The 61,082-nt window shown below is 38.1% G+C and overlaps 10 protein-coding genes and 1 long non-coding RNA gene across 14 annotated transcripts in view; 6 read left to right on the top strand and 5 right to left on the bottom strand.

Moving 5' to 3' along the window:
• Positions 1-6,965: 6,965 nt before the first annotated feature.
• LOC128738757 (probable maltase) lies at positions 6,966-8,856 on the bottom strand. The gene is made up of 3 exons (XM_053834110.1): positions 7,798-8,856; positions 7,143-7,738; positions 6,966-7,078 (listed from the first exon to the last, which is right to left on the bottom strand). The coding sequence occupies exons 1-3, from the start codon at positions 8,854-8,856 to the stop codon at positions 7,000-7,002; spliced, it is 1,734 nt and encodes a 577-aa protein (XP_053690085.1). The 3' UTR covers positions 6,966-6,999.
• A 1,200-nt stretch (positions 8,857-10,056) lies between these two features.
• On the top strand, positions 10,057-12,589 carry LOC128738434 (maltase 2-like). The gene is made up of 4 exons (XM_053833558.1): positions 10,057-10,708; positions 10,774-11,343; positions 11,406-12,025; positions 12,084-12,589. Exons 1-4 carry the CDS (start codon positions 10,175-10,177, stop codon positions 12,214-12,216), a joined length of 1,857 nt encoding a protein of 618 aa, XP_053689533.1. The 5' UTR covers positions 10,057-10,174; the 3' UTR covers positions 12,217-12,589.
• Positions 12,590-13,379: 790 nt separating this feature from the next.
• LOC128738755 (maltase A1-like) lies at positions 13,380-17,294 on the top strand. The gene is made up of 4 exons (XM_053834109.1): positions 13,380-14,525; positions 16,453-16,560; positions 16,635-17,122; positions 17,183-17,294. Exons 1-4 carry the CDS (start codon positions 13,380-13,382, stop codon positions 17,292-17,294), a joined length of 1,854 nt encoding a protein of 617 aa, XP_053690084.1.
• A 1,997-nt stretch (positions 17,295-19,291) lies between these two features.
• On the bottom strand, positions 19,292-20,113 carry LOC128737597 (DNA-directed RNA polymerases I, II, and III subunit RPABC3-like). Its single transcript, XM_053832270.1, has 3 exons — positions 19,995-20,113; positions 19,653-19,909; positions 19,292-19,585 (listed from the first exon to the last, which is right to left on the bottom strand). The coding sequence occupies exons 2-3, from the start codon at positions 19,861-19,863 to the stop codon at positions 19,344-19,346; spliced, it is 453 nt and encodes a 150-aa protein (XP_053688245.1). The 5' UTR covers positions 19,864-19,909; positions 19,995-20,113; the 3' UTR covers positions 19,292-19,343.
• Positions 20,114-22,464: 2,351 nt separating this feature from the next.
• Positions 22,465-24,093, top strand: LOC128737186 (COP9 signalosome complex subunit 7). Of its 3 annotated transcripts, XM_053831772.1 has the most exons (5): positions 22,465-22,773; positions 22,833-23,306; positions 23,367-23,511; positions 23,790-23,871; positions 23,981-24,003. In XM_053831772.1, exons 1-4 carry the CDS (start codon positions 22,579-22,581, stop codon positions 23,822-23,824), a joined length of 849 nt encoding a protein of 282 aa, XP_053687747.1. In that variant the 5' UTR covers positions 22,465-22,578; the 3' UTR covers positions 23,825-23,871; positions 23,981-24,003. The 3 variants fall into 3 exon arrangements, with proteins under 3 accessions (XP_053687747.1, XP_053687750.1, XP_053687749.1); XM_053831775.1 differs by lacking the exon at positions 23,790-23,871 and having other exon boundaries at positions 23,981-24,093; XM_053831774.1 differs by lacking the exon at positions 23,981-24,003 and having other exon boundaries at positions 23,790-23,893.
• Positions 24,094-24,385: 292 nt separating this feature from the next.
• On the bottom strand, positions 24,386-26,314 carry LOC128738753 (maltase A3-like). Its single transcript, XM_053834106.1, has 3 exons — positions 25,808-26,314; positions 24,569-25,746; positions 24,386-24,506 (listed from the first exon to the last, which is right to left on the bottom strand). Exons 1-3 carry the CDS (start codon positions 26,312-26,314, stop codon positions 24,386-24,388), a joined length of 1,806 nt encoding a protein of 601 aa, XP_053690081.1.
• Positions 26,315-30,840: 4,526 nt separating this feature from the next.
• Positions 30,841-31,929, bottom strand: LOC128737839 (uncharacterized). The gene is made up of 3 exons (XR_008412052.1): positions 31,626-31,929; positions 31,243-31,445; positions 30,841-30,994 (listed from the first exon to the last, which is right to left on the bottom strand). It is a non-coding gene; the product is annotated as an uncharacterized LOC128737839 (long non-coding RNA).
• Positions 31,930-41,969: 10,040 nt separating this feature from the next.
• On the top strand, positions 41,970-43,376 carry LOC128734509 (peptide methionine sulfoxide reductase-like). Its single transcript, XM_053828747.1, has 4 exons — positions 41,970-42,083; positions 42,149-42,348; positions 42,406-42,666; positions 42,908-43,376. Exons 1-4 carry the CDS (start codon positions 42,072-42,074, stop codon positions 43,140-43,142), a joined length of 708 nt encoding a protein of 235 aa, XP_053684722.1. The 5' UTR covers positions 41,970-42,071; the 3' UTR covers positions 43,143-43,376.
• A 3,350-nt stretch (positions 43,377-46,726) lies between these two features.
• On the top strand, positions 46,727-48,054 carry LOC128737724 (peptide methionine sulfoxide reductase-like). 2 transcript variants are annotated; one of them, XM_053832423.1, is made up of 4 exons: positions 46,727-47,152; positions 47,218-47,378; positions 47,437-47,942; positions 48,026-48,054. In XM_053832423.1, the coding sequence occupies exons 1-3, from the start codon at positions 47,150-47,152 to the stop codon at positions 47,930-47,932; spliced, it is 660 nt and encodes a 219-aa protein (XP_053688398.1). In that variant the 5' UTR covers positions 46,727-47,149; the 3' UTR covers positions 47,933-47,942; positions 48,026-48,054. The 2 variants fall into 2 exon arrangements, with proteins under 2 accessions (XP_053688398.1, XP_053688397.1); XM_053832422.1 differs by having other exon boundaries at positions 47,437-48,043.
• Positions 48,055-48,363: 309 nt separating this feature from the next.
• LOC128737415 (gonadal protein gdl) lies at positions 48,364-49,668 on the bottom strand. Its single transcript, XM_053832044.1, has 3 exons — positions 49,405-49,668; positions 49,178-49,338; positions 48,364-49,120 (listed from the first exon to the last, which is right to left on the bottom strand). The coding sequence occupies exons 1-3, from the start codon at positions 49,593-49,595 to the stop codon at positions 48,843-48,845; spliced, it is 630 nt and encodes a 209-aa protein (XP_053688019.1). The 5' UTR covers positions 49,596-49,668; the 3' UTR covers positions 48,364-48,842.
• Positions 49,669-53,722: 4,054 nt separating this feature from the next.
• LOC128736201 (uncharacterized) overlaps positions 53,723-61,082 on the top strand; it is a 9,506-nt gene continuing 2,146 nt past the window's right edge. Inside the window, exons 1-4 of the mRNA XM_053830680.1 lie at positions 53,723-53,795; positions 53,892-54,014; positions 54,194-54,278; positions 58,693-58,820. Coding sequence (XP_053686655.1) covers positions 53,963-54,014; positions 54,194-54,278; positions 58,693-58,820 — 265 coding nt within the window. The 5' untranslated portion in view covers positions 53,723-53,795; positions 53,892-53,962. The remainder of the gene's footprint in view (positions 53,796-53,891; positions 54,015-54,193; positions 54,279-58,692; positions 58,821-61,082) is intronic.

Below are 61,082 nucleotides of genomic sequence, written 5' to 3'. Positions count from 1 at the left end.
CCAGTATGCACCTCACAAGAAATATTGTTTTACTTTCAGATGGCGCAGTTTTACATGCTAGTGAATTGAAACGTCACTTTTCCGTACGGAATAATATCCGGCGCAATTATTACCACAAGAAAAAATGACAGATAATTGCTTGCCTTGCAGTTGTCAAAATTTCTTCGGTAAATACCAGCATTTTTTCTTGAGCTGTTTTCTTTTCAGCTGGATACTAGGCTTAACATTTGAAAAGGGCGGATAAGCCAACTGTCAAACAGATCGAGCGAGTTATTTTTTTGCCGGAGCAGCATAGGAAAATGAACTCTCACTCGTTCTGTTTGACAGTTGGCTTATCCGCTCCTTTCAAATGTTGGTCGACAACTGATGAACTACAAATAACTGATATCGATATGACACTATCCAGCTTTTTACGAGCCATAATATTTGACATTTTCACGGTAAAACCAAAGGAACGAACGGAAAGAAAACGTGCGATGTATTGCTAAAATATCAAATATTGTCAATTGCAAGGAAAATTGTACCATCCGAAGTCCCGGGCAACCATTTCTTCATGTTTCTTCATTTTTCGATATATCAGTCTTTAAAGACACCAATAGAGAAAATCGATGGCGATCGTTACCATTTCTAAAAGAAATTTCTACAAACTTAATAGAAAATTAAAGTTTACTTTATAAAGATCTTCACCAAAATATCGATATCAACCGTCATCTTCGAAAATAAATATCAATTTCTGTCGCCAATTCGTTATTAATCTTTACGTATTTTTTGTTTGTTTTTATTTTTGGCCAGGGCAAGTTTCGAACCCATGCAATTTCTAAACTGTACTACTAATCCTCAGATCTACGACTACTCTTGAGGAGCTTAGATTAAAATGTACGAGAGTCGCGAACTAATTTGGCGAAACTGGCAAAAGAAGATGTTTGGGTTCAGTGCTCAGTTCAAATGATTCGGCCAACATATTGTTAATTTCGGGTTGAACATACATCATATATGCACATGTATACGCATCGATGCCATTCTTCATTATCCTTTATCAATGTTAAAAGATACAATGATATCAAAACAGAAGTAGTTTTAGATAAATATCTGCGAAGAAACTTAAATTTTTTGCGATACTCTCATACTGAACAAAATTTAGTGTAATATCTTTAAAGATTTTTATCAAATTACTGACAAAGAAAATGTTTTAAATGCGAGTATCGATCTATGAAGAAGTTCAAATATTCGTATCGATATTATTGAAAATCACAAAGCTTTATTTTTGTATTGTCAATTGCAAGGAAAATTGTACCATCCAAAGTGCGATATCGCTCATAAAAGTGCTATTTTGCATTAAATCGTTTCGGTATCTTCGGCGCACTTTTTCGTTATCTTCCGAGCAATAAGTGCGCCGAAGATACCGAAACGATTTAATGCAAAATAGCACTTTTATAAGCGATATCGCACTTTGGATGGTACAATTTTCCTTGCAATTGACAATATAAAGAACTACAAAGGAATTTCAATTTGCTTGGAAGATAACGAAAAAGTGCGCCGATGATACCGAAACGATTTAATGCAATATAGCACTTTGATGAGCGAAATCGCACTTTGGATGGTACAATTTTCCTTGCAATTGACAATATTATGGCTCGTAAAAGCTGGATAGCATTTTAATTTTGACACACAAGATCTTGCAAGGAAGCGATCACGTATTACTTACAGGCATGTGATTGCCCTTGCCGCAGAGTCCAATAAAGTTTCAGCTGTTTAAATGGCAAGTATATTGCTAAACAGCAATATAACTGAATTAGAAAAGCCATTATTCTGTAAAATGTAAAATACACACGCTACATTCGCTATAAACGAAAAGGAAAATTTTCCAAAATATAAACAAGGGCGCCAGTATCTGTCAATTGACGGTATGATGATTTGGTCTATCCAGCTTTTTACGAGCCATAATGGCGGACGTGTTCGTAATATTTGAACAGCATTTTTGACATTTCCCCAATACATCGCACGTTTTCTTTCCGCGCGTTCACGGTAAAACTAAAGGAATGTACGGAAAGAAAACGTGCGATGTATTACAGAAATGTCAAAAATGCTGCTCAAATATTACGAACACGTCCTCCATTATGGCTCGTAAAAAGCTGGATAAACCAACGTATACGAAAAAATGATGAGAGCGCATTCATACTAAAGCTTAATTAATAAATTATGCATTTAACCAACATTTAACTGATTATTAATATGCCGACATAATAGATAATTTAATAATTATTCAAAACTGATACAAAACCAAATTAGCGAAAGAAAAAAAGTAAAATAAATTAATTTAACACCAATTTTCAATAAGTCAGATTAAAGAATTGTAAAATCCACTATTCTAGGTTTAGCATAGAGAAAATCATAGTTAAGATAAATAATTAAAATACGAAACGATCTCACCGCCATACATTTGTAAAATGTTCTCTTGGCCGTTCCATCAGCACAGTGAGGTTTGTGAATTTGCTGCCATCCTGCTGTCAGGTTGGAAGGAACACGAGTTATATAACAGGGAAGAATCTTCGATTCCGTTGTTGTCGGCGTTCGTCGCCGCCAGGAGCTCCGAGTTCGGCAGAGTTTGATTTTCCTTAAGTCGTAATTTTCAAGGTCATACCCAAAACTAACAGCATAAGGTCTCACCGCTGCAGTACGAGTCACCCAAATTTTGAGCCCAGGACATGCTCTCGCTGACGTTCACTGCAGCTCGTTATTCGCGTTGACGGCATTAAACGATCTCTTGCACACTCATAGAAATACCCGTATGTACGTGTGGGTGAAAATCTGCCAAAATGTTTCGATCTTTTGCGCTCTTTAAGAAATCCCTATTCCGCTTCACCCCTACAGTAAACTTTTGGAGGTGGAAGCAGCTTACGTTCGTCAACGCGAATAGAGATGTCGATGGGGTGGCACGAGTAGTACAGTGATCATCCACTGACAGTACAGTTTGCATGAATTTGTTTGTAATGTATCTACGTAATGCAGAGATTCGGCAGCGCTGCATTTTTTTTATAGCAACCATCTGGAAAACCACGTGTAGTTTGACAGATAACTGCTTTTTAGTTGCACAATCGTGCAACTAGCGAACGTACAATTAAAAGACGATGCGACTAGAGGACGTGCAATTAGCGCACGAGTGCTGTACATCTTGTATCCATTACGGTACCTTCTGGATTCAATCAGTAATAACAATCCGTCAATCAGTATTAACAGTCCGGTTAATCGAATAATTTTTTCGGAAAACCGCACGAAAAAATTGACAGCGAAAATCACCCGGCAAACAGCAGAGAGACGTACAAGCAAACCCTTTCTACACTTTTTCTCTATGCCAGTTACACACCACCGGCTATTACCGATATAATGTATTGTTAACACACATTACATATTCAGGGCAAATCCTCTAATATGCAATAAATGCCAGGATGCCACATCCTCCCCCTGCATAAAATTAACAATTCAATGTATGATATTATTCCAGGTCCATTATAGATTATTTACATTATACATAGTCTGTACAGAAATGGCTAATTTTTGTAATGTGACGACCTAAACTAGAAAACACTACTTGTCATAAAATCTTTGATAGGACATGCATACCCTGTATCTACCATATCTTGTCATTGATATTTTACATCTATGATACTTGCATACCTGAAGTCAATGGCCTATCCAACATTTTAGTGTTTTTATAACAATGACGTTAGGCTCATCCCGACCCTATCTTTTTTTTTAGAATGGGATTTGACTACTTTGTCCATTAATTTGAACTTTTGTAGTAAATCTCGCTATCCCTATCCCTATCTTAATACGTGTTGGCCTACTGCTTTTACTGACTCAACCCTAACGAATGCTTGCTATGCATTTCCAAACTCAATCATAATAGGGGAAATGTGTATAATGTGCCCCCCCTAAGAATAAATGGTTATATCTCCGTTATACTTCCCCAAATTAACGTTACAACTACGTGTATATGTTGGTGTTTAAGCTGACAACCAATTGCAATTGTTTATTTCATTTAGTATTGTGGAATAAACATGCTAGGAATTATTTAATAAAAACACCTAAATGTTGTGTTTCTCGTCTGCGCGGGGTAAAATGCCCCACCTGCGGTATAATATGCCCAATACGGTAATTTGAGTATTTCTACCAGTGACAGACCAACTCTATTTTGTAGAAAGTAAAACTATTTCCTTTGTTTTGCAAAATATCGTTATTTTATGTAAAATAAACCTAGTTTCGGCCTTCTGGTGCACTTTTTCTTTTCTGCATGGGGCACATTATACTGCAGCTGTGGCGTTTTGTACCGGGTAGTTGAATTACCTAGAATTTGGACGTTGGTAACAAATTATTCCCACCACGGTTGCTCTACAATACTAATTGAATTAAATAATGGCACTTGGCTTCAATTTAGATCTGTTTATATATGTTTATAGCCACATTTGCAAGGGGGGCAAATTGCACCACCGCAAGTGGGGCATTTTGGCCTGCTTTTACTTATTTGAAAAAATATTAAATGCTAAAGCAAATCAAGCGTTTCATACCGTTATTTTTGGCAGGGATGTCTTTTTGAAGTTCACTTTACGCAATCGAATCGCAACAACCGGTTATTTACAGATTTTGACAAGAAAATAGCTTATGGAAATGACGCCAAAAGTTACATCGGAAGCTGCTCAAAAACAAATTTATTTTTGTTTTGTTTTTACAGCATGTGACAACTGTCATACTTGCATAGTAGGCTAGTTCCATCAAATACTATGGTTTCTGGGTGGTTTTGCATTTTGATTTCGCTTGTTTAGCGAAAAACGAAGGGGGGGCACATTGGCCAGGGGGGGCACGTTATACACATTTCCCCTATACGTTAGCCATGACCCTCTCGCCAGCTCAACTTAAACACGGATTGGCCATAACTCTCTCGGATCAATCTTAATATACGGTGAAATCTATCTAATCACTACCACTTAATAGAAATTTTGACAGGTGTTGTTCTACGACGAAATAAAGCGCCCAAGATCAACTTCCAGTCCACCAGAAATAGAGGGGCTCAACGTGCACGATGGCTCGACCAGCTTGAAGCCGACTTGCGTGTGTCGAGACGCGCAACGAATTGGCGACGAATAGCCCAGGACCGAGTACAATGGAGAGGAATTCTTGATACGGCAAGAGCCACCCCGGCTCTCGGCTGAAAAAGTAAATAAGTAAGATCAACTTATAAATCGTTGCGGCTGCGAAGATAATTTATGGATTGCAAAAAGCAAAGCAAAGCCTAGGTGCTGCATTCCGTTATCGAAACTTGACCTTCTGTTTTTATACGACAGACTTCGCAGCCAGCTGTTAGAGTGCAGAACAATTGCAGTGCCAGTTGCTACGATTCTATTGACTCTAACAGCCTCTCCCAGCCGAGATTCGAACATACGACGACTGGCTTATTAGGCCAGCGTCAGTAGAGGCCAACTGGAAGGCAATTTATGGATTGACAGTTTATAATGTTTAATAGTTTATGGAGTGCGCTCGAGATTTCTTAAGGGGGCGGGGCATAGTACCTTTTTAATTCTAACAAATCGAAATTTTTTTATTGTTTATATCGAAAGATTAACATTTCGAGCATATGTGTTTGAAACCGTTTGGATGATTTCCAAAAAATGACAAAGTTACAGCGAATTGAACCGCATATGTCTGGAGCGATTACACAGCGAATAAAACGTTCAACGCCGTTTTTCTCGAAACCTGGTTTCCAAAGTTCGAATTTTAAAAGAAGAATGGGTCAAAGACAAGATAATTTAATATACTTTCATGTCGTTTTGGAATTTTTCATTTCGGATAAGCCCCCGAGCGCCAATCCATGGTATCGCAATTCATATTTTTTTCGAATGAACATGTTTAAGGAGCAGTAGGGGAGGGGCGACGAGGTCCCCATTTATAAACAAAATTGGAGATATTAGTATAAAACGCATTGTTTAAAATGCAAAAAGCCCGAATCGGTTCGCTTTCCGAGTAATCAAGAAAAAAATATTTGAAAGTAGGCAAAAAATATGGTGTAAAAAGTACTATGCCCCCTTAGCCTAGCAGCACGGGTGCGGCCTCAGCGTATATCATTCTCCATCCATTTTCGAGGTCGAAGTATCTAGCTCCCCAGAGGAAGGCAAAGCTTCAGTGCTACTAGGTAATGGTCCGAGTCGATATCCGCACCCCGTAGGGAGTGTACGTTGGTGATGTTCGAGAAAAATCGGCCCTCGACGAAAATATGGTCGATTTGGTTCAAGGTTCGTTAGTCAAGTGATCTCCAGGTGACTTTGTGGATATCTTTGTAAGGAAAGAAAGTGCTTCTGATCACCAAGTCTTGGAAAGCTGCAAAGTTGATGCATCGTCGGCCGTTATCGTTCGTGTCGGTGTGCAGGCTAAAAAAGCAAAGCCTTGGGCTCTAACGTCCTTGACCTTTCTTTATCGACAGACTTCACAGTCAGTTATTAGTGTACAGGCAGTACAGGTGTGCAGGCTATGGGCACGGTCACCGGTCTATATATTGCTTCCCTTTCGTCCCTAGCTGCGCATAGAACACGTCTTTCTCGTCGTCGGGTCTACCTTGGTAATGGTGTAGTTGAAGAAACATGCACAACATGCACACCTTCTCGTTGATAGCTTTCCAGTCCATTACGCGATCCTGCATTATCTACACGTTTTCTCCTTTGCGACAGATCTTGTGCAGGCTACGATGCCGAGGAACCGGCAGGAACCGAATTCAATTATGTCTTTGCCACACAACCACGAGAGCCACTTTTTAATTTGTGTTGTTCTTACCGTTTGAATTAGACTTTTCAAACTTTTACTCTTATATTCTACGGAAATCTCAGAATTAAAAAAGAACAAATAATATGATATGTAATAGATTAATTTCTGTATTTATTTAATAAAGATGAGAAGTTATTCGTAGAAATATTTTCAACCTATAGGCTAACTAGGAATACCGAGTGAAAGTACTTATTCATATTTCACACTTCCCTCTAGAACGATGCCCGCTTCTGCCGGTAGTATAACTATATCTCGATCCACAATTGTACTGTAAATAGAAGGGGAAAGTGTTCATTGCTTTAGAAAGCTCAACCGTAAATAGCCAATCTTACCCATCCACATAGTTGGTTTGTAGAGACGAAGTTATGACTTCAAACCGAAGCGGGAGCCCGGTAAACACCGTCGTTAAGTTAATATTCTGTGTAGCTTTCGCAAAGTTTAAAATTACAACGATTGTGCTCACTTCCGGTAGTTCTCTCTTGTACACGATCAAGTTTTCACCAATTAGCTTGATATTAAACGAACCTTCTCTGAGTGTGCGTTGCTTGCGTAATCGAAGTAAAGATTTGAAGATTTTCAAATGACTACGAGGCACCGACAGTTGCAGTTTATAATTAAGTTTTTTAAAATTCGGCGATACTGGAAGCCAAGTATTATCACTAGTTGAAAACCCTGCACTGACCGAATCATCCCATTGAAATGGAGTTCTTGCCGGATCACGGGAATATATCAGGAAATCTTTTGGATTGGAATTACAAGCAGCTGGGTCGACGGTTTTACTCCAGGGAATGTAAACATCCTCCATTGCCAGTTCTTCTCCGTAGTATGTGACCGCAATACCAGGCAAGGTATTAATGGCGATGTTGTAGAGATCAGCTCGATCTACGCCCAAACGAGACGCAATCCTCTTGTTATCGTGATTACCGAGCTGAAACCGAACAAAGATGAAATACTAAAATGACAAGTACAACTTACAACTTTACTTACAACCCAATTTGCAAAGCGATTACTCGGTAAAGCTTGCATGAAGCGCATTATGTTATCATAAAAGTCTTTGCCAGTGCTTTCTTTAAACGTGTTGCTGAGCACTTCAAAATTGAAAGGAATATGTGAACCTTCTCGTTCTCCACTTCCGTAAAACCGAATAATGTTATTTAAAGATGTATATGCTTCGGTTAACAAAACGAGGTCATCTGTCTTGTGAGTTTTTCTAAATTCCTCTAATACCGCACGCCACTGGTATACCATATCGAATGTTTCGTCGAGGTCTCTTGTATGATTATGAATCAGATATGCTGGGTTATCTACATCGTCTGTAATACCACTTTTCTCTTCATCTGGATAAACTCCATCCACGGGAAGACTTTCGAATAGATACGGCAATGCATCGACTCTGAAGCCGTCAACACCTTTTTCAAGCCAAAACCGTAGCACGTCTTTCATGTCATTAACCACTTTTTCGTTGCGATAGTTCAGATCAGGTTGTTTGGCTACAAACTGGTGCAGATAGTACTCTTGCCGTTTCTCACTCCATTTCCACGCACTACCACGAAATTCACTGATCCAGTTCGATGGAGGCGCACGAGTGCCGTTAGGTAATAGCTTCCCTGGATGCCATACATAGTAATCTGCGTAATCAGGATCTCTATCTTCTGATTTTTTGAAAAACTCATGTTCGTCACTGCTGTGATTTGGTACAAAATCCAAAACCAACTTTAAGTTTTGCTTCTTGCACTCTGCGGCCAGATTCTCCAGATCAGCAATCGTACCGAATTTCTCATAGATATCTTTGAAGTCGGAGATATCGTATCCGAAGTCAGCCATCGGAGATTTGAAGATCGGTGATAACCAGATGGCGTCAACGCCTAGTTCGTGTTTAAGATAACTAATCTTTTCCATAACTCCACGTAAATCACCAATGCCATCGCCGTCGCTATCCTTGAAGGATCGCGGATAAATTTGGTAGAAGTTAGCATGCTGCCACCAATGCTCCTCCGCTAGTGCCGCGACAGTTAAGAGCAACAAAGTAAATATTGATGATCGCATCCTACATGCATAGTTGCATTCGGTAATTTACTGCTGTTGATCAAACACGTTTAGTTGCTTTTATAGGAAACGGGCGCCACGGTAATGATGTATTCAATTTTTTACAAATAATAATAGTCAACAATACAGAAATGACATTGAATCAACACGCAAATAGGGAGTGGAGTTTGTTTAAAACCTTTAAAACTCATGACTGTTTGATATTGGCGGTTAGATATCGCATGTGTTTACTTGTTACGTGACAGACAGATTGATAAATAGACAGTTTCCTATTGGCGTTTTCGCGACATGACACAAACAGGTCCTAAGTATGGCCAGCAGTGAACTACTGGAACTGGATTGCTACGATTCCGTGGACTTCTACAGCCCTTTCCCAGTTGAGATTCGAACATGCGAAAGTTGGCTTGTTATGTCATGTTGCCGGAAGAACATTATCTTCTCAATAAATTTTTTTTCCAAAAAAATGCAAAATAACACGAATCTCGTAACCAGTTTTTATGGTATGTGAGTACCCTAAATTTGTTCTACACCATTTGTTCTTCGATTATAAATACATCAGCATTTTAAAAATAATCAAATCGATCGAATATTTAAATATACCTACAACCTACCTAAATATAGGCTCAATAATATATTATTTTGCATGGAAGGGGTATAGGTACATGTTATGTATTGTCAAATAAGGTATTCATTCCGAAAAATTCCATGATACATGAAACAAAACCCTTTGTTTTCTTCCCAGTTGGATGACTAGCAAATCAGAGCATAATAGTACTTTTTAAGATGTAGAAAGGTCATAGATTAATCGAAGTTTATTTGTTTTGAAGCATTCGTTTGACCAAAATCCTTAGATTTTAGACAAACTGTAGGCTATCAAATTAGTACGATAAACAAGTATTGTCAAAGGAACGATTAAATTTTACTAAATGAATTGCATCAACAGTTATGTATTTGTTTACTGCCCACTATCAATACGGTAGCAGAAGCAACGAGCCACTGATTTGTATACTAAAGTACGGTCAAACTATGGGATCCCCATTGACAATTGTTCAGTTAGTTTTCAGTGTATCATCGGTACTTGAAGTAAACTGAATAGGCCAGAATCGAGGTGGATATGCATTGCACTTATTGACTTAATGATAAACCAGCTGCTTAGGTAAACAGTAAGCTCAAGCAATGAATAGTGATTGAATCTCTGATAACCTTGTCATGGTAAAAAAAATTGTTATATAAAATCTGCTTACACTTGTCGCCATTTCATCAGTCGACGGCGCGAACGGTAATTATCCAGGTGCGAAGCTAAATTTCCACACACGGAATGACGACGGAAGTGGGTAAACGCTGTAGTTTAGTCTTCCTCCTAGCACTGCTAAGTGTTCAGCTAGGTGGTGTAGCTTGTGAAGATCTAAGAAAATTGAAGGTCAGTGATTGGTGGGAGAAATCCGGTTTCTATCAAATCTATCCGCGATCGTTCAAAGACAGTAACGGTGATGGTATTGGGGATTTGAAAGGAATTACGCAAAAGTTGCCATATCTGAAATCGATCGGAGTGAAAGCCTTTTGGTTATCGCCTATCTACAAGAGCCCGATGGCTGATTTTGGCTACGACATTTCGGATTTTCGGGATATTCAACCGGAGTATGGTACGTTGGAGGATTTCAAGGTTTTGAAAGCCGAAGCATCCAAGTTGGGCTTAAAATTGGTAATGGATTTTGTTCCTAACCATTCGAGTGATGAACATGAATGGTTCGTGAAAAGCGAAAATCGTGAGGCCGGTTATGAGGATTACTACGTTTGGCACGACGGTAAACCGGGAAATAATCCGAACCGTAACGATCCACCAAACAACTGGGTAAGTACATTGAGAAAAAGGGTGGCAGAAAACTTCTGAGAATGTTATTTTGAATGATAATTTAGTTGGAAGCATTCAAAGGCAGCGCGTGGAAATGGAGCGAAAAGCGAAAGCAGTACTATCTGCATCAATTTCACTTCAAGCAACCCGATCTCAATTATCGTAACTCTAAAGTAGTTGAAGAAATGAAAAGCGTACTTCGCTTTTGGTTGGACCTGGGCGTCGATGGATTTCGTATAGACGCAGTCAACTGGTTATTTGAAGATCTGCAGTTTCGTGACGAGCCTACATCTGGCGTATCGACCGACCCCTTGATGCCAGACTACCTTAATCACATCTATACGCGGGATATGCCGGAAACAACCGACATGGTGTACCAGTGGCGAGAAGTGATGGACGAATACAAGAAACAACACGGAGGAGATACTCGAGTAATTATGACGGAATCTTGGTCCAGCTTGAGCGTTGTAGCTACTTATTACCAGGATGCCAACAAACGCCAAGGATCAAATATGCCATTTAACTTTCAACTTATTTTAAATCTCAACAAAAATTCGAAGGCTTCTGACTTTAAGAGAGTAATTGAATCCTGGTTAAATATTGTTCCTGATGAGCAACATGTTGCTAACTGGGTTGTAAGTGCGAGTGTACTATCAAAAATGTAATAGGCAGTTAATCTTAGTTTCTTGACAAACAGCTCGGTAATCATGATCAACGGCGTGTTGCTTCACGGATGGGAGGAGAGCATATGGCTGATTTAATGGCAATGGTCGGTCTGTCATTGCCGGGTGTATCCGTCACCTATCAGGGAGAAGAAATTGGAATGACTGACTACGAAGTTTCGTGGCAGGATTCGAAAGATCCTGCTGCCTGTCAAACGTCTCCCACCGAATATCAGAAGTATTCGCGGGACCCAGCACGCACTCCCTTCCAGTGGGACAGAACAACAAAGGCTGGCTTTACCAGTGGAAGCACTACATGGCTACCGATTAATCCAAATTATGTTACTGTGAATGTAGAAACCGAAGAGAAGACCAGTAACAGCCATCTTAAAGTGTTCAAGCGACTTATGGAGCTTCGCGATGAAAGTATTTTCCACGATTGCTTGTATGGCATATTTGCTGTCGAGGATAACATATTTGGTATTGTGCGTACTACGACGCCGCTTTACGAAGAACCCGTCTATCTGACATTGATCAATATCGCTAACAAAGCTGTAAACGTAACTCATGAAAATATTTACAAAGGTTTTACGAACAAGTTTACAGCTGACATGAAGGTCTCGGTTGCCAGCGTTTCTTCTAAACGATCGGAAGGGTAAGCGTGTAATTTTCACTTGAAAGTAATATGATATGGAACTTTTATCAACTTGCAGCGATTCGGTAAACCTCAAAAATCTGGAACTGCAACCATACGAGGGTCTAGTGTTAAGGGCTGCTGGAACTGTTTGGGTGCTGAGTAAACTGCTCCTACTGTTGATGATCTTCGCAATGCTCTTTTTGCAATAGGTTACAGGAAGAGTATCGAGTTAGCTATGCAGAGACCCAATTTTCTTTTATTCAAATCGTATTTAAAATAATAGATTCTGTAAAACCTCGATCCTTAGAATTGAAATATAGTTAACTCATATTTACTGATCGAATTCAGGTCGCTCGGGTCAGTTATCCATTGAATAATATTAGCGAGACGCGCATGTAAATTTGTTTCTTAGTTCAAAACACTGTGTTTTTGTTGGTTTATTTCAGAGGTACTGAAGATTCATTTTCTTATAATCTTTGTTATAAACTTTACTGATTGACAATAGGTTTACATTCCTTTTGATATTGCATGTATTGATCTTCATAACTGACATGAATAAAGAATAATGGAGGCGACAGCCATATAAATCAGCAAAACTTACTCCTATGACCTGAAACCCCAATACGTTATCTCTGAGAAGCGTTGTGGTGAATTATCAGAGAGTGGCATGGAATGCCGATTATAGGCATTATTTGGCCACCGGACGGCCTGTAACTTCAATAGGATGTCACGAAATGCCCAGAACCTATAACAAACAACTTATTGCTGGCGCACTAACGGCTTTCAACTTGTAATTTGTTTTCCTGGTGATGATATTAGTTGGCCCAGAGTTGAGATTTGATTCCGTATGATTTTTTGGATACTATAAACGAAAATATTATCTGGATATGGGAGACCTCACAAATGACCCAGGCCCGAAAGTTGAATATTCAATGGATCATTCATCATATAGGTACCTACTACTTAATACAAAAATCGATATTTTTATTTCATTGCATTTTTGAGGGGATTTCTGGTCTATCCGATAGATATTTACCAACCACGATCAGTACAGCAAAAATGCTACATTAAATAATACATTGTAGAGGCAGACAACAGATCCAATCCGGCAATGCAATGATCCGTACGCATAACAAGAGCGGGCATTCTCGGCGTCGGTCGCTCATTGTCGCCTAAAATAGCACCTCTATCACGTTGTTAGCTTGTTTTCAAACAGTTTTGCTGGTTCACTGCGAGTCACCGATTTAAAAACAACAATACAACGAAAGGGAACAAAGTGTAATATGATAATCCTGTAATAGTTCATGTCTGACTCTGAGTTTGAGAGCTGAAACAAAGATCAGTTAATCAGGAACAGTCGAAGCGTGCGATCATGCGGTTATTTGGAAGAAGCACCGTAACTAGTTTAGTTCTATTTGTGACTGTGGGTTTTGTCTACACTAGAAAGCCTCTTGGAATAAGGGAGGCATTAGCAATTCTGAGAAAACACCCTCCCTCGAATTTCGATTGGTGGAAAACAGCTTCATTCTATCAAATTTATCCGCGGTCATTTAAGGACAGTGACGGTGATGGCATTGGTGATCTTCGTGGGATTAAGCAAAGTTTGCCCTATTTACGAGAGCTTGGAATTCAAGGATTTTGGATGTCACCGATATTCAAATCTCCAATGGCGGATTTCGGTTATGATATCTCCGATTATTACGACATTCAGCCGGAATATGGAACTCTCGCAGATTTTGATTCACTTGTCGCTGAAGCAAAAAAGTTAGGCTTGAAGGTAATTCTGGACTTTGTGCCCAACCATTCAAGTGACGAAAATGAATGGTTCCGTAAATCTGAGAATCGTGAGAAGGGATTCGAAGATTTCTATGTTTGGCACCCGGGTAAAGTTAATTCGGCGGATCCTTCAAAGCCGCTACCTCCGAACAACTGGGTCAGTATTTTCCGAGGAAGCGCTTGGCAATGGAGTGACAAACGTAAAGAATATTATCTGCATCAATTCGCTGTAAAACAGCCTGATCTAAATTATCGCAATCCTCGTGTTGTCGAACAGATGAAGGATGTTATGCGGTTCTGGCTAAAACGAGGGGTCGATGGTTACCGCATCGATGCCGTGCCCATGCTATTCGAAGTTGAAAAGGATGCCGAAGGCAACTACCCGGACGAACCGCTGAGCGGTAACACGAACGACCCCAATGACCCTGGTTATACGATTCACACTTTCACACAGGACCAAAATGAAACAATTGATATGGTTTATCAGTGGCGTAAAGTTTTGAATCAGTTCCAGATTGAAAACGGAGGTGATGCGAGAATCATGATGACGGAAGCATACACGAAAATTGAAATTCTCATGCAATACTACGGCAACGGAACCGTCGATGGATCGCACATTCCGTTCAATTTTGGTTTCATTACCGATTTGGGGAAAGATTCGTCGGCACAAGATGTTGAAAGTACGATCAATCACTGGTTGAATAATATGCCAATTAGGAATGGGGTGGTTCCTAATTGGGTGGTAAGTATAAAGCGTATGATTTACTGAAAAATAGCAATCGAATTAAATTTATGGTTTACGTGATTGAATAGTGACAACAGCATTGAATGTGCAGAATGTCTTCAAATAATAAGAAGGAGCTTGCTTAAGAAAAATTGAAATAAGACCAAAAATTTAATTGTTAATGTTTCGATAAGTTGGAGCTGAAAAAAGTGATGCTCGGGTTTTATTTGGCATATCATAGTTGTAGTTTGTAGTTCACCATGCGCTTATAGTGGCTTTTGATCAAATCTCCATCTAGTTTTTGATGCTGAAATAGATCTGTTTACTAAACAGGATAGAACTTTGTGAAAACGATTGCAAAATTGTGAGATTGGAATGAAAGTTTTCAAAAAGTGAACCCTATTACCAGGATGGCTACTCATTCTCTGAATTTAAAATTCGTCCTTTTTCTCGGTCGTATTTTTGTTTAATAGCGTAACAGTGAAACTGTTAACCTATAATAGCGTATCAGTCCCACATGAAGAATCATTGAGTTGAGAAAACAGCGTTTAAATGTGTGTTTTATCATTTTGTAATAATGTAATAATACTTTAAAATAGATGTCAATCATATTTTTTTAACAAATAACTGTAATTTTTTATCAAATAACTTTAATTTTGCAAAAAATTATTTGGTTCGTCTAGTAGCTGGGATTATGGGTAGTATGGTTGACAAAGAAATCTAGCGCTCGTTATGTTGATAGTTTTTCTGATTTTATAGACTACTAGCTGACCCGACAAACTTCGTATTGCCACAAATTAAACTGTGTTGTACATAAATCGTGAATCTCGGTTGACCTTTATCACAATCTCGAGTTTTGTAAGTTTCTGAGCAGTTCAAGGGTGTTTTAATATACAAATTTTCCTCACAGTAAAGTAGAAAAGAACTCCCCCCATTGCTTAGCCTGATAAAATAAAGCGGATAGCATTTAAATATTCGCCATCATTACAAACCATTTCGCCAAATACCATTGTGCGGAACACCAATTCTCGGTTGACCATAACGCGGAATATGGAGTTTCGCAGAATACCATTTTGCGCAAAACCTTACGCGGGATGTACCATTTCACGGAAAATCTTTTCGTAGAAAGTACCATTTCGCAAACCATCATTCAAAGCATCAATAAGGGGTTTCAAACCATCATAAAAACAATTCCTGCCTCCAAAAGCTCCCACATGCCAAATTTGGTTCTATTTGCTTGATTAGTTCTCTAGGTATGAGGATATTTGTATTTCATTTGTATAGGAGCTCCGCCCCCCCCTACTATTGAAAAGAGGAGAGGTCATAATTCCCCTCCTAAAGAAAGGAGGGATCTCAATTCACCACAGAAAAAAAAAATTCCTGCAAAAACACCCACATGCTAAACTTGATTCCATTTGCTTGATTAGTTCTGGAGTTATGAGGAAATTTGTATTTCATCTGTATGGGAGCCCCCTCTTAGTGGGGAGTGGCCTTTAACCATCGGCCCCAAAAACACCCTAAAGGCAAATTTTCACGTCGAGTACGTACAGTAGTTTTCGATTCTATAAGGAACATACCGACAGACAGACAGAAATCCATTTTTATATATAAGATTCAGTAGCATCCAAAGCATGAAGGATACAATTACCATATTATTTGCGCTTTAGAAAATATTCTTACTGGTTAAAATTAGAGTTGAGCACAAATCAGAAAATTTTGAAGGCGCAAAACTTATTTGCTTCAAACGTATTATATTATAAAACATTTTGGCTTTCAACAAAGTTGTTTATAATGAGTTTTTCTATTACTTGCTAAAGCTGTTTTTGTGATAATTATTTTTTCTAACATTGCTCACGAAGTTTCAGTAAAAAAAATAATGACAAAACCAAATAATATTTAGAATAAAGCAACTTTACTAAAATCATACTATTAAATATTATTTAAGATGGGAAATCACGACCAGCATCGTGTGGCGAGCAGATTCGGCGAGGAGAAAATAGATGTGATGAATATGATTCTTCTATCTTTGCCGGGTGTTAGCATTACCTACAATGTAAGTATGCGATTATACTCTTTATATGAGAAAACATGAATTACGAACTGAGCAGTATCCAAAAATTATTTTAGGGTGAAGAGATTGGTATGACAGACGTATGGATTTCCTACAACGATACCGTCGATCCGGCCGCTTGCAATGCCGGACCCGATAAGTATCAGTACTCAACACGTGACCCGGAAAGGACTCCGTTCCAGTGGGATGACAGCAAAAATGCAGGATTTTCAGTGGCCAACAAGACGTGGCTTCCTGTGTCCCTAACGTACAAGGATGTGAACGTTGAGCAGCAGCAAATAGCGAATAAAAGTCACCTTAGAGTGTACAAGAAACTGATGGACATGCGAAAAAGCTTAACGTGGCGAAAAGGTACACTAAAAATAGCGGTTAGCGGCAATGTATTAGTTATCTTTCGAGAACTTGATCAATTCGAAACGTTGATAACGGTAGCAAACATCGGTGGCACGTCACAGATTGTGGATCTTTCCAATATGGGCAGCCATCCAGTGGATAAATTCGGTTTCTACCGAGTGGTGGCCGTTAATTCTACGCATAAAGAAGGGTAACACTTTCCAAAATTAATTTTGTAAGTTCTAGTTCAATTGCGATTATCTATTTTCAGAGAACTCGTTACTGTTAACAACGTATCACTCGAACCATTCGAATCGGTAGTGATAAGTGCCAAGAGTCAATATTATTATTACGAAGTTTTCAACTATCGCAATAATATTTGATTGTTAACTAGCAAGTGGTAGCAACTGCAGTAGTTTTATGACAATAAAGTATGATAGACCAAATAATTTTTAATTTTATTTCATGTGGCAGTCTCCCACTTGTATTGACTGTAACGGGTGGCAATTAAAATTTTGGATTTTTTTTCTCAAGCTGTCAAAATAAGACAAAGATACTTAAAGGAGATCTGATTTACTGAAATTAAAGATACATTGTCCATTGTTGAAAAAAAATTAGTGAACATTTGAAAACGGTAATCGGCTGTTCGGCGAAGCTTTCCTTTGATGTCGGAAGAGAAGCGTTGTACGGCCGTCACGTCAACCTTGCGAATGCATCGCTTTATTCTACTAATCAACTGTTTGCAGTTCTTGGCTCTCCAGTTATTTTTGCACACCAAGTAGCTCAAAAGCCCGAAGAAATCTTCGATTGGGCGACACTGAGGCAGATTTGTCGGGTTGCGGGTTTCGGGTACAAATGGTATCGAATGGGCATTTAGGAACGATTGTGTTTTTTTGCGTAATGCGATGATGCTTTATCCTGCCAAAACACGTACTGTGCATCTGCATGATGTTTTTGTATAAACGGGATCAAAATTTTCTTTAAACACTTGTTCTGGTATCACCCCATCGACATCTCTATATCGAGCTGCAGTGAACGTCAGCGACAGCATGTCCTGGGCTCAAAATTTGACAGCGGGCCCAAATCAGACTGCTAGCAGTTGAGTGAAACGCAGTGCTGACATGCTATTTCATTTTCGCACACACGAGATGTTGGCAGCGAAAACATGGTTGCCTGCCGATGGGGTGTCTGGTACACATCTTTTTTTGTTCACTTTTTGTTCAAACTTATGTTTAAATTTGTATTTAATGTTCGGAGATACAGTAGAACTATCCATGGAATAGTATTGGTCATTTCCGGGAATGTGCGTCTTCTAAAGAGGGAAGTAACTTTCGTTGTCCAAAACAAAGCATTTTTCGGAATAATTTTTTATCATCCAGCGGCATTGGGATTTCAGCGTCGAAATCTGTCCCTCAGTATATTCCGGGGCTCTTATCTTCTTTCGGCACTTTATTCCGACTCTTTTCAATGTTTTTCAGATTTGTCGAGATCTTTATGCAATTCATAGAAGTGCACAACGCGCACGCGAAAGGCTTCTTGTTTTGATGCCATTTTCAGCAAAACATTGCAAGCATAAACGGCGTAAACAAAACAAAAAATACTGGCAGAAAGAGGAGAGAGAGAGCTAACACATACATACTCTCATTTCTCTCTGAGCTCTGAGTTGTGCATAGGGGGCTCAAAAAAATTCCAAAATTTTAGTTGCCACCCGTTAATTATCTGTTATTATATACTTGTTCAACGATTCGATACCATAATTTTCAAACGTTTTACGAAGTTGGTTAACATCCTAAAGGAATCAAAACATCCTTTTACAATGAAATTCGAATTGACTGAACAAACTGCATAAACAATTCATAATGATAATAATCATACTGTTAGTAATGATAATGCCAATAAAGCAAAAGGCATTAAAGAACGATAAAGAAATGGCTTAATTGTTGCAACGGATGCTGGAAAAGAACCGCCGTCATGCTTTGCTATAATATGCCAAAAATTTAACAATTCATGAATTATTTTGCAATGAGAAAAAAATTGGCGGTTATATCGACGATCAGAGCAAGCGGGATTTTCAGCAAACATCATTTTCTGTTTACATACTTGGTTCGGCAACAGTAACATTTCGATGGACCAAAGTGCACAACGCCCATCGTTACAGCCGGTGACATGCTTGTGGTAATTTAAATTTTTCTGTCTGTTACAGCTCAATCACAAAAAAAAAATTCTTTCAGTGCAATTACAGTAACAATAGTCACCGTGATAATATTTGGAAACCTGCTGTTGAACATTTGGCTTGTCTACAAGGTACTGGAGATCGCAGAAAACTAATTTTTATCTTTCCCAAATAAAAAAATTTAAAATGGCAAATTATAGTCACGCTTACTTACTGTGTTTATTTATAAATCGTTTCCTAATTCTATCCAAATTAGCTTTTAGAAGGCTAGTTTTTTCATCAACAGATACATGTTTTGGTCAATCTCAAACCCGTGTAGATTGTTTGCGTCGCCCTGCAGTCGCATTAACAAACCACCGAATGAAACGTAGGCAGACAGCCGATTGGCCGACTCGGACTGAGCATCGTCACCTTCGATCCGGTACACCTTGCCGAACATCACGTACTCAAAGCTATCCGCACGCGAACCCTCAATTTCGGCTGCGTTGTATTCCATGCTGGCTGCAAATTTAAAATCAAATCGTTACTAGATATTTGGTACATTAGACGAAGCAATCATAATTATCACCTGGTGTTCCATCCTCGTGTAACGTTGTGGCCAAAACCAACCGAAATTTGTCGCCAAGCTCCATCGGATACAGCCACGAGTTGATGTCTAGTATCAAATCCATTTTGAACGATTCGGATTCGCAATGTAATCTACTGACACGATCGAACTTCTTCCCTTCTGGGTCCATATCTTTTACATTAAAGATATCCTCGAACAGTATCCCGGACATTTCGCTTTATTTTGTGAATCTTCCGACGCTTGTTTTAATACGTTGCCTGCAAAGGTTATGGTATGGTGATCAGGTTAGGTGGTGTTTATTTTCTAGTTGCTACAATGAATCAACAATTAAATTTTAATTACCTGTGCTTTAGGGTAAAAGCAGTTATATGTTGTGAACATATAACGTTTCCAACCAAGCTTCAAGCGATAAAAATTTAATTTGTTTTAACAAGAGTTATTTACTTGCAGTGGCACTGGCACTCACTGCGGCTCCTTTTCGCGGCAGCTTTTATTTTGTTAAATTGTTATGATCGTTCTGACAATAAATTCACATTGACGTTTCCTTCAATTCAATGATCAAAGAATGGAAGGGCCAACCGGCTGGGCAGTTGTATTTATTTGGCATTTAGGCAAGGGGTTTCCAGCAAGGCGTATCATCGCGTAGTAACCAGCGATTACTTTCGTAATCATTTACGAATTAATTAGGTAATCAGTATAGTAATCAAAAGTAACTTTTTTAAAAATTGCGTAGTAATCATTGCTGTTGGAAACCCCTTGGTAAAATCTGTCGGTGGCGCCCTCCAGAAATAGTTTGCCAAACGCATCAAAAAATATCCATGCATTTATCAATATTTCTTTGAGCTGGAGTTACATAGCAGCGATGGCAGCGACATCTAGATTTAGTTTGCCACTCACTGTTCGAGGGGTGCTCTATTGAAGGATTACTCGTAGTTTACATAAAAACCTTTTACACACTTTTTGTCGATTACCTGGTAGTCTGTTCTCTGTGGTAATCAGTAAAGTAATCAAAAGTAACTTTTTTCTAAGGTGCATAGTAATCATTGCTGTTGGAAACCCCTTGCATTTAGGCCATTTAGCCAAGGGGTTTCCATTACTTTTGTAATCATTTTCGAATATGCAATATGCAAATGCAATATGGCCAATTATACACTCAAAATATTCTGCACATAACTAATAGTAAATTTCCATATGAAATTCTAGATGATTATCATGTGCCGCATATAAATATGCATGTGCCGCCTAGAAATACACATAGAAATTATACCGATATGAATAGTGTTCGCTACCATACGGCAATTCCCCACCAGAACCCGTCATCCACTACGTTGATCATCATCATCAATGGATCCATCATCGTTTCGCTGAGAGACTGATCCGTTATCACATAAGGATCGTCACTCATCCTTAATCGGTCACTCGATGAGCGCACTACCTGCGAGCCTCGGGCAGCTGCATCAGTACCGATCAGTTCAATCGCTATCGCCTCAAGATAAGCCACGCAACGCTCCTGAGCTACGTAGCCAGTCGAGAAGATAACTTTGTCATCTGTTAATTATATAAACCTATAGTACCATAATTTTAGTGAATACCTTACCATCAAATAATTAAAATTAAAGCATAAAGTGCACATCGAGCGTTTGCCTTAAAGAATAAATTTCGCTATAGTGAATAAACTCTTCGTATATTTGTCAAGGACAAACCGTTTTATCATTACGCGGCTCGGACACAGAATTAGTGTCCGAACGGCAAGTGCGAAGAAGATCCTCCCGGTAAATTTACACCGCTGTTCTCCCGTGTGCGAACAAATAGTATGTGCAATTATGCACATAAAAAATATACGCATATTAATAGTATGTGCAAAAGTTTCGCGTACTCATAAATTATAACTGTGTGGCATATAAAGTTCATTGACTAGGCACATTGCAAAAATCTATGTGTGGGACACATAGAAACTATACGAAAAGTTTTCTCAGTGTATAGTATAAAATAAGAAACAAAAATATTAATAAAATTTGATTTTGAGGCACTTTTTCAATGAATTTACCATAAGTTTCAATGTTCACAATAAAAACTGTTGTAGATGCAGTGTTTCTAATACAAAATTTATTTTCGGGCAATATATTGTCAATTGCAAGGAAAATTGTACCATCCAAAGTGCGATATCGCTCATAAAAGTGCTATTTTAGCTTAAATCGTTTCGGTATCTTCGGCGCATTTTTTCGTTATCTTCCCAGCAATAAGTGCGCTGAAGAGACCGAAACGATTTAGGCTAAAATAGTACTTTTATGAGCGATATCGCTCTTTGGATGGTACAATTTTCCTTGCAATTTACAATATTAATCAATGATAATGATAATTAAATTAAAACCAAAATTAAATGGTAATACACCGCACTGTCATAAATGCCATTCCCTCACATTTTTCATGTATAGCCAACATCGCATCTAGCGCACAACAAAACGAACTTCGCTTCGGATAAGAGTGTGTTTGTGAGTAGCCCGCATTAACTTTAACCTCGGATAAATGTGTATTGTTTAGCGCTCGAACCAAGTTGATGTTGGTAGCAACTTCTTTATTCTCCAGTTTCATACGCCTGTGGTAATCAGACGTAACCAGAAAAGTAATCAAATGCAACTTTTTTCGAAGGAGTGTTGTAATCACAGCTGTTGGGAACCCCTAGCTCTCGCTCACTGAAAATTCGACAAACGATTCGTTTCGGTATATTTACTTGTCGGCGTAAGAAACTTCAGCCCTTAACAAAGCCAAGTAAGTTGTCAAATGTTTATAAAAAAATTGCTTGAGGTATAAAAATCAGCAGATACAGCGGGAGTTACAGGAAAAACTTAAAAAATCTGGTTTATTAGTAATCAGTCGTCTAGTTATTTCGGTCCATATTATCAATAGTGATTCTGTGTTCTACGATATGACTCCAGAAATGAATCTCGACGGAGACCATCCTGCTCAGCATCATTTTTCGGCGCACAATCCAATAGAACAATATGTACTGCTTTCAAAAAGTGCAAAAGGGGCTGCCTGTTTGGAACTGATCAAGCAGGTTCTTGAGGCCTCAGGAGTGCACGTTTTTGGTGAACTTTTAGCAATGCCCAATATAATAGAGGTATTCTATCACATAACACAAGACATTTTTCTTCATTCAGCTAAACCATTCATTTGCAGCTTCAGGGAGGGCCGAACGCTTGTTATTATAACACATTAAATTTGTTCGCGTATGGAACCTATCGACAGTACTTGGATAATCAAGCTCAGCTGATTCAATTGACCCCTGTCATGCGAAAGAAACTGCAGCATTTAACCATCGTATCGCTAGCCATCAAAACAAAGTGCATTCCTTACAAGGAACTTCTACAAGAGCTGGATATAAAGAATGTAAGAGATTTGGAAGACTTAATAATCGAAGCGATCTATGCGGATATAATCCATGGCAAGCTGGACCAGAAAAACAAACAGCTCGAGGTTGATTATGCTATTGGACGAGATATTCGGAAAGGTGATGTGAGCGAAATAATCGGCACACTGCAAGAGTGGTGCGACTCTTGCGAAACCGTATTGGTTTGCCTCGAAAATCAGATCCATCGTGCAAATTCAGAAAAGCAAAAACGATTGAAGCATAAAGATGCAATCGAATCAGAGGTAGACTTGACACAATATTTTGGCAATTTTTGCTTTTAATTCTACCTTATTTAATTGCAGATTACAAATTTGAAAAAGCTCATCAAAGTACAGGCAGGGAATGATTCCGATGAAGCAATGGCAACTGATTCCGGGCGGGAGATGTCCGTCGGAAATCCTGATCTGCGTAAGAAGCCAACCAAGCCGAAAAACCTGAAAGTAGGCGGTAAGTCGTGGTTTAAAAACTTTTCCTGAGCAAAATAACTCCCCGCAGAATGCGTTTGTGCTAGTTGTTCCTCCCTTTGTAATTCGGTCCTTTCAAAAACGATACACTGTTAGCTAACGGTACGAAATTAAATCAGTGTGACACGGAGAAAGCGCTTTACTTCTCCCGAACTCAAACACAGTAACGTCTTTTATTTACATCTCGTTTCTCGGAGTCTTGGCTGTGCCTTACCGAAAGAAACATTATCCCGGCAATAATATCCCCTTTAATACAAATAGGTTCGGTCAAAGCGCACACGAGACAGCTGCCTTAGGCTGGTAAATGGCATGGACTTGGCAAAACCACTGATTGACGAATGTTGTAAATAAACATATGTTTGCATAATTTTCTTATAATCCCTATGTTCTGCAATTTGATTGGTTACTTTTTCATGTTTATTTTTTTCTATTTTCTGTTTTTATTATTTTAGATCAGCAATGAGAAAGAAACGGCCCTATATAGCTAGTAAATTGGCACTTGTAGTATGTAAATGAAATAGAAACATATTTTTGTAGTGAAATATAATTTATCGATGATTAGCAAACAATTATTTTAGCTTATTCGTGTTTGCTTTTACATTACGTTTTCGAAACACTGAATTGAATAGGCTTATATGTTTTTATTTTCTCATTTATGTGGGTGGAAATTTCCTAATGAAATATGTTCAACTAGCCAAAACCTATACCTATTTAGGTAACTTTATTATAATATAAGTAGGTATATTAAAGATGAGCAAGTTTTTGTCTTCGCACTATATTTTATATCAATTTAAAGTTTCCAGGTTCAGTTAAGCTATGCTTTTCACAGCGATTTGATCTACTGCATGATATTTTATCTAAAAGTTTAACCAACGATCGCAAATGTCGGCTTTCATTCTCCGGTCTTCCGAACGTTTAGCTTCCAAAACGAACGCCTCATACGCTTCCAGTTTGATGTTGCGTGTGTCCACTGAATCTCTGAAATATTCAAACAAACACATCAATATTGCAATATTTATGGAAAAGCCATTGATGTTTACCCTATATTATGAATCGATGATCTTGCAACTATTGCATAGAACAGAACTTTTGGAATATTTCTAATCAGCTGATTTCCATTAATAATGTGTGTTGAGCTTCCTAAATTTGCTATGGTAATGTACGCATTAGAGCTTTCGAGATTGCGAACAATCGCAAAAACGTAATCATTAAACACTACTGTGCGCCAATCTCCGTACAGAAATGTGTCTTTTTCTCTGAGTTTCATCAGAGATTTAAAAATATTGAGATGACTTTTTGGATCACTGCTCTCTACTTTTACATTAATTTCACGGTAATTGGGTCCCACGGGAAGCCACGTACCCGTGCCACTTGTGAATCCTGCTAAATTACTATCGTCCCACTGGAATGGCGTCCTGACCGGGTCACGCGATTTCGCTGCGTAGTTTTCCTTTCCTTCGTTGCAACCAGCAGGGTCCACTGTTTGTTCCCACGAAACTTCGACATCCGTCATCCCTATCTCATCACCCTGATAGGTTACGCTAACACCCGGCAATGTGAGCTCAATCATCGCCATACTATCGATACGTTGTTCACCTAGGCGAGTACCCACACGACTGCGATCGTGATTTCCTAGAACCCAATTCGCTGTGTGTTTCTCATCAACGATGCCCATCCAAGAGTCAATCACATTCTTAAAATCATAGGCCGTTGATGTTCCATTTAATTCAGTGATCAATCGAAAATTGAATGGCATCTGAGCGCCCTCATTACCCCTGATGTCTCTGAAGTATGGTTTTATGATGTCCAAACTAGACCAAGATTCTGTCATTAAAACTCGTGTATCGCCGCCATGTCGTTCGCGATAGTTTTCCAGAAGTTTTCTCCACTCATACACCATTTCCACATTCTCCGGTCGATCAATGGTATAGATATGTTCAAGATAAGCGAAGTCCTCCGTATCTTGCGTTGTTCCACTCACCGGTTCATCGGGAAAATTGCCATTCCGGTCCGGCAGCACCTCGAACATGCAACCTACTGAATCAATTCGAAAGCCATCTACGCCCAAATCTAGCCAAAAAAGTAGCACATTTTTCATCTCTTCCACTACCTTGGGATTTCGAAAATTCAAATCGGGCTGTTTAGCTGTGAACAGATGATAGTAGAACTGCTGTCGCTCGTCATTCCACTGCCACGCACTTCCGCGGAATCCAGATAACTGAAAAACACAATCGTTAAGGTCCTTTTTGAATCACAATTTTCAGATCAGATTTTTCTACCCAATTGTTCGGTGGTAAGGGTTTATTCGGGTTCTCCGGGTTGGGTCTTCCATCACGCCAAACGTAGTAATCCTCGTATCCTGATACTCGTTTTGCCGACTTAAGAAACCACTCATGTTCATCGCTCGAGTGATTCGGAACAAAGTCCAATATCACTTTCAATCCCAGTCGCTTTGCTTCGGCAATCTGCCGTCGAAAGTCATCCATCGTGCCGTACTCTGGCTGGATGTCTCGGAAATCGGAAATGTCGTAGCCAAAGTCCGCCATCGGGCTTTTGTACATGGGTGACAACCAGAAGCCACGCATTCCAATATCCTTCAGATAGGACAGTTTCTCCGTGATTCCGTTCAGATCGCCGATCCCATCCTGGTCGCTGTCCTTGAAGGAACGCGGGTATATTTGATAAAAGCCAGCCTTTTCCCACCAATCCTTGGTTTGTTGCTCCGACCTTAGCCGGATGGCTGTTACGACCGTTAGGAATGTTGGGAGTAGCAAACGCCAAAGCATGTTGATTCTCGCGGCTTTGTAAAGATACTATTGCTACTGACTACCGCGGCTTGGAAGAAAACGGAAATTAGTACCTGGCGACACGATGCCGCTAATAGTTCAGTTCCAATGGGTTGAAGTGGTTTTCACTCTACAGGTATCAGACGTTTAAGTGTTGGTTTTGGAATTAAGCTTTTAACCTTGATAGTATTGCAATCTAATGGGGGAGGCAGCAAATATTATGCAACGATAATGATTACCTACAATGAGTTACTTGGGCATCTTTGAACATTATCGTACAAAATCAGCCAAAATTAATTAATAAAATTAATTAATGGACTTTAGGTATGGAAACAATACTAGAAAAGTTGAGGTCTCCTATTTCCCAGAAATTTTTTAAGGGAATTATTTCGATTCGGACACTGCTTATTTGAAAAATTCATAAATTTTGAACCGTGCATCGTAAAACAAATAAGAATTAGGTAATGAAAATTTGAGTACATTTTTCTAGAAATCTCTAAACACTTTACTTACTTGCTTAGGGGGCTTGCCGTCCTAAGACAAAGCCTGTTGAACAAAGTTTCTCCATGTTGAGGGCTATCGCTCTCCAATTTCTCTGACATCGAGTACTCTCCGCCAGATCTCGCTCCACCTGGTCTAACCATCTTGCTCGCTGCGCTCCTGGTCGTCTTGTTCCTACCGGATTTGAGGCGAACACCATCTTTGCAGGATAGTTGCCCGGCATTCTTGCAACATGCCCATCGTATCCGTCCAGCTTTAGCCACCTTCTGGATACTGGGTTCGCCATAGAGCTGTGCGAGTTCATGGTTCGTCCTCCGCCTACATACTCCGTTCTCCTGTACGCCGCCGAAGATCGTTCTTAGCACTCGTCGTTCGAAAACTCCGAGCACACGCAGGTCCTCCTCGAGCATTGTCCATGAACTTGAGCACTGTGTACCAACCGTACCAACCAATCAGTTTGATGAGCTCCTGGGGAAGCTGTTCTCGTCCATGATTTTCCATAGCTCTTTCCGGTCAATGGTATCATATGCGGCTTTGAAGTCAACGAACAAATAATGCGTGGAAACTCTGTATTCACGGCCCTTTTGGAGGATTTGCCGCAGTGTAAATATTTGTTCCGTTGTAGACCGACCTTCGACGAAGCCGGCTTGATAAGCTCCCACAAATCTGTTCGCAATTGGTGATAGTCGGCGGAAAATGATTTGGGACAGCACTTTATAGGCGGCATTGAGAACGGTGATCGCTCGATAGTTCTCACAGTCCAACTTGTCGTCCTTTTTATAGATCGGGCAGATAACCCCATCTTTCCACTCCTCCGGTAGTTGTTCCGTATCCCAAATTCTAACAATTAGTCGGTGTATACAAACGGCCAGCTTTTCTGGTCCCATTTTAATAAGCTCCGTTCCGGTGCCATCTTTTCCAGCTGATTTGTTGTTCTTCAGCTGCATGATGGCCTCCTTAACTTCGCCTATCGTTGGGGCTAGCACCTTTTCCCTGTTTGTTGCACCTTCGGAATCGCTTTCCCCGCCGCCATGGTTCACCGCCTGGGCGCCATTCAGGTGTTCGTCGAAGTGCTGCTTCCACCTATCGGTCACCTCACGATCGTCTGTCAGAATACTGCCAGTCTTATCCCGACACATTTCGGCTCGCAGCACAAAGCCTTTGCGGGATCCGTTCAGTTTCTGGTATAACTTTCGCGTTTCCTGAGAATGATGCATCCGCTCCAACTCTGCAAACTCTGCATATTCCTGCTCTTCCAGGTAACGCTTTTTTTCTCTCGAAAGATTTGGTTTCGCTGCATCATCTACTGTTTGTGTCTTTCCACGTTCAGACGTGTGGCACTGCGCATCTTGGCCGCCCGCGCAGCGTTCTCCTCATCCATCACCCTCCTACATTCATCGTCAAACCAATCGTTCCGCTGATTCCGGGCCCGATGGAGCTCTCCGCTACACTGCTGATGGCTGTTTTGATAGTGTTCCAACAGTCCTCGAGAGGGGCTTTGTCCAGCTCGTCCTCTTCCGGCGGCGCAGCTTCGAGTGAATGTGCGTAATTTGCGGCGACGTCTGGCTGCTTTAGCCGCGCGAGATCTAACCGAGGTTGGCGTCGGTACCGAATGTTGTTCACAACGAAGAGTCTTGGGCGCTTCTTATCCATCACTAGGTAGTGGTCCGAGTCAACGTTAGCGCTTCGATAGGATCTGACGTCGATGTTGGCACTTCTAACTGTCGATCAAAACGTGGTCGATCTGCGATTCTGTCTGATTTGGTGACCTCCAGATGTACTTGTGATGGATTCTGTGCTAGAAAAAGGTACTACGTGCGGCCATGTTCTTGGAGGCGGCAAAGTCGATAAGTCTTAGGCCCATTTCATTGGTCCGAAGCTCTAAACGAAGGTCGATAAAACTCATAGAAAATTTCGAAAATACGAAGTACGAAGTATGTTTATAACTCAGTGGAATTTAAAGAGATATCAATTGATCAGAAATTCTCTGGAGCATTGATTGATATAGTGCGTGGAAAAGGTTTTTATCAAGTCACTACTTCAAATTTTCATCTTTTTAAATAAAGGGAGCGACATCTATGCAAAATAAGCTCATATTAGGTAATGGTCGCTACATTTTGCAACACGCACGGAATTTCACGTATTAATTATTTACTGGAGGGGTAGACGCTGCGTTATTAGATCGGTTGGATGATGCAATCAAAATAAAAGTCCTCGTATGGCAAAGAAGAATATGTACCATTGTTTATCCAAGACATGTACGTCCAGCATGTTTCTCGGTAATTCAACGTCTGACAATATCCAAACCACTTGCGACATGTTTGCTGGACACCTATCTAGTGTGTCTAATTCGACTTTAGTCTCATCCTCTCAAATTGATACTGCGATGCGCAAAGTTCCTGAAAACATCCTCTCCTGTTTTCCGTAGCTGATATTGAAACTGGCCTTTCGAAATTGAAAACATGTTTTTCCGCGGGTCCAGATGAAATTTCATCAGTGGTGATTAGAACAGAACAAGTTCCCGGAGTGTTGGAAAAGATCCTATGTCTTTCCAATCTACAAGAAAGGGGATAAACGTGACATAGCAAACTACCGAGGTATCACCTCTTTATGTGCCGGGTCGAAACTGTTGGAGATTCTTGTGGGAAAGCTGCTGCTTAGCAAAGTGAAATCGTACATCTCTATTGATATAGAATAACATGGCTTTTCCCCAAACTCTCAATCAACACGAACCTTCTGCAGTTCTGTTCATTTTGTCTTCGTCAGGTTGAAGACGCTGCACAAGTTGATACCACCATTTACACGGATCTTAAAGCTGCATTTGATCGTATTGATCACCAAATTCTGCTTCGAAAACTGAATCATCTAGGAGCTTCTGTAAAGTTAGGCTCTACTGAATCGTACAGTTTTTGTAATCGGTCAGGAGTTCCACAGGGAAGTAACTTAGGACCATTACTATTCCTTATATTCTTTAACGATGTTTGCTTTGCGATACCTCCTGGCTGCAAGCTGTTGTATGCCGATGATTTAAAAATGTTCTTCACTGTGCGGTCTGCTGAAGACGGCAAACAACTGCAAGATTATATTAATCTGTTTATAAGCTGGTGTCACTTGAATAATCTTATCGTCAGTGTGTCAAAATGCTCAGTCATCACCTTTAGTCGAAGCAAGACTCCAATCGTGTACGCTTACGAGATCGAAGGGTCCCACCTTGAACGTGTCAGTGTTGTTAAAAATTTAGGGGTCGAACGGGACTCTAGAATGACCTTTTAAAACCACTACTCTAACATCGTTTCTAAAGCAAGTCGCAATTTAGGCTTCATAATGCGCATAGCCGACGATTTCCGTGATCTACATTGCTTGCGAGCTTTATACTTTTCGTTGGTGCGATCGATTCTTGACATGACTTCTGTGGTGTGGTGTCCGTTTACATATATTTGGTCGGCCAGAATCGAGGCTGTGCAACGTAGATTCGTCAGATACGCGCTGAGACATCTTCCGCGGTCGGACCCCAGAAATCTTCCACTATATGAGGACAGATGCAAGTTACTTAATATCGAAACGCTGAGTAGCAGGAGATTTGCATCAAGAGCTGTCTTCGTTGCTCAACTCCTAAAGAGCGAAATCGATGTTCCTGAACTTCTGTCCTGCATTAACCTTAACATTATGCCTTGTCCGCTCAGATCCCGAGAATTTATTCGGCCTTCTTGTCATTGGCGATCAGGCGATGTGCAGTGTGTTTAATGACGTTTATGGCCAATTTGCTTTTACGATTTCGACGAATACTTTTAAAAATAGGATTAAGACAAGTTTAATGTGATGCGAATTTAATGTTTTCTGTGTTTGGTTTATATTTCTATGTAATAAGTTCCCGTTCAAACCTTCACTTAGACATAAGGTCAGATGAAGAAAGTTAATAAATATAAATGTATAAATATATAAATATAATAATTTGTAGAAAAATCTAGTAGCAGATTTCAAGGCTCTAACTAAAAAAACGGTGTAAATTTATTATATAATATTTATTCTCATAATCTTTTTGTTAAAATTGAATAAATTATGTACGTTGCTAACATCAGATCATGTATACTCGAGATTTTAAACGTCATGCTTCGCTGATCCACAGTAAATAATATTAATTAAATATCTCAGCCGTAAGTTGCTGTTTTGAATCGGCACCTGCAATAGATTATCACTTTTGAAAACATGATTTGAATTATTAAATTCTGTTTTAATTTTTCAGAATATAACTCAGCAGTAACTAGTACTACAGAAATTATCTTAGGAATTTAGGAATTTGCCAAAAACAATCTTCAAATTTTAAATTCCAATTCCTTAAAATTTTTGCTATCTACCGCTTGATACATTCTTAAAAGACAGCCTAGCGTTCAGGTAGTATTTTAAAATTATTTTCGGTTATTTCTTACCTGTTCCTGTAATGTATTGTTATCGTTTGTAATACATTCGCTCTCTTCGCTAATCGTCCAGCTTCTTTATCCCATCTTTGATACCGTACTTGATCTGGTCACCGGTTTTTTTGATGAATTCTCCCACCTCGGGCGCTGATTTATCGACGTTGAAAACACCGTAGTATATGGCGACGGCGATCGCAATAGCGAAAAGTATGCAGCTGATGGAGATCAAATCGGGGAATCAAATTAAAATGTGAGAAAAAAAATTACGAACAAGCTGTGGAAGCCACTTGCTAATCCTACGGTCAGTTGTTTTCCCTTTTGCTGCGACTCCGCCGTGGAGAATAGCGTAGAATAGTGTTAGTTGTGGGACAGAAAATACAAATGATTATAATTACCATACGACTATGGTGCCACAGTTCATACACATCTTGAAAGCAGTAGATTTCACTGGCGTTCACGGAAGTGATTCGATAGTGTAGTGTGATGACACGAGAAAGTTTTAATCAGCGAATAAGCTCGTGGTTTGATTTTTCACGTTTCGTTCTTGAGCACAGAACAACAAGTCAAACAGTCGATTGGTGTTAGGGAGCTTGCTGTCACTCTTTTGATTACTCACTAACTAAACGTAATTTAATAAACAAGTGTAAGACTTGACCAGGAAACCCATCGACGAATCGTCCGCACAAATTGGCGACGAAGTACAGACTGATTTCGTTTTCTTGTTCGATTTCCTTTTCAATTTATGTATAAATTTAGACACAACCACACATTCAATACTCCGAGGCGGTTTGAGCCTAAGCGTAACTGCTGTGAATGACCATCCAGGTATAGATAGACAGGTACGGAGAATGCAATCGGCATATACGGAGGAGGCTATCGGTTAGATTCAACGTGACTAAGATCGATTCATAAAAAGCTATGCAGAATTTGATTTGGTCAAATCATACACAGCACAGATCCTATTTTATTTTTCTCTCTTCAGAATAATTTAATTGTAGGATCAGTTAGATTATGATCTTATTGAAGCTTCATAATTACGATCACAATACTTCCGTCTCCAGTATGAACAGTGTGTAAGCGCGATCGATCGGTGCCACCTCCGCGGTATGATCGTGTTGGTGATCGTCAGTCAGGTTGGATTATGAATGGAATCAAGTTTGCCATAGTCACTAGGGGTAGACAAGGTAAAATCGTTCAGCAGAGTAAGATCGCTTATCGTAAATTTGTTAGAATCATGCGTTGTATCGAACCTTTCTTTTTTCAAACATCTCAGCAGTTGAAGAAAATGGACCCTATTGTTGCAAAATTGGAACTTTTTTGTTGCCAAAATATAACCAAATTTCAATCATGCTAAATCTTTTCATTATGTTCATTTTTTAATTTTTTTGTTTGTATTAAATATCTTGTGTTTGTGTTTTATCTTTTGCGAATCATCTGATTTATCGCAGGCCTGAACTGAAAAGGAACAATTTTTAAAAAAGGACTTAACTTAAGATGTGCAAAAATAATTTCGCTTGCTGCGCATATATGTAGCCAGATTTTTTAGCTGGTGTGTACGAGCGTACCCCGGCTACCCCTACGCACACAGGCCGTATGTCGTCGGAATTTAAACACCGTCTTTGCCTTTCTCGTGTAGCGTCATTGGGAATGTACTGGGAAGTTAATTGAATGTTCTGTTTTATACTAAGAAGATCGAGCTGGGTGAACTACAAAACAATTCTTTGTCATTCCCTTGATCCTGATGACGAGATATTTGACAATAAATGTCTGGCAAATACAATTTTTGATACGCAGATAGATTGGTGAAAACTTGACTATATCAATGATACCCATGTCAATAATTACTTTATGCATATGAATAGCATTGAATTACATTAATTAACAACACGTCTCGGATAGAAAAAAGTTAAGTTTGCTAATTGGAAGTTGGCACTTAGAACTTGTTAGGAAACAAAACAAATCTGCGCAGAAGTATAAATTTTCATCATTATTTCCTTTACAATAATAGGATTTACGGTTTACAGGTGTTTACCTATTTGTTTATATATATAAATAGTAAGGTTGTATAATCTAGCTATGAGGCAAGGTATTAGAATATATAATTCGGTTTCATATCAATATTTTGATAACTGATTGACGTTTGATTGAGAAAGAATACATGAAAGAATACAGTACACAGTTTACGGACTGCTCATACGGCTCATACCCATCGATGGATGTGCGCAAATCGCCCGAGAACTTTGAGCCCTGTTTTCGAACTTATTAAATTAGAATAGGTATAAAGAATTTTTCAGTGAAATAGAATGGTGCCAAGTTAGTAATTTAGTTACCGACGCGTTGTGTGTATTCATCGCTAATATTGGATTTATTTCATAAAAATATACACCATACCGTGGCTTTTACTTCCTCAAACAAGATATATACTTAGAGATGAAGACGTTGTCTTTGTCGTTTGTTAGTCTGAAGATTTGAATTTCCATCAAACTGCCTAATGTCATTTTCTAAAACTTTGAAATGGTACGTTAGTTTGAATAAAATTGACTATCATTTGCGTACAGCAACTTGTTTGCCTTGCTTTAAAACTCAACCCTAATTGCTACAGTCGCGATGTTGATTAGTTTAACACAGAAAATCAGTTTACTTAAAACTGTATTCAGAGAATGCAAAATAATATCAAGAATTTAGGCCGTTGCTATTTTGTTAACAATGTCTGTTGAAACTTATATTTATATAAGTTTTATGAAACGTTTGTTCATATTTTTTATAGACAAAATGTATGAGAAAAAAATCCAAGTTGCTGCGGAATATTTTAGTACCTAAAGCGTTGGCCCGCAAGCATAAATCTAATCCCCCTTAGAAAAAGAACCGCAGTTAACTTGTTATTCTTGACAAAAATTCGAAAATAATTTTTGGTGCAAGCCGATTGCTTGCCCTTTAGTAAGATTGCATGTATTCGTTTGCATTTAATTTAATTTTACTCTGTTGACGAAATAAAAAGGTCGAAAAATTTCCTTCTAGAAATGTGCGCTAATTACGCTAATGAAAAGAATATATCAACAACTTCTTGTCTCAAATTGTGTTCGCGGACGAATCAAAGAGATTCACACAGAGTCTACAGGGATTCCTCGCACTGGAATGTTCTGAAGGAATTCTATCGAGGATTAACTGGGTAAGGGAATCGCCTCCTCAATGTAATAAGAATCCTCAGGATTCTACAAGCAGGAATTCTGGTGTGTTAGTAAGGGTTATCTTGTAATTTGATTATAATTTTAACACATCATCAAATGACCGAGTACAGGGGAATTCTTGATACGGCAAGAGCCACCTCGGCTCACTGCTGGTAGAAGTATTTAAGTACATCATTAAAAGTCACTTGATCAAACTTATATGGAAACAAGCTCTAAAACTTATATGGAAACAATGCTTTCGAACACTGAGAGGAAATCTTCTTTTTTACAAAACGGAGGGAAATAAATATAAGCTAAAAATTATTGCCTCTAAGATGAAAGGTTTTTCCTTTGAAGTAATTATATTAAATATAATTTGGCAAGATCAAGAGCGAATATGTTGTGCGGGCTTGAGCTCACGATCCATCCTTAAGGCACAGCTGCTCTATAGTATACAGTGTATTAGATTGTGAATTACGATAGATAACCTGCAGGCAGGTTTGAATCAGTTATGCACAGTGCTGATTACCAATCATGACTTATTAATTTCCCAAAACTACACTGTCGAATATTATCAATGCTACCACCTCCGTGGAAGATTGAATTCAGAACATCTGGTTGTAATTTAGTAATGGCAATAAAAAGCGAAAAAGACATGTGATAAAATCAACAACCTGAAACAAAATAATATTGTTATCAAGCAAAATAAATTAGTATATATTTACACGAATGATTTAAATTAAAAATGGAATTTTGTTGGCTTAAACATGCTATAAAGACAGTTTTTTGTGCTTTAGCTGCTATTGTTAATCGTGGTTTGCATTTAGTTTCGTTTCTTCGGTATCTTATTTCGTTTATCATTGGTCAGTTGTACTATATCAACATAGAATTAAACTTTAAAGCACTTTGTGTTGGGCGATGTTTGATTGAGGAATATTTTTTCTTCATTTTGGAATTTGCAAGCTTAAAACACATTAATTCTATCTGCAGTAAAAACGCGTAAATGCAAGACATCTTTGCTTATTATAGTGATGTAAAGGTATAATCAGATCTGAATACACTTATATATGTTGGTAGAGATTCAAAATTTCCTCTGTGGCACGACGACGATGTTGTTCGTTCTATCCGTCTAGTTGAGCTTGTCCTTAACAGTGTCCCTGATCGAGTCGCCGGTTTTGTGCACGAACTCGGACAGTTCCGGAGCCTTGTCATCCACATTAAGCACTCCAAAGTAGATGCCGGCTGCAATGGCCGCCGCCAACAGAATGCCTACGAACAACAACGAGATGAAGACGCTCATTGCGCACTGGCAGCAGCTGAAAAGTGTAAACAGTTGGAACTGTCAGTATTGTTGTATTTCGAAATGCGAATTCGTCTTGGCGCAGGTGTTCAAACAATTTTGTTCCATGTTGTTAATGTAAATATACTTTTTTTTAAATACAAGTTCAGTCATACTAAGAACAAATTTAATTTCTTTTTTTGTCTTTCAGAACAAAAACTCTAAGAAATAATTTTCAACCTTCTTTTGTCTTGGTTTTGCATCTTGTTCGTCATATAGCAATGTTCGGCAATGTACAATTCTTTAAAAATAAAGGCTTTTAAATTTAGTAATCTAGTCTAGTAATCAAGGTATGTGGATTGATTTACTCTAGATTTACCCCTCATGTTTTTTTGTTGACTTGTTAATGAGGTTGAACTATTCAATAATATTTTATAACGAAAGTCTTTCCAAGAGACAAAGAAAATTGTAGAAGTTTCATTACTTTCTTCTTACCGCTTACCCTGACAAAAAGCACTTTAGTTGCGAAAGAAACATGCTTCAGCCATAAATTAATTGAAACAGTTTTGAAATATAATCGTCAATGAAAATTGCATGTAGAAATATGAGCTGTGAAAACTTTGCGCAGAGTCATAGTTTACTGACTTGGAAAGCATGATGCCCATGGAGAACAAATATCGATTCAACTATAAAGAGAGACATTCGACGCCAGTCAGACTGATGCTAATGTTTCTGTACGAGGGTGTGGTATAATATTTTTTCCTTCCTTTGACTACAGTACAGACCGATGATAACATCTGTAGTGATGTATTTGCCAAAAAAAACAAGATTGTTCGAAACGGGTTTGCTTGCTGAATGAATCATTCAGCAAAAAAAAAAACAATAAAGTAAAATAAAATAAAAACCACGAAAACTAACTAGTCACGTACGATTTTAGTATTATTGCTTGGTCAAGTAAATTGGACTTGATTTTGCTGAAAAATCATTGCTTCGCTTCTTGCTTTATTTCCACTTCCATTTGTCAAATACAATTCTACCGTAGCGAATAGCATTATTCGACTGCTTAATTTATGAGTGGAGGTTTTAAACAACAATCGACTCCACCGTACTGGGTAAATTAGAATCGGTCCTACAGCGATTAACGTTTTCTGATAGCAAGAAGGAACCATTGTTCGAGTTTGATAAAACTCATATGGCGTCATTAGAACTTAGAAGCAAAAAATCGATTTCGATTATTTTTATATTTTTTAGAATTCTAACATATTTTATAGAAGACCAGTTAGCATTGACCTAGTTTAGCCCGTAATGTCGTATATTTTGGTATAAAACAATAACGAGACACTGGACGAATATATTACGTTTGACCAACGATAAGGTTGCGTGTCGCAATCAGATACGGATTTCAAGCGTCATTGACACATTTTTGGCTGGCAGTGTAGAACGTCGGCCAATTAAACGCAAGCGTCTATATCGAATCAAGCATCAAATGAAACATCTTGCATCGTGTATCGTAGCTCAGTACAAGCTTGTTTGTTTATTCGGTAATCCGAGAATGGATGTAAACTTTCTTGCTACTTCATGTTTTGAGAATAACATTTTTTTTCATAAACAAAGTCCAATCACTTTTGAAGTGCAATTAAATTTCATTTTTCTGTTCAATTATGATCGACTGTTTTCGGCCATTTCTATAGTCTTTTATCTCATCCGGATGATTCTAATAAAAGTCTAACACCACATTCGACTGGAACACACCTATAATTTTGCAGCGTTCTACTTACCAGCAGACAACGCTTCCCGCGACACACTTGCACATTTTGATCGATGAAATTCTTCTTTTTTCCGATAAAAAATAAAGGCAGTTATGCTTTGAAACTTCGCGTGTTAGGCCACCGTTCGGTTTTCTGTTAAATTTGTGAATATTAGAATTTACGCTTTGCAGAAAAACTACGATTCGCTATATTAGGAAAAATGAGCGAATTTCAAGGCGATTGCTGCTAGCTAGCTTTGGTGGACGATGAATGAATAGGAGAAGGCTATGCTGTCTACTGACGACTGGCTGAAGCTTTCATTGGGGTGTCGAACAGAATTGGCTAACGCTAAATAAGCTGAATGCAAAAAGTGTATTGAATGAATGAAATGAGTACTCATTAAAGAAACTGACTAAAGAACTGACAAAGGCACTCATATTCCATTCGTCGAAACCAAGTGCGCATGAATCTCGATGAAACCTTCTGAATCTTTTGCTCGAAAACTTGCGGAGTATCAGTCGATGAACGCGGCAGAAAATAATGACTGCAAGCAAACGGCAACAAATATCATCGTATCATCACGAAATCGATCCGTGCTGCCTAACGAAAACATCAGGCAATCAAATTTGTATCGTACAGTTTATAAAATCGCCTAAATGTTGAACTCGAAAAAAATATTGTTCGAACTTTTCCTAGCAACTTTGAACAGAGTCACGCACAACAATCATCGTTGAGCAAATCAGGTTTAATGATGACAGGAGGCCGTGAGTGACTGAGCTCCAGTGTCTTTTCTTTAGTCAGTTTCTTTAGTACTCATACTAATGAAATTAGATGAATGATGTTTGTATACGAATGAAGCTCAGAATGAAACTTCTTACGTTTGCGTTCGAGGGGATTGGACAGAGTTTGTCTTAGGGGTTGCACAATTGTAGATCGCATTTTCGGCAGCATTCGGTAATTTCTCTTGTTTTTCGCTGAGTAAGATATTTAAAGCACTCAATCGTACTCATATTTCATTACCGAGCATATTAGTTTTATTAATGAGATTATCTATTTTATATATTATTAGCAAAAGAACTCTAAATCTTTAACAAGGATAAAAGACTAATGATTTCTTATTAGGGTGGTTTAAACTTTTTATGATTAATCAAATTAAATCAAATCAAACAGACATATAGACAGAGTGAAAGAGACAGAGATAGAAAGAAACTACAAGGTATACAGACCTAAGGGTTGTACGAAAGTTTTTACTACTTTACTTTCACAGCTCACCGTTTGTTACATAGCAGAAAATATGGCACATACGCAAAAATTTCTGTTTTATTTGTATGAGAGTCCTTGTCCACATGGGTAAGGGGTCTCAAACCATCATAAAATAAATTCATGCCTCCAAAAACCCCCAAAGGCCAAATTTGGTTCCATTTGCTTAATTAGCTCTCGAGTTATGAGGAAATTTGTATTGGAGCCCGCTCTCTTAGAAGTGGAAGGGGTCTCAGTACACCATAGAAAAAAATCCTGCCTACGAAAACCCCCACATGCCAAATTTGGTTCCATTTGCTTGATTATTTCTCGAGTTTTGAGGAAATTTGTGTTTCATTTGTATAAGAGCCCCCCTCTTACGTCCTCCATAAAATACTCTCTTACTCTCTCCATGAAATTGCTGGTCATTTTATCTATCCAACGAGTAGAATCAATATATATAGAATGCCAGTGTCGCTGTTTTTCTACAGGACTCTGTATCAAGTCTGTGAATCGGGAGCTTCATTGTCAAAGTTGCACATTGTTATTTATCTGTTCTTTATCTGTGCGCTGGTTGGTGCTGTCATCAGTGTGCTCATCGCTGTGTTTTCATGCCAGTGAAATGTTTTTAGACGTTCTTTTTCTTTCGTCCGGATGAATTGAATCCCACAACTGCGCCCTTTTGCACCGATTTTTTCAGAAATTTGAAGCAAGCGAAGTTTCCAATCACATTACCTGGCAGCCATATTTGAAATTTTAAACTAGTTGTCAAAGTTTGACAATGAGATTCCCCTTTTGATGAATCTCAGGCACACACACATATGCATATATAATGTATATAAATTATCTGAGCATGTGTGATGTTTACCACGCACACTGCAGCGACACTGGCATTCTATATATTAATATTTTTTTGAAACGATGATTCTACAATTGATGAAGGGACGGTTTTTTCGGGAATGAAGGGAAAGGGTGGAAAGGAAGGGGGGGGGGGGGGTAATAGGTAACTATGCTTAATAAGTTGTCGTTGTGACTCCTATCTTTTGTCCAATGCTGGAAGGTGCATGGGTCGAACCAAGCTATAATCAGAGTGCTTGGTTCGACCCATGCACCTTCCAGCATTGGACAAAAGATAGGAGTCACAATGACAACTTGTTAAGCGTAGCTACCTATTCCCCCTTCCTTTCCACTCTTTCCCCTCCATTCCTAAAAAATCCTTCTTAATTACTTTCCCTTACCGTCCCTTCATCAATTGTAGAATCATCGTTTCAAAAAATATTAATATATGCCTGACCGCATTTCAAGGTCATGACTAAAATCACGAGTTTGGTCAAGCTACTACTGGGTTAATTTCATGGATTCTAGCTTCGAACTTTTACCCCGCGGTATTCGCACTTTTGCCCCGCTAGTGGGGTAAAAGTGCGAATCTGCACTTGATCAGAAGAAAGAAGAATTTATTTTGCAAAACACTATTACCGCAGATGATTTATAGTTGAATGTGAAGACATTGAGTTACTGCATCACTATAAAATATATTACGTTGTTTACCTTCTTTATATCTCACGAAAATTGATGACAATTTTAAATATCGCACTTATGCCCAGCCCTACTCTATACATTAGTAGGTTGCTAGGTAAAAACATAGTAGCGCAACTAAAGAAATGAGCGCCTATCCAGCTTTCCACGAGCGATGTGTGGGCACAATCTTTTGACATTCATTGCAGGAGCGTCGAGTTCGCCCTGTCCTGACGGAGTTACTATGGATACATTCATGATTTTTTGTTGTACGAATGTAAAAATGTAAACATTGTTCAATTTTGCAGATCAGCTAACGAGGAACATAATTGAACGGACAAGAAGTTTTATGGATTGTGGCTTTGTAGTTTTCGCAAACTTTAAACGCAAACTTGACAACGACTCGACCAACATGAAGTTAATGTTTGCGTTAATGTGCAATATTTGGAATGTTTAATTCGCACGATTGTGAAAAAGTATTCTGAGCCAGTGCCTTCAGCAAATTATGGCCGCAAACCACTATTAAAATTTGAATCCGTTTAGTTTGCAGTTCAGCTGATCTGTAAAATTTAACAATGTTTACATTTTTACACTCGAACAACAAACAATCATGGATGTTTCCATAGTAACTCCGTCAGGGCGAACTCGACGCTCTTGCAATGAATGTCAAAAGATTGTGCCCACTTGTGCTCAATATCCGCCATTATCGCACGTGGAAAGCCGGATAGAAGCGCAACTATTGGTACTACCACAACTATTGGATCAACTACCCTAATCAACCAAATATTCAGGCATACAAGATATTCCAATAAATAAAATGACTATTGAATGACATCAAAACTTGTCGAGAGTGATGGTTTGGGAAACGGTTTTACTTTGTTTACTGTTTTAGCACTTTTTCCTTTTCCTTGAACTTAATTATAAATGAACATTAGTGACAAGTATATCGACCATGTTTTGGAGAATCGCATGCTCTCATTGGCCTTGAAGCTGTCCGGTGATCAACCGTATTAATTCCAGGCCGATTCTATTTCAGCCTATGAATCAAGCAAGACACTGGTGATGTGTTCAAAAATTATTTGTCGTTGCACTTAGGTCTTTTTTATTGAGCCTAAGCAGTATTTGTTTTTTTTTTCTGATGTTTGGTTCTATAAACCTTTTTGATTGTTGCAGTCCGTTTATGGCATTCCAGTTCACTTTAATGGTCATTCTTTCCGCAGCATCGGATTTTAAACGGTACGCGTATAGAGGGTTGAGGGTTTCAAGGAATGTTTGGTTTAAACTTGGGATGAAATCCTCCATGACATGGCTACACTGGCTTCAATTAAGGTTTGCAGAATATTACAAAGATTGGACTATATTAATTATGATCATGAAAAGATTGTATTATAGAATAATACATTGGATAAACGAATCCAACTTACATTTGACCGGTATTATATCTAGCATACAAGATGAAATATTTCATGCCATGTAGTAGGGGAAACGATCTCTCCTCTTTGAATGAATGTATGAAACTACCACCATATTCACAATATCAAGCAGCGGAAGTATGCTGTATGTACGCGAGCAGGACCGGCTTCGATCAATCAAAACATGTATACAGTGTATTTAGTGTATAGTAATAAACACGCTTTTCAGACAACGATCTCTTGGTAGCGCACTAGAGTCACGGTGATGATGACTGTGTAGTAGTGAAGAATAGGATTTTTTAAAAAAATTGATAACATTACATTTTCTCGAGCGCCGCGAGACGAGCCAATGGTATATAAATTGAAGCAGCTCAGTTGATTGCCACTCAATTCGCTTTCAACTTCTGAAACTGTTAGAGCTTTAACTTTAACTATTTCATTTCATATTCGAAGAACTTGAAGTGCAAACTAATTTGTTAAGATGGTTGTAACGGTAAGTTCAAAAGATTATAGTTTTAAAGATCTACTGTTAAATGTGTTTTCTTTTTCATTTCACAGAAAAATCTGGGTTTCACCGAAAAGGTAGCTAAATTGGACCGCCAACCCTTGCATGTCGTGAGCACTCCCTTCGAGAAAGCCACATTCGGAATGGGATGCTTTTGGGGTTGCGACTCGTTGTTTGGAGCCACCCTCGGTGTTCTGAGAACTTCTGTTGGATATTCCGGTGGCACAACCGGCTCCCCAGTGTACAAAAATATGTAAGTTAGTGGTTGCTGGTCTTCCACAATAGTTGACTAATTTTTCTTTATAAACAGGGGCGATCACACGGAAGTGATTGAAATTCATTACGATCCTACCCAGATAAGCTATTCGGCCCTGCTAGATCTGTTTTGGAACAATCACGAATATGGTTTGACCACCCGAATTAAGCGTCAGTACATGTCGCTGATTTTGTGTCACAATGAGGAACAAAGGCGCACTGCAGAGGCCAGCCGCACCGAGGAGCAAATCAAGCGAGCACCTGAGCAAATTATTACCGAAATTGCCACCGCTGGAATCTTCTATCCCGCTGAAGAGTAAGTACCGATTGGAAAAGTGCAGATAATTGCAGTTATCGCGGTTCAAGTGCAAGGTCTGAGATAGGTTGCTATGCAACTGTTGAGCTCACTAACATTAAATAAAACGTGTGTCGTGTGTATGTACGCTGCATTTCAATTAAGTTGAACGCCACCAAGGCGTAGTCGCCATTGTAACACGAATATGGGATTGTCAAGTTACGTGAGGCATTCTAATGTGGCGTTTCGTTTTTACTTGCAGTTATCATCAGAAATACCGCCTGCAAAGTCACCGCGAGCTGACCAAAGAATTGGGATTGAATCCGGAACTGTTGCAGACTTCGCACGTAGCGGCAAGATTGAACGGTTATCTGATCGGGGTCGGTGGAATGGACCAGTTCGATAGTGATGCAGAACGGCTCGGTCTCAGCGAGGAGCAGATCCAGTATGTGCGTGATTACGTACGGGACAACGAGGGCGGTGGTATTTTTTGCTGAACTTAACTTATGAAAATCGAATTAGATCTTTTTATAGTGTTTAGTTTTTTGAATGTCGTTATCTGCTTAGTAGCTAGTATAAGGGTAATGTTTTTATAAAGTATTACCATGTTAGAAATTCTAATAGCTTAAGATAGAATCGTTCGTAATAGTTTGCTCTGTTAGGCTAATAGTACCTGTGTTAGGATTAAGTAGTGAAAGCATTAAGGAATGAAATACACATACTGAAGTCGTTGTTCTCTAAAAATTGTTTTTCATTTTTGATTGGTACTGAATTGTGTTATATTTCAATTATAAATTCGTTCATCGCTTCGAAGTTTTCAGGTTTCAGATATACAATTTTCTACAAATATGGTACTTTGGTACGCTAAAAGCTTTTACTTACACCTCTATTCTGTATTTCGAACGAACCTTTATTTCGTTCGACTTGTTTCGAACGAGTCGCTTTACTCATTTGATTTTGCTGGCGGATCGCAGAATACCATCCACTTTCGTTCGAAAACCAATCCCTACGAAATATAGAAAAGGAGTGTTAATAGTGAAGGAGGTGGTACTGCGTCTAAAGATTGGATTTGCTGATTGCTTTTGGCTAGTATAATGTTTGTATGCCGCATATTTCAACTCCCGGTTGGCTTCGAAATACGGCGCTGGTTTAAGAAGCTAGTTGTCGTATGTTCGAATCTCCACTGGGAGAGGCTGTTAGTAGAGTGAATATTATAGAATTAGCCCCACAAATATCCTGTACTCTAATCGCTGACTGCAAAATCTGTTGAACAAAATCAGGTCTAGTTTCGGAAACGGAATGTAGCACCTAGGCTTTGCTTCGCTTTTTTCTTTTAGGAACAGCACTTAACCCTATCTGTTAGTAAACATAATCTCCAATTACATTGCAATATTTTAATTCTATGTAGTAAATCGTGTCGATAAGGTGGTTTTCAGAAGTTGTAAAACGTAAAATAACTACCTAATACATAAAATACATCCCGATTTTGTTCGGGACCACACCCTTTTGGTCTCTCAACCACGTTTCGTTCTGTTTTCACTCCAAAAATTCCAGTTATGTAACTAATAAATCCTTTTCCCTTATTTGAACGTTCCTTTCCTCCCTTGTTATTCCCCTTTAATCTCCCAGCCACTTCTATATCTGCTTTCTTTCCGGAAATCCCTATAATATGAGAAACAAAACCTTTTTACTTTATTTGGACCTCCTTCCTTGTCACTTATTACCATCTCATCAGCAACGCCCCCACCCCCCTCTATCATCTCAGCCTCTAGTACACCTGTTAACGGTCCGGAAGTTCACATAAAGCAATAATGCAATAGAAAAAGAGCTCCTTTTCCTTATTTAGAACTTACAAATTGAAGAACATGCCTTGCATATTTTGATTCAATAACTTAGCTATCAATTGAGATACCTTGTTTGACATGGTTGTAGCCGTATTTAAAAAGAGCGACTTCGTATACAATTAAGTCTACAAGCTAAAAACGTAATTAAAAATTTAACCAAACTTTCCAAGGAACATTTTTGTTGTATAATAGTTTTTCAAGCACTTTTTCCACAAGTATTAGCAGTACAATAGTTGAATAAGCTATTCTCAAACAAAAATGTCTGTTCGGTTAACGTAAGCGCGTAATGCTATGCACCGCACATCATAGCCAAAATTTCCAAATTCTTGCGGTGCGCAGGATTGGGCGGGGTTGCGGTAATAATTCTTAGTTAGTTTGTGGAATATCTCATCGTTATTATAATGGAAATGTGCATTCATAAAATGCTAATGTTAGAAAACAGGGACAGACAGTATTATATACTAACTCTCTTCGATGAATATTCATGGTTTCAAGCAATACGCGGCAATAATGTTCTAAAAATATGATGTTCAATACTCCAAATTTGGTTCGCAGACTTTTTATTCATATTTTACTATATAATAGTAAAACGAAATACATATTCACTTCGCATATAGTTATTGCAGATTGCACTAAAGATTGTACAATCAATAAGTGCGCAATTGCTCATAAAAGTGCTATTCTGGTTTAAATCGTTTTGGTCTCTTCGGCGCACTTATTGCTTGGAATGTATCGAAAAAGTGCGCCGAAGATACCGAAACGATTTAATGCAGGATCGCACTTTTATGACCGATTTCTCACTTTGGATGGTAGAATATTTTGCGTTATTTGTGAATTGTGATTTTTAAATTTAAGTGTTATTCTATCTGATTACAAATGCATTGAGTTGGATCTACGAAAAACAGTTAGTTTATTCTTTTAAAGAAAAATATATTTGTAAATTCCTAACTTTGTGTACCGTGACCTCAATTATACGTTTTAATCATGACTATTCAGTTTTTTCGCACATTTGTGTCCGTATAATTTTATGGCGATAAGCGTTTTTGCCATAGTATGGGTGGATTTGTGCACGCGCCTGTTCATGCTACCTTATCGGTGGTGGGAGATGTTTTGTTCGCGTCGGCACCCGAGTGTGTGTGTTGGTCCAAATTTACGATCTCATTGTTTGCGAATCCCCGAGCGAATCACGCCGGCGCAACGTGCCGACAATGGACGGGCATTGATAGATTTCAAGATCATTTGGGAAGTTTTCATTCCTCCAGGAGCGGTCAAGTGCAAACTACTTATGACGCCTACTATGAATTGGTGGAGAAAGGTTGATTGGTAACCCTTTTCTAGTACCAATTTGCTTGCTTTCATTCCCTGAATACTTCAAGCGGCGTAAATGTGGCTGGGCGGTTAGTTACTTAGCAAGTGGGATGCACAGGTGCTGTCTTGTTTTGTGATGACGCGCCCGCGAGTAAGCTTATACCTCGTCTCTCGATTGACCGACGGTATACAGCGAGAGCTGATAGCAAAAGTGACGAACTGATGATGACGAATGGCTTGCTTCGTTCGTAGCGCGGAATTTCATTCATATGGGAACTTTAAAAGTCGTTTGTGGGCTTGTTTTTGGACAAAAATGATTGGGAATTGCATTTTTCAACTCGTCTCATTGAGCTGCATGCACTGATGTGCAGCAAATAGGGGGTTGTCTAGGGATGGCCTGAACGAGTTAGTTTAAGATTATTTTCGCGACAATTTGAAAATATACAGTAAGTTGAACATAAAAATTAAATTTCATTTCGAAATTCAAATTATTTTTATTATAAATTGGCGCTCGAAGTTTGTTTTAAATGACTTGCTGCCGGCTATCATTGGCGGTCGTTCACTAGCATCAGCTGAGTGACGTTTTGTTTTCATTCACTTGGCTCTACTTTACTTGCGTTCCTTCAAAGCGCCAAACTGGCTTGAGGAACGTGAGAAAAACGTGCAAAATTATAGAAGGCAACGCTTTTCCCAGAAAAAGTTGAACTACGTTTTGTAAAATTTAATGGTTTAATTATGTTGCATTGAAGATAATGATAATGTAATATTTTTTGTTAAAATCATGCAATAAAAATAAAATTTACATGTGCTTAAAGCTGACATTTTCAGGACTCACATGATACCATTTTCGCTAATTTTGAGCTATATTTAAAGTTCGAAAATGAATACTGAAATTTAAATTGAATGACTTAGAAGAAACTTGCCGCGTTGTTTTGATTTGCTCTCTCATTGCGGCATATTTTTCGTTGCCGTACTCTCTCGCATACAAGAACACGTGCTCTTCAAAGTCTACTCATGTGTGAAACGATGTAAATGTGTTGATTTGACCTAATGCAGCAATGCAATTTGAGCGCTTTTATGCTCCAGGTCACACTACAAAAAATTAATTTGATAACTAAATTTCCTGAAGTATTCTTGAGCTACTTAGTACAATCTACAATTGATTTTAAATTTCGAAAAACATCTCCCTCTCATAATGTACCAACACTTAATCAGTCAACTAACACTAAGCCACCATCAGCTTTATTTTTGAGAAGGTTAGTGAACGGGGAAACTGTCAATTAGTTATTTTGTGTTTCATTCAAGTTAGGCGTATTTTTCTTTGTTTTTTTTTTCAAACATTCATAAAAAGTATGGTAAGTATAACAACTAAAGCAACACATTCATGAAAAAAGTTTTATTGAATGTTTCATTTTATTAGGCACAACCGTTGCATCATGTGGATAGAGCCTTTGAAAAGGCAACTTTCGGTATGGGTTGTTACTGGGGGGCCGATTCTCTATTTGGAGTTAAACATGGAGTGTTGCGAACCTGCGTCGGTTATGCCGCAGGAACCACTGAGGCTCCGAAAAGCAAACAATTGTAAAAGTTTATCAAGCTTTATCATTTAAACAATTTGGTAAACTTTATTTTTTTGCAGAGGCGATCATGTTGAAGTGATTGAGATTCAGTACGATCCCACCGAGATTACTTATTCGGAGTTGCTGGAGATGTTCTGGAAGAATCATGAGTACCGATCTTCTGCTCGACTGAAACGAGAGTACATGACTCTGATAATGTATCACAATGAGGATCAACGTCGACTGGCAGAAGCCAGTAAGGCCAAGCAGCAAACAGAAGAAGGAAATGAGCTGATCGCAACGGAGATCGTTCCGGAAGGTCCACTGTACCCAGCAGAAAGTCGCAATCAAAAGTATCGTTTGCAAGGTCACGTTGATTTGGTTGAAGAACTCAGATTAACACCGGAACTATTGAAGACATCGCACGTAGCAGCTCGACTCAACGGTTATCTAGCTGGACTTGGAGGATTGAAACAGTTTCAACAGGAATCAGATAAATTGGGACTGTCGGAAAAACAAGTTCAATATGTTAGAAACTTTCTGATCCAAAATGAAGGAGCAGGTCTGTCGTGCTAAACAAGATCTCGTGAATATATCAAAGAATCTGTCATTATGTTTGCAATTGTGAACCGGGGTTAACTTCATCAATAAAGATTGTATGTTTTCTAGGAAATCAAGATCCAGTGGAGAAATTAGACGCAATTTTCAATGACATTACATTTCATCTATAGATATGACATAATCCCATCAAAATGTATTGTTTCCTGGACAATATAAATTTACTCTGATTAGATACTGGCAAACCGGGGGGTATTGTACTGCACTAATTGCGACTAAACTGCGGTGCAGTTTTCAAGGAAACTATGAGGTCATTGAACTGGAACTAGTTAAAGCTTCTCAGCTTTTTAAGGCTATTAACTTGCCATTTTTAGAATCTATACATGAACAGAATATCGTTACTAAATCAAATGAATCTAAAATAGCAAAACAATTCGGGTATCATTTGACTAGCAAACATTTGTTATTATTTTCTGAGTTTATTGATGCCTGTATGAACAGAAATTACAGTTGTAGTTGACAGAGCATGTGCTTTTTGGCGAGTGTTAGTATAACCTTTAAGTTAGTATTCATTATTAAGAAGGGGAAAGAAATATTTCACTCTAATGTGAAGCTCGCATGCAACTTCGAAATAAATCGGAAAGCTGCAGGTTGTTGCTGAATCGTATAGAAAAAGTTGCTGATACGCATAATAGGAAATTATACTCTTTTAAACTTAGCTTATAAAATTGCATTTCTTTTATGTTTAGCGCATACTGAAATAAACATAAACGTTACAGTATGTACTCCTGCTTATAAGTGCATCAAAGTTTAGTTAAATATAAATACGTTCGGTTTTATATTAGCTTATATTTGAAATTGGTTCAACTTCGAGGAAAAGCTAAGTTGCATCTTTCGACAAAGCATCCCCGTCGGGTTCAGCCGGATGCTATTTGCTCGGTTCGCACTTCATTCGACTCAACCGCAGGATAAAGTCGAGCAGGTACATTTGAATTTTGATTTCCTTCGGATTTTCCGTAACGTAAAAGCCGGGTACACCGGCTTTCTCCAGTGTTGATTGCTGATCTTTGACTTTCTGATCGAGATGCAGTACCAATTTCATGTCTGTTTCCTTCATGTTTTTGGTGTGTTTAATTTTCATTAAGGCTATAATGTGCTCTAGTTCTTCCGGGTCTTGAATTTTGGATTCCCATTGTTTGATTTCCACTAGAATTTAAAAACGTTTAGTATAAAATAAATCAGAGATAAATGAGGCAAACGTACATTGATGATCATTTTCCACTTTCTCCCGAACTTGCATCAGATGCTTTTCAGTCACATGTTGTATTTCCATTAATCCTTTAACGATTTCAAAAATCGTATCGTTGAGTAAAGAGTTTGCCAGCCCCGCCAATAATTCAAACGAGACTCTTATCTGATATTGCCTTTAAATGATTTGGGATTATTATTATTAAATAAATAAATGGTATTATTCTAAACGCTGTACTTACTCAGGTAATGTCGCATGCATCTTTTTCAAATGTTCAAGTAGGAAGTATAACTTGCGCTGAAGAAATTCCTGGCTTTGATAAGGATCTTCTGTAGGAACGGCATTATCGTTTTTTTCGCCGTCGTCGGCTAGCGAATCTTGTGAAAACGATTCTTCGATATCAGTAGTTTCCTTATCCGCCTGATCTTCCATTATTGAAAGAAACTGTTACGTTTTCAGGTATCTCAAATTAAAAGATCTGCACGCAGGATTGTATGTAGGTAAACATAAGTAGATTACGGTTTTGTTATTGTTGATGTTCATTAGCGTGTTTATTCAGCTGTCAAATGGTAGCTAATGAACACGAATTGTTCATCCAAGTTTTATGCACACAAGGAAATCAGTGTAACTGTATGAATGTGGTGAGAGAATATTTCTCGATTAACATTTGAAAGGGGCCAATCAGCTGCAGGTAAACAAACCGAGCGAGAGTTATTTTTTGCTGAAGTAGCCTTGAGAGTAGCGTAAGAAAATGACCTCTCACTGTTTGTTTACCTTTGAATGGCCAATAAATTTAAGAATTTATAGATTTGTCAAATATGCTTTTAGAAAGTTTGCCACCTTAAGTTACTTCGCACAAAAGTTTTTAATAGGCTTTCCGCAAAAAACTTACATTCAATTTTGCAATAGAAACAATGCGTCTACAACAGCTTTTATTGTTGACATTGAAATTTTTGGTATATTTATTGTAAACATGTCACAAATTATTATTTTATTCATATTTTTGTTTCTTTTTTTTATGGAATGGAATTGGTCATATTTCAACACAAATTTACTAATGTACAATAAATATTCATGTTTTTACTATATTTTGCATTCTATTGTTACAATAATTATTATTTTCGTCTTAGAGCTATTTTTTCAGGTTCTTATATCCAGATAAAAAATAGTTGGCAGCACTGGGTTAAATCGAGTAAATGGAGTAAATGGCGAATACACTCCCTTCTAAAGTCCGATATGCTTTGTGTGCAATGTTAGTTCTGTGTTTTCTTTTAGATATTATTCTAGGGATCGCATTAGCATTAATTTATTAGATTTGTTTTAAAGGATTGTTTTAAAATTGGCCCGTTTTGAAATTGTTCTTCAAGACTTACATATAGTATTGATTTTAAACTTTTAAACGGTATAAGACAAACGCAATGAATTTTGCAGTTAAGTTTGAATTGCACAGGAAGCATAAACATTACAATTTTTTTGATTTGTCGAATAAGAACGGTCTGTATACAGAGCCTCTCAGCAAGTGTTAAGATAAATTACGATCTGTCTGTGTGGAACGAATACTCGCATTTTATTTTCTACTTGCGAACTACGTTAGTTCGTATGTGTTATACGAAAAATATGTACTGAATATAACTGAAAATTTATCTAATTTTTCATTAGCAATAAAATAATTAAACTTTTACAGTGACATGTGACAACAACTTGTATTTATGTTGTAGAATTATTTGGTGGTCTCAGATATTTCTATCCAACGGTTATTTGTTCTTTTAAGCATACCTAGAATAGCACCAAACTGTGACCGTCCCCTTTTAATATAATGCTTCAAAACTACAAACATACACTTTCACTGTTATGCTTCATCGTCCTTCTTCTCTGCATTATTTTATTATCCTTGCTTACGGAGAAGGAGGGAAACAGAGTTTCTATACCTGCGCGGCAATTATGATGGCTACTTTCCCAGGCAGTCAGTTATCGATCAGTCAGTCAAACAGTTCGAAAACCTATCGCTTACTGCATACATTCAAAAAAATTTGCTTACCTATGAGTTAGATGGGGTTTACCTTATTAGCAAATAGCTTTTCGAAAGTCAGCATGTCTGAAATTGTCGAGTGGCTCAGTGCAATTCTGGTAACGCTAGTGATCAAGATATCCTGGACCTTGAGGCAAACAATGGAATCGTTAGAGTTTCAAAATACAACCAATACCCGCTATTTTTCGGCGTATGCAGATATGGATAACTCTGATACTGCAGTAGAGCATCAGGCGAATGTCGAACAAGTTCGATCAACATCAACGAGTGAAAAAGAAGTAACAATTGATAAAGCTAAACCATCACCCGTGACATCAACTCCAGTGCTGAAAGGTGATCTTCAACGATTCGTGTCTCCTAATTTGTCAGATATCGATACACAGCCACTGAAAGAAATAGGTGCTGCATCCACCCCAGTGTTGGAAGGAAATATTCGACCAATGGTTCCGCTTAATATGTCAGATATCGATACCCGGCCACTGAAAGAAAAAAGTGTCGAACCAACTCCCAGAGGCATCCGTCGAGAACGCGAGATGATCGATCGGTTTTGTATGATGCATATGCCTACTGAATCAGAAGGAGAGATCATAAGGACTACATTCGCACGGGGGACAATTTCACCGGAAACTGAAATGAAGTACAGAAATTTTTTGAAAGCTCCTCTCGGCAATAGGAATAAGCTTGTCCAGAGAAAAAACCTTAGATTGTAAGTAAAATGTAAAATGGTATTGTGAAGATTGTATTATTGACTATGTAATTCGTGCAATTATAAATAAATGTTGAGATTCTTTTAACCGTGTAGTAGAATAGTGTATTTGGTGGTAGTGAAATATTGAACACATGTGAAAAAATTTGTTCCTTTTATACCGAGTGTTCATTTGGTCATCCGTCCATGTTTAAATTACAAATACATAAATAGTCTCTGCCCAGGACTGGAAGTAAAAAGAAAAACAACTAATTGACTTTGTAACGCCTTCCTTCTTTGTATTGAATAAAATCAATCCACTGTTCAGAGCCAAAAATCTCAATGCTTATTGGGTTTGTTTGATCGAGATGTGCAATGATTGCCCAAATAGGAAACGACAATCAGTACGATTGTGACTTACTACTGCACTGTCGTTTGGTGCTTTCGAATATTGCATGAAATGTGAATATATAACATGTTAGTTATTCCGCATTTTGTACCTTACTGGACTCCGCAGTTGGAAAGTGCGATTGGGACAAAAGTGCGACACAGTGAAATCGCTGTAGCAAGAAAGAGAAAGAGCGACAGCGGTAATGTTGCTGTTGTTGTTTTGTCATATACAAGCACAATCACAATGCATACCAGGAGCTACGTATATGTGAACGAGTATGCACGTATTACACACGGGAATGACACTTCCTATTCCAACCTATACCAAAAAAATATGTCCCTTACATAGAACGGGCCTAAGCTGATAGCTTCATAGATGGGCTTAAGCTGACAACTTCGTTGGATGTGTGAAATCAATAAATTTTGTTTGTTTTGGTTTGGTTTTAGCTTCGCACAGTCAATTCCAGGCACGCAATTGATGCGAAATACGCGAAATTGTTAAAGCGCTTAGTAAAAATAAAAATAAAGTAAAAATCTTTTGCATTTGCCGACTGCGAGCGACGAAAATATGACGTCGTATCAACCCCCTAATTACACTGCCAACCACTGCGAGTCGCACATAAATTTTCACAGTTATCAAATGCCAAAATCGATTATTTTCTTACTATAATATAGATTGAGAATCTAAAACGTACAGATGTGTTCCGAGGAAATGTGAGAGCTAATTGTTCGTTCAATATTATAAGTAATAGCAGATGACTTTTTTTTAAATGCAATCATATTTGCAGGTAGTTTCATATAAGAATATCTTGGTCCGTTAAAAGTCTTATGCAATGTGTTAGCGTAATAGTAATTTAAATATATTTCATGTAATCTCAATAGATATCAAACAACAGATTGTAATAAATATATAATTACATTTGTAACAGGTAAAAAATTTTATTACTCTCATCGTGTCCACGTAGTATTATATTGTAGTGCTATTGTATTTTACTACATTTTATAACTTAATTTTCTTAGATTGCTCAAGTTAAAATGCTTGTTTCATAAACCAGTTTCATGTTTATTGAAATTTAATTTGCATTAAAATACATTTTTACGAGCATAGATGGATTACTGTTTGTGGAAAACATTTTTATGTGCTTAGTTGATTTACTACAGGTATTAAATTTCAAAACTGTTTTATGGTGTGTTTTCTTGGAATAGTTTAGACGAAATTCTTAGATTTGCCGTCGACTTATTGCTGTATAGATATACATATTTTTATTTCAATACTTCGCTTGTTTTTGTCACGCAATGGTAAATACACTACCACTGTCAATACCATATGAATGGCGTCACACATGTGCATGATGGCGACTTGGTGACCGCATGGTTTCTCTCTTGATTTCATCCTACTATGGCATTCATTAGATTCATTCATGATTCACGCGCAAGAGATTCAGACCCATCTGATCGACGGACGACGGCCGGCGCGGTGCGTAGCCGCATGGATGGGTATGGTAGCAGACATCGCGGTTCGGCAATGGTACGGCAGTCGCACTCTTGCACTGATTGATTGAAGTATTCAAGTGAGGGTTCTGTTAATGAATGCCAATTGTTGGCTGCCTTCTGTCTTTTTCAGTGTATCTGAGCTGAAAGTGAAGTCCGTAGTCAGTTGATCGTGCCTGTTATTGTTCGTGGGAGGCGCACAGGATGTATACAGTGTCCAAGGGTCCCAGCAAGTTGGTGGCGAAAACTCGAAGAGGTAATGCCGATTCTACCCTTTTTGAAGGTACCCGGCTCGGTTGGTATCGGCGAAAAATCATCTGACGAATTCCGACAGAATGTTGTGCAATCAATTTTTTTTTTTCAATATGTACAATCTTCCTGCTTGAGGAAATGAGGATATTGATTAAAAACTTTTCTATTTAAATCGATTTTCAGGGATACCGCAGAATTATGAAAAGTTTGAGCTGATGCGTGATTTAGGGAAGAAGAATGGTGACTGTGATATACCCAGTGAATTGAGGTGAGTGCAGAAGTTTACATAACAATTTCCTAACCTGAAACGCGCAGAACGGAATGATGAAATAGCTAAACTGGTGATTCAATAGGAAGATGCAAAGTTATTGCAAATGTTCTCATTAGTGCATCGCACCGCAGTTTACTCGTGATATTAGTGTTATGTAACAGGCACGAAAAATACCGATGAACTGCGGTGAACCGGCAACAAGGACGACGATGAGAGTGCATTTTGGAGTCACCAGTACCAGCTGTCTGGTTGTCTGTGTTACGGAAAGCCGGGGTGTTTCGTAACCGGCTAGGATGGGCTTGGTTGTTTTTTTTTTGTCTAGACTAGACTAGAGCTTTCTCGTTTGTAGGGCATATTTAATATGTAAAGAAAAAGTTTCTGTCCGTTGACCGATAATTGGACACGGAGGTGATAATTGAGTAGCAAATCAGAGTGCACTAACCATCACGTGTAAGGTATTGTACCGGACTGCAACTTTAAGAATTTATTTTTCTATTGCTATATTGGATGCCGAGCATGATCGGGACTGTTGCGCAAGGTAATATTTTGAGCACGTGTTTAGACGGTGTCGGCAGGAAGCACGCTCATGGCTTAGTGTTGTTGAATTCAAGATCACTTTTGTAGTAGACAATGTAAATGATTTTATTTTCAGAATGTTTAGTTTATTTTTACTCTGCTTCTGCGTTTTCACGTTGATTAAAACTATGTTTCGATATTGATTTTTAATGCATTATTCATTTCATAATAATAGGGCCATGACAAATATTTTAAAAAGTTTTTGTCCCTCCAGTGTTAGGCCACTGAAGGGGGGGGGGGGGGGGAACAAAGAGAATTTTTTAATCGAGCAAAAAAAAAATATGGATTTTAGGCATTTTTATTTTAAGATTAAACGTGAAAACCAAATCTATTCTTGCTTTTAATATATACGTTGTTAATTTACATGCAAAAATCTACAAAAAAAAGACAAAACACGAAAGATAATTTGTTTGGCCGATTTTCGGAAATTCCGCTGTTTGAATTTACATTTCTATTTCATGCTAGAAGCGTTAACTCAACTCGTACACTCATTTTTCAAGTTTTTCAGGCTGTAGAGCCCACAGACAATTGATTTTATAAAAAAAATTTAACTCATATCCTACAAATTATTTTTTTGCCCCCCGAGTTTTCAAGTCAATTTCCAAGGCGGGGTGACAAAAACTTTGAAAATGATTTGTAATGGCCTAATTGAGTAGAAAGAAATTAAATTTTCAAGACTTGACAATTTCTGACTTTAACTAAAAATTGTGGGCTTGATGCGTTGCAATCGAATTTTTATTTATACATACAACACAATTGTTCGTTAGTTTGCTGAAAAATCCTGTGCTGCATTAGTTCAAACCAATTAGTTTTTATTTATTAAAAAAGATGTGTATGTTTAGGAGTACCTTCTTCCTAGGAATCACTTGGAAATCACTAGATCAATTTCCCAACCCGGAAATTTACTCAACAACAATTACCCGTCAAATGCGTAGTGGAAAACGTTTACCGGCTACGTGAAACCTAAATGTAGCAAAGAACGATTTGACGTGGTGTACTAAATGTGGAACTTCCGTCAGAATGTGGTAGACATTGGTAGAATTAGCAAATTCATTTTTTTTTCAGAAAGTATACAGGGAAAGTGTTACTATTTCACAATTTTCCATGAATCTCGCAGGTTCTACCGGCAACACAAAGAATCTCGCAACGGCTTAAATGCCGCGTGGCCAAATGTACAGACACAAGGAATTAGATATGTTCTTTTCATTGGAGATGAAGACCGTATTATGAACGAAACGTTTCTAAGGGTAGGATAGTTTGTATATTTAAAGTTACATAAAGGTAAATGCAGTAATGTTCCGATTTTGACAGCTCCCGATTTTGTCTACCCCCGATTTTATCAGCTTTTTATCCCGATTTTGTCAGCCTATAAATTTTGTTTAACTTTTGTGCTTTTAAACATGATTTATAATACTTTTCAGCCTGCTCGAAACTATTCTGATTCTCTGGGGAGAGTTTTTGAATAAAATGATGCCTTCTTGCGAGTAATTCGGGGTCAACATTAGGGTATTTTTATAGTAAAAGTTCTATAGTTTTTAAACAAGCAAAGATAGAGGTATATTATTTTCAGCAATGTTGTGTATTTTTACTATTTCTACAACTTAAAATAGGAAATAGGAGAAAAAAATAGGATTTTTCTATCTTTACTGAAGGTTACTGTCTTCTGCAAAATTTCTTGTGATAATATGCTGTAAAACTTTGCAGAACACATCAATGTGTTATATTAAAACTGAAGAAAATTATTTTTTTATTGCGCTTTCAGGGGGATTAATCAAAATTTGAATTGTGCTGGACGATAGAACTTTTAATTTTAAGAAACTTTTACAAAGGTTTCATAAACCTGAAACCAAGTTTTCAAAGCAAATGCGCACCAAACAAGGTTCTGTACCAGTGTGCTGTGCCCCGCTTATTGAGCTTTCGGTTGACCAATTGAGGGTTAAAATTTAATTTTTAGTAGAAGTCTTCGATGTTGCAAGGTCTTAAGTCTTGAATTTTGAAAAAAAAACCCAAAATACAACATGGGGCTGACAAAATCGGAACATTACTGTATACTGTTCAATCAAAAATGGTGAATTTTCCACACTTTTTGAACAGAAAGACATTATTCGGTATAATCAAGCTGTTTAACTAGTAGTGACTAAAACCTACTCACTGGTAGGCCTTAAGAGAAACGTTAAAAATCTTACGAATAGAGGTTATTATTATAATAGAGGATTGCAACGTCTTTAGTCGGAAATTTGTAATAATTTTGTTTAACATAATTACTAACGTTTCAACACCTGTAAGTCTATGTAATTCTGCCGTACTAGATCAAGGAGGACATTTCAAACTTTTTTTTTATAAAAGTCTACTGCTAGTATACAGGCAATTGCAGGGCCAGTGTTAAGACGATCCTAATTCTATTCTAATATTCTCTCCTGGTCGAAATTGTCGAACAAACGACGACTGGCTTGTCAAACCAATGTCATACTTGGAGGCCGATAGGATAGAATATTTAGAGTTGTTTTTTATTTTCCTTTAGTTTTTTGGCATCGAAGGCCTCCAATATCAATCTCAACTAAATAACTTCCTAAAGGTTTTCTTCGAGAAAACTAAATGGTTAATGTGAAAAATGAGAAATTGAATGAACTGATAAATCTTACTATTAAAATATTAACTAAGCGAAGGCGCGACCCGAACTCACAGCTCCCAATTTCCGGTTGAGTATGTTCCGTAGTTATATATAATTCCGTAGTTTAACATCAAGTTTTGTTACGCTCTTCGAATTCTATCACTCCCCATACATTTAGTTAATTTTTACCTATTCATAATCATATTCTTTCAATTTCAAGCAAGCTTATTCAATCGCTTGGGTGTAAAAATTTCTATTGGAATTATCTTGTATTGCGAAAATTTTACTTCAATAGTCCGACCCACTCACACTTCCGTATGCCGAAATCAATGGCCCTTTATCAGGGATCACGAAAGCAAATTTGATAAGAGCTTTCCACGTTAAGTTTATCGACTGCACCAGAATAATCTCGTTCCGTCGAATTTGAATGCTGGCGTTTGTATTTCATATCCTGTCGCAAGGTGTATCACCGAAATGCCCTCATCACTTGAATATTTGCTTCCCAATTTGCTGGCTGGAAACGACAAAACGAAACTCGATAGATAAGAACAAAGATAATACGCTGCGTTGTCCAGTTTGAAGTCATGTGTTAGCATATGGGTTATCTCTGGTGACAAGCTGATGTTTGCTTGAGGCCCTTGAGTATTCTCTACGTGAGGCGTAATTTGATCTTTCTTTGACAGAATCTTCGCATCCGTTTTTCTTGCATGCGTGCATTGCTAGGGTAAGAAACCTATTTTTACCGATACGCCTCCATCAGCCATTTTAGTGTTTGAAAATGTTCGGATCATTTCTACAAAATAGCACTTGGTGCTTGTCGATGAATTATTATGCTTTGTTTGTCGGAAAACGAGAGGCATTCGCGATCACGTGTGTAGTTTAGTGAGATAAGGAACAATTTATGTAACGTGCCCTCAATGATCGCGGCTTAGATGAATGTTCTAGGATGGGCAAATCAGTACTTATTTTTGTTGGTAGGGAGGGATGAAGGATTTTGTTAGACCTCAACGAGTACCGGCTTGGTCGAAACAGCACGTTTTTCCTCTGTTTGCGGGTGTGATTGACAGGTTTATTTAAAAAACTTTCTTCTTTCGGTGACTAAGCAAACATCGATTGGCGCTACTGTGCTGTGTTTGGAAACCGTTTAGTTAGTGTTTTATTTGAACACAACGTTCTTGGCTAGATTATGGTTTGATTTACACTATTTTCTACTTTCTTTCGCAGTGTTCCTCGACCGGTATTTCAGACTACGAAGAAATCGTCTACACACTATCTGCGAGCACAGCAACAGCAAAGCACAGCGGAGCATCTGAGTCCTCAGCACGAGGAGCTGATAAAATATATCAATGATTGTAAGTAGGAAACAAATCTACGAACCCTTTTGACCGGTCAGTTTTGTTTTGCTGTTGATGTCTGTTCATCGTAAAAGTATTTTGTGCAATATACAGCATATAAAATGTTTTAAATAAACATATTTCGCCGCAGTTGTTGTTCCAATTGTTAATGCGGCTGCGGATCGTTTAAAGATTACTCTTGGTATGGCCTTTGCTATTGCGTAGATTATATACACAATGTGAAAATGTGCTTTGTGTTATAACTAATTTAAAGACATATTTCTGTAAAAAATGTTCGTTTGGTATTTTTTTTTAATTTGGCGGATAGTTGGAAAGAAAAAGATGAATCTTTTCCTTGTGCTATTTATTTGAACATGAAAATATTTCATCTTTTTTCATCTTAGATTTTAGAAAGATGCTCATCATAGAAATTTTAGTCATAATGATAGGTTAATAATACTTATCGCAGACCGTCGAAAATAGCGCTTTTGGCGTCAGGCGTGGCGTCAGAGCAGTTGCGCATGAAATGCGTAAGTTCGTCATAGCAGATGTGTTACGTCGCGCGTCACGGTTGACGAATATTTTTGCATAGCGTCTTGTACTGATCTTATGCCATACGGCGCTTAGGTATTACTAATTAGGGCACTTTTCAAAGTAATCGTACAAAATGGCTCAAGTGGCCCTGATTCATAGTTTATGAACTAAAACTTTTTGGACTCCCAGGGAAATTCTTTACTCTTGGAACAAGTAACGTAACAAAACAAAAATTATACGGAAATTTAAGCAAATTTTCTCGGTAATCAAAGCTTTTCGTAAAGTTTTCCACGGCGAATGAAAACCCAAAAAATACTGTTATATCTCATGTACCGTGAACGTACCATATTCTGCGCAGTTAAGACATTTTTATGATTCTTCCGCTATTCTAAGTATTCTAGATTTAACTTACAACGTGGATAGCAGCAACGTGTAGTGCTATGGTGTGTAATATCAGGTAAAAAATATGGGAATTATAAGTCGACCAACAATTGAGTATATTTTTCGTATTGTAAACTTATCCACGGTGCCTAATTCTGCGCACTTTCTTGCCCATGTTCTTAATTCTGCGCATGTTTGCTCCTAATTCTGCGCACCCAAAAAGTGAAAATAAAAAATCCGGCATTAGCCATTACCATAATTAAATCCATGATCCGGCCTTCCGGTTTCATGAATTGGCGCTCGTAGGTTCGGACCCCGAGACACAGCACAGGATTCTAATCAATGCAAGTTAAAGATTCTACTTGAATTATCATGCCTCTATTCCTCAGCCATTTGGGTGAGTTTGCGTATTCTTTCGCGATTTCTTCGTAGGATACATTACTGCACAGAATTTGGAACATGAATAAAAAATCTGTGCCTAAATCTGCGCATTATTGCATCGCATTTTTCTAAGGAAAGCGATGCATGTAATCTCTTTTTTTTGTCTAAAATATGACTAAAACTAATTATTCTTTGTAATTATGCTGGGTAATTTGATCATCGCAAAGAATTTCGATCATAAATTTGTTAATTTTCTAGAAGGACAATCTTAGCGTTGGTGCTAACGACGATGTTTTCTGCCATATAAAATACTTTCAGTTTCACGTTAAATTATTTCGCTCTCAAATATTATGACACGTTTGTGAATAATGGTGTAATATTCAACAGACAATTATAAAAAATAACGCAATGATCGTAGTTATGCACAATGTTAAAAAATACTTATATAAAGAAAAATGCGCAGAATTAGGAGCGGTCACGGTAATTTTTTAAAAATAGTTTGGTTTTGTTCACTGACGTTTAATATTTTAATGGTGATAATTTTACGTTGTTGTTACAGAAAAACTAACAATTATTGACGGCACATGATCGGTCGCTAAACCTTCGGCCGCAACTCAGGAACGAAAAATAATTCTATTGTAAAACTATATTCGGTGAAACAAAAACAAAATATTCTTGAAAATTTTCATGGGGTGAAATATAATTTTTCCGACTATTTTTTTGAAGCTTTCCTCAACTGTGAAAATTTTGGTGATTTTTTTTATTTCTGATAATATTTGCCAATGATGATCCTGATTATTCCTGAGATAAGAATCTATGAAGTAAGTAAAGGTTAGCAAGATCAAGTTGTTCGTCCCTAATAAACTAAATAAATTAATGTTTACCCGAGAGAATATCTAGAACTGGTTCTTTTTTGCGTACTGTGTGTAGCGTCGTCTTGTTGAAATCACACAAAATCCAATGGTGTTATCGTTCGTTATTATT

Source organism: Sabethes cyaneus, chromosome 2, assembly GCF_943734655.1.
Source record: "Sabethes cyaneus chromosome 2, idSabCyanKW18_F2, whole genome shotgun sequence".
In the NCBI taxonomy this organism is placed as follows: Eukaryota; Metazoa; Arthropoda; class Insecta; order Diptera; family Culicidae; genus Sabethes; species Sabethes cyaneus.
This window is presented reverse-complemented; position numbering and strand designations above follow the sequence as displayed.

Bases quoted from the DNA above. Each gene is read 5' to 3' on its own strand.
- LOC128737597 (XM_053832270.1), bottom strand. From the start codon at position 19,863: ATGTCCGGGATACTGTTCGAGGATATCTTTAATGTAAAAGATATGGAC. The intron at 19,586-19,652 runs GTGATAATTATG...TTAAATTTGCAG, and splicing joins ACACGAGGATGGAACACCAG to CCAGCATGGAATACAACGCA.
- LOC128738753 (XM_053834106.1), bottom strand. From the start codon at position 26,314: ATGCTTTGGCGTTTGCTACTCCCAACATTCCTAACGGTCGTAACAGCC. The intron at 25,747-25,807 runs GTAGAAAAATCT...TGTGTTTTTCAG, and splicing joins CCTTACCACCGAACAATTGG to TTATCTGGATTCCGCGGAAG. The intron at 24,507-24,568 runs GTAAACATCAAT...TGAATATTTCAG, and splicing joins TCATCGATTCATAATATAGG to AGATTCAGTGGACACACGCA.
- LOC128734509 (XM_053828747.1), top strand. The intron at 42,349-42,405 runs GTAAGTTAGTGG...CTTTATAAACAG, and splicing joins TCCCCAGTGTACAAAAATAT to GGGCGATCACACGGAAGTGA. The intron at 42,667-42,907 runs GTAAGTACCGAT...TTTTACTTGCAG, and splicing joins ATCTTCTATCCCGCTGAAGA to TTATCATCAGAAATACCGCC.
- LOC128738434 (XM_053833558.1), top strand. From the start codon at position 10,175: ATGACGACGGAAGTGGGTAAACGCTGTAGTTTAGTCTTCCTCCTAGCA. The intron at 10,709-10,773 runs GTAAGTACATTG...ATGATAATTTAG, and splicing joins ACGATCCACCAAACAACTGG to TTGGAAGCATTCAAAGGCAG. The intron at 11,344-11,405 runs GTAAGTGCGAGT...CTTGACAAACAG, and splicing joins AACATGTTGCTAACTGGGTT to CTCGGTAATCATGATCAACG.
- LOC128737415 (XM_053832044.1), bottom strand. From the start codon at position 49,595: ATGGAAGATCAGGCGGATAAGGAAACTACTGATATCGAAGAATCGTTT. The intron at 49,339-49,404 runs GTAAGTACAGCG...AATCATTTAAAG, and splicing joins ATGCATGCGACATTACCTGA to GCAATATCAGATAAGAGTCT. The intron at 49,121-49,177 runs GTACGTTTGCCT...TTTAAATTCTAG, and splicing joins AGTGGAAAATGATCATCAAT to TGGAAATCAAACAATGGGAA.
- LOC128737724 (XM_053832423.1), top strand. The intron at 47,379-47,436 runs GTAAAAGTTTAT...ATTTTTTTGCAG, and splicing joins GCTCCGAAAAGCAAACAATT to AGGCGATCATGTTGAAGTGA.
- LOC128738755 (XM_053834109.1), top strand. From the start codon at position 13,380: ATGCGGTTATTTGGAAGAAGCACCGTAACTAGTTTAGTTCTATTTGTG. The intron at 14,526-16,452 runs GTAAGTATAAAG...ATATTATTTAAG, and splicing joins GGGTGGTTCCTAATTGGGTG to ATGGGAAATCACGACCAGCA. The intron at 16,561-16,634 runs GTAAGTATGCGA...AAATTATTTTAG, and splicing joins GTGTTAGCATTACCTACAAT to GGTGAAGAGATTGGTATGAC.
- LOC128738757 (XM_053834110.1), bottom strand. From the start codon at position 8,856: ATGCGATCATCAATATTTACTTTGTTGCTCTTAACTGTCGCGGCACTA. The intron at 7,739-7,797 runs GTAAGTAAAGTT...GTTCGGTTTCAG, and splicing joins ATCGCTTTGCAAATTGGGTT to CTCGGTAATCACGATAACAA. The intron at 7,079-7,142 runs GTAAGATTGGCT...TTCTATTTACAG, and splicing joins CAAACCAACTATGTGGATGG to TACAATTGTGGATCGAGATA.
- LOC128737186 (XM_053831772.1), top strand. From the start codon at position 22,579: ATGACTCCAGAAATGAATCTCGACGGAGACCATCCTGCTCAGCATCAT. The intron at 22,774-22,832 runs GTATTCTATCAC...ATTCATTTGCAG, and splicing joins CAATGCCCAATATAATAGAG to CTTCAGGGAGGGCCGAACGC. The intron at 23,512-23,789 runs GTAAGTCGTGGT...TAATACAAATAG, and splicing joins GAAAAACCTGAAAGTAGGCG to GTTCGGTCAAAGCGCACACG.